At 40.4% G+C, this 57,460-nt stretch overlaps 5 protein-coding genes across 10 annotated transcripts in view; 3 read left to right on the forward strand and 2 right to left on the reverse strand.

Moving 5' to 3' along the window:
• Window positions 1-6,018: 6,018 nt before the first annotated feature.
• On the forward strand, window positions 6,019-16,616 carry LOC308090265 (ras-related protein Rab-6A). Of its 2 annotated transcripts, none has more exons than XM_080435342.1 (8): window positions 6,019-6,376; window positions 8,263-8,321; window positions 8,431-8,484; window positions 9,854-9,959; window positions 10,801-10,912; window positions 12,113-12,206; window positions 14,573-14,639; window positions 14,993-16,616. In XM_080435342.1, exons 1-8 carry the CDS (start codon window positions 6,307-6,309, stop codon window positions 15,055-15,057), a joined length of 627 nt encoding a protein of 208 aa, XP_080291468.1. In that variant the 5' UTR covers window positions 6,019-6,306; the 3' UTR covers window positions 15,058-16,616. The 2 variants fall into 2 exon arrangements, with proteins under 2 accessions (XP_080291468.1, XP_080291469.1); XM_080435343.1 differs by lacking the exon at window positions 12,113-12,206 and adding an exon at window positions 12,647-12,740.
• Window positions 16,617-17,220: 604 nt separating this feature from the next.
• dnajb13 (DnaJ heat shock protein family (Hsp40) member B13) lies at window positions 17,221-21,893 on the forward strand. Its single transcript, XM_080435328.1, has 8 exons — window positions 17,221-17,292; window positions 17,403-17,506; window positions 18,095-18,256; window positions 19,215-19,375; window positions 19,681-19,794; window positions 20,552-20,665; window positions 21,321-21,397; window positions 21,607-21,893. The coding sequence occupies exons 1-8, from the start codon at window positions 17,225-17,227 to the stop codon at window positions 21,758-21,760; spliced, it is 954 nt and encodes a 317-aa protein (XP_080291454.1). The 5' UTR covers window positions 17,221-17,224; the 3' UTR covers window positions 21,761-21,893.
• An 11-nt stretch (window positions 21,894-21,904) lies between these two features.
• On the reverse strand, window positions 21,905-27,424 carry ucp2 (uncoupling protein 2). 3 transcript variants are annotated; one of them, XM_080435334.1, is made up of 9 exons: window positions 27,305-27,424; window positions 26,572-26,742; window positions 26,245-26,388; window positions 25,120-25,329; window positions 24,575-24,791; window positions 23,474-23,671; window positions 23,272-23,373; window positions 22,731-22,911; window positions 21,905-22,524 (listed from the first exon to the last, which is right to left on the reverse strand). In XM_080435334.1, exons 4-9 carry the CDS (start codon window positions 25,243-25,245, stop codon window positions 22,425-22,427), a joined length of 924 nt encoding a protein of 307 aa, XP_080291460.1. In that variant the 5' UTR covers window positions 25,246-25,329; window positions 26,245-26,388; window positions 26,572-26,742; window positions 27,305-27,424; the 3' UTR covers window positions 21,905-22,424. The 3 variants fall into 3 exon arrangements, with proteins under 3 accessions (XP_080291460.1, XP_080291462.1, XP_080291461.1); XM_080435336.1 differs by lacking the exon at window positions 23,272-23,373 and having other exon boundaries at window positions 26,572-27,416; XM_080435335.1 differs by lacking the exon at window positions 27,305-27,424 and having other exon boundaries at window positions 26,245-26,588.
• Window positions 27,425-28,435: 1,011 nt separating this feature from the next.
• Window positions 28,436-32,079, reverse strand: LOC308090258 (dicarboxylate carrier UCP2-like). Of its 3 annotated transcripts, none has more exons than XM_080435331.1 (8): window positions 31,946-32,079; window positions 31,470-31,617; window positions 31,062-31,261; window positions 30,630-30,831; window positions 30,348-30,542; window positions 30,114-30,215; window positions 29,807-30,002; window positions 28,436-29,558 (listed from the first exon to the last, which is right to left on the reverse strand). In XM_080435331.1, exons 3-8 carry the CDS (start codon window positions 31,185-31,187, stop codon window positions 29,444-29,446), a joined length of 936 nt encoding a protein of 311 aa, XP_080291457.1. In that variant the 5' UTR covers window positions 31,188-31,261; window positions 31,470-31,617; window positions 31,946-32,079; the 3' UTR covers window positions 28,436-29,443. The 3 variants fall into 3 exon arrangements, with proteins under 3 accessions (XP_080291457.1, XP_080291458.1, XP_080291459.1); XM_080435332.1 differs by having other exon boundaries at window positions 31,470-31,585; window positions 31,946-32,072; XM_080435333.1 differs by having other exon boundaries at window positions 31,470-31,580; window positions 31,946-32,058.
• Window positions 32,080-48,566: 16,487 nt separating this feature from the next.
• ppme1 (protein phosphatase methylesterase 1) overlaps window positions 48,567-57,460 on the forward strand; it is an 11,642-nt gene continuing 2,748 nt past the window's right edge. The window contains exons 1-9 of the mRNA XM_080435322.1: window positions 48,567-48,919; window positions 51,007-51,100; window positions 51,997-52,089; window positions 52,218-52,275; window positions 52,948-52,999; window positions 53,891-54,045; window positions 54,254-54,344; window positions 56,726-56,791; window positions 57,459-57,460. The exon at window positions 57,459-57,460 is cut by the window's right edge and continues 146 nt beyond it. Of these exons, the coding sequence (XP_080291448.1) occupies window positions 48,834-48,919; window positions 51,007-51,100; window positions 51,997-52,089; window positions 52,218-52,275; window positions 52,948-52,999; window positions 53,891-54,045; window positions 54,254-54,344; window positions 56,726-56,791; window positions 57,459-57,460 (697 nt within the window). The 5' untranslated portion in view covers window positions 48,567-48,833. The remainder of the gene's footprint in view (window positions 48,920-51,006; window positions 51,101-51,996; window positions 52,090-52,217; window positions 52,276-52,947; window positions 53,000-53,890; window positions 54,046-54,253; window positions 54,345-56,725; window positions 56,792-57,458) is intronic.

Raw genomic sequence — 57,460 nt, forward strand, 5'->3', positions numbered from 1 at the left:
AAGGAAACCCAGGTGTATATGACTTTGACTTGGCCTATGAAAAGACTAGAGAGGAGAGAGCAAGGAATGTATAGACAATAAAAAATGAGTTTCTGAGAGGTAATGGGGATGGGGAGAGGTTAAATCTGCAATTGTTCAGACCATGGTCGCTCCATCTAGAAAATGAAGTTATGTTTTTTTAAATAAATAACACAGCAGCCAGACATTGGACAAGAAATACAAAGTGCAACGGTTTGCCTGAGGTGACGAGTACAGTAAATTTCATATTTGCTCTGGCAATCTGTTTCTGTGATGTTTCAACGGCGATAGTGTTCTAAGGAGAATTGACCAGTTTTTCCATATCGTCGCTGTCAGGTGGAAACCTTGTATGTCCAAAACTATTATTACTATTTAAAGAATTTGGAAATACTAATAATAAAAATGAAATAGCGAAAATAGCCGATCTGTGTTGTGATCTTGTAGATCTGCTATGTTCACGAATTTTGTGCGACATTCTTGTATGATGAAGTATGGAGATGGTGAAATATGGAGATATGAGGTTTCTGCCCAGCAGCGACGATATGTGTCTTGTCACGCTGTAGCGGTAGCCTCAGGAACCTCCCTCACAAGATCCAATCTTATTGTATTTCTTTACAAATGTGCAGAGGCACTGGCAATTAGTGGAGCGGAGAGCAAGTTCACAGTCCTTACACAGCAACTTCCACGGTGAATTAGTGATTGATCTATCTCATTCGCTATGTGCACGTGCACACGTGAATACCTTTTGCATTTGTGTGTATGTGAGAGAGAGAGAGAGAGAGGGAGGGGGTGAGAGAACGAGAGAGAGAGAATGATGGAATTGTGTTAACCCATTCAATACGGGAAGAGAGAGAGGGAGCAAATCGTGAAAATGTGTGCAAATCTTTGAATATAATATATATAATTTTTATAAGCAAACATTTGTGACAAAAAAAAAAAAAAACTGTAGTGTAGAAGACATGTAGAAACCCCCCAGAAGCAAAGATTTGAGTTACAAATGTTCGATAAAAAAACAAAATTTCATTATTTAAAAAGAAATAGCAGATCTACAAGGTGCAGCGCTATGAGCTTGTATATCTGCCTTAATAGCCAAATAAATATAAAATGACACAGATGCGTTCCTGGTCTTAATGGATTAATTCAGCATCTTCAGCTGGGAACCTGGGGGTCTCTTCTGTACCAAGGACACATGGCGTAGGAGTGGCATAGAGGAGAGGAGAGGGGATGGGGGGAGGGGAGGCTGTGAAGTGTGGACGGGCCTGGTGTGACCTGGCCTGGGTAATAAAAACACAGCCTCTGAAATGCTGGCATCGGCCGAGTTGGTCCGGGGTTGGCACTCTGCTCACGCTTTGAGAAGAGAGTTCTGTGCTGGATGGCACATGAGAGAGAGAGAGAGAGAGAGAGAGAGAGAGAGAGAGGGGCAGGTGTGTCATCATCGTTGACCTAGAACAACCAGCTCAGGCGTGCATAAACGCACACATACTGTATTCACACAGTCATGAAGGCATTAAATCGCCACATACTGTACTTTTTACTCAGATGCCACAAACACATGATTCAGTATGTATCATAATGACCTTGGTGAAATCAGAATGGTTCTGTCCCAAAGGATATGAAATATCCAGCTATATTTTCTTGAAATAACAGAACTGGAATTTTTAAATGCAGGTTTGTTTAAGTTGTAAAACAAATATGTAATGATTTTAATTTAACGTTATAAAACTGTTATATAAAGCAATCCTGGCTATCTGGGCAGCAGTGGCTCGGGAGGTAGAGGGGACGCTCGATCCCCAGCTCCCCCTGGGTTAGTGTTTTTGCGCAAGACACTGAACCCATAACTGCTCCTGATGGTTGGTGCCCTGCATGGTTGCCTCAACGGCCGGTGTGTGAATGGTGAATGTAATGCACATTGTGAAGGGCTTTGGATAAAGGCCCTATATAAATGCACCATTTAACATTTATCCTTGCAACAAAGGATAGGTCAATAATAATAAAAAGTATGATTCTGATGAATAGTCATCATATTTAATCTGAACAAAATGAGAGTAATGCTAAAATATAAGAATAGCTTTGTCAATGGTCATGATCAGATCCGATCAACTTCCCCAAGGAAGCATACTAGGGCCGTTACTGTTCCTTCTACACATTAACGACATGAAAGCAGCCTGTAACTGCAATTTGTTCTTGTTCGCTGATGACTCAGCACTCCTGGCCTCGGGCGAGGACAAAATCCAAGTTGAGGAAGCCCTTAGTTCTGAACTCAGCAAAATCCACACTTGGCTTTCCGATAACAAACCGTCATTACTCTTTGGTCAAATAGAATCCATTATTTTTGGGTCCAAACATACCCTTAGTAATGCAAATGATTTCAAGGTCAGAGAAAGGTCAAGCAAAGAAGAGGTTACCTATTTGGGCTGTATTCTTGACAACAAACTGACAGGTGAAAAAGTGGCATCAAAAGGGATCAAAGAACAGACACAGTGCCCTCAATACCCTCATATACCTGTATAACTGCTTCTCCAAAGTGAATGACACCCACAGCCACAATACTAGAGGGAGCAACATGATCTGGTACCGCCCAAATTTAGAACAAACATGGGGAAATCCTCATTCTACTACACTGCCACTAAAATGTGCGGAATGCCCTGACACCATACTGTTGTGATGGGCAGTACAGCCCTGTGACACCTTGTTCTGTGACTATCTGATGTGTGTAGCATGCGACTATGTTACCTTACCTAGATATTTGAGTTACCCCGTAGTTTGGTTGGATGTGCATGCTCTATTCACACTCTCATTGGCTGTTTGGCGTTCTGTTTGGGTAGTTACAAAGAGAGGTGGGCACTTCCTTAAGTTAGCTGTTATCAGGTACTCAAGCTCACTGCATGGACGGACAACTCCCCGTTCTGTGCCCGAGCTAGAGTGCCTTAAAGGAGTAGTTCACCCAAAAAGGACTTATTTTCTATCAATTACCCGCCCGTAAAGCCTTGAATTCATGGTGATTTTTTGACATTTTGTCGCATTCCAGACAATAATTTGATGACCAGCGGAGTCAATGGAGACTCTTTGTGTCTCCTACTGGAGACCCTGCTGGTCATCAAATTATTGGCTCAGGAATGCGACAAAAACAAAATAATCTCTTTTTTTGTTCTTGGCTTCATGGGGTGAGTAATTGATAGAAAATAAGTAATTTTTTGGGTGAACTACTCCTTCAATGACCATAATTGTTATGATCCAGCCATCCAACAAGTCATTGGCCCTCATTTATCAATGGAGTGTAAAAAACGGCGCATTTTTGGCCTTAAATTCGCCCCTAGGCCAACGTCCAAGTGACAATTATCAAGCAATCCTATACAGCCAATCCTAGCGTACATTTGGTCGGAGCTTTGATAAATCTGACAGCTGAAACCGAGCGTCATTTAAATAACAAGCCCTTAAATATTCTCGAAGCGCCCAGATTTTACGACACGAAGAACCGGAATACGTCCTAAAGAAAGCATGGAGAAGAGTTTCCCTATATAATCCCCCGCCCGCCTCACTGCCTGTCAAGTCACACACGTCACACACATGCACACGCACACACGCACGCGTGCGTGCGCGCGCACGCACACACACACACACACACACACACACACACACACACACACACACACACACACACACACACACACACACACTTACCTACACTTTATGTATTCTGCAATGGTACAATCTTTGTCAAGTAGGCTAGCAGTCTACATGAATGACAGATTATGACACCATCACATCGCCATCAATGGAATACGTTTGTATATTAAATTATTTAACCCACACCAAGCAACAGTGTGCGTTCGAATTACAAAATACAAAATATGTAAAATATGTATAAAAATCATGTAAGCAGTCTGTGAGACTCAGTGAGTCCCGGCCGTGCCGCCACTTTAATGAGAGATAGGGATTCACAGGGATTATTTATTAGTGTGATAGATATACATTTTGGAGTGGATACATGTGTCCAGATGCCTGTCAGACGGTCAGACAATGCTGCTCCGCAGGTCTACAATGGAACAAACGGGTGCAGCAAAAGTCAACAACTGCCTCCGACCTGACGTGAGATCTGAGCGGGCTGTACGCTAAAATCAAAGTCAGGATATATTGATAAATGCCGATCTCACCGTACGCCCATTATTTGGTCTACACTGCGTTGATAAATGAGGGCCATTGTGTGTCGTGGAAACTGTGTGTACTGACCTCTGAGTGCAGTAACGGCAGTTAAGTCTGCTAAACTGAGGAATCCTTGTCGTGCCCATCATTACCCACTCCTCTACACCCAGCAGCACGACAATACATTAAAGGTTGTGAATCACTGTTCTTTCTAAATTGGCCTGACAAAGCATCTACAGGAGACCACAAGGGGAAGTAAATGTAAATTCCCATCGAAAGGATGTGTCATTCACTGCCGCCGTTTCTCCTTTTTCTCCTTTGTACATATTTGTATATGTTGATGAATTGAATACATAGGACCACAATGGAAACAAGTCCCCAGGACTTTTTTGTGTTATCCTTTTATCCTTAATGTCTTACTGTAGCACATGCTGTTTACATTTCTGACTAATAAAGTATTCAAAAAATCTATCAAAACGCCTGACATGTACTGATATTAATTTGACCATTGCCAGCAATGATGAGTAATACCAGTTGGCTGGTGTAGTAAGGCTACCAGTGAATACAATGAATTATGATTGTAATGAATGTGCACATTGCTCTGATGACTCAGAAGCTTGCTCAACAAACTTGCAACAGTATGCAGAAGCCATTCTTCCCTCTAACAAAGCAACCTAATAATCAATAAAGGTTAACCACTTTAAACCTGGCATTCCAATTTTGGGTATGCCATTAAAGGTGAAATGTATCATTATTTTTTAATCCTTAAGTTAAGTTCATTGATGGACAGAAACAGGCTATGTCATTCTTTAAATTAAATGTAGCTTTGGACTGTGAAATATGCTGATCAAACTTGCAGAAGTGCTTGGTCACCTCGGAATAGAGGTTAAGTGTATTCAGCAAATGATTTGCTAGTTTCTTCCAGTGGGTTTGTAGAGCAATAATGGCTTTCAAATTCAACACATTTTTATTTACCTTTTAAATGTTACTTGTGTAGTAGCAGAGAGTTCAGTCCGTCATTCTTAATGTAACACAGGGGAAGGGCACTTTGAATGGTTTTATATCTCAGTTTGACTTTTGATGTTATAAATGCTGCCATCTATTGACCATCTCAAGTCTCCTTGAGTATAGACACTCCACAATTGAAATGGCTCAGCTCAAGCCTTTCCAATAGAAAAGTATCTGTCATACATATAAATCATCATCATGCTCAGCAGGGACCTCCTGCGACAGCAATGAATTTGAGACATTTCCTCTTTCCCCGATCCCACCTAGCATAAAAAACAACAACAATGTGTTTGTCGCAAAATATAAGATAAGAAAAATGTCTTGTCTGTTTTCATGAAAGTGTGTCTTGCATCACATGTTCCAACAATTATCAACATAATATATGTTTACTCCATTAGCCAGTTAAACAAAATGCCTGTAAAATAATATCCAAAGTTTCCTTGTGAACTATCACAGGTCATACAGCTGTAGGTTTGGGTATTTTCTTTACAGACCTCTTGGGTCTTTATTTTTTTGTAGTAATCCGTTTTGGCACAGTGTTAATACGCCCTCTTGTGTGGGTATGGAGACACACTCAAATGTTCCCAAAGATGCCTGCCTGGTGCACTGTGCTTCTGTATCATTGCATCACCTTGCTGTAGTAATGACATAAAATAAAATAAAATGAAAGCCGCACCCCACTCAGCATTTCATTATAAGTTACTAGTATGGGTGCACCGTTGTGGTTGGTTAGTGGTTACAAATGATGAAGAAAAGAAATTCATGGAACAAAATAGTGCTACTCTTCATCGCCTCTAGAGGGCAGCACAAAGCTTGAGATGTGTCTATGAATTCAACTTCAAGCTTCACATGAGGAAGAGATGCTCTAGCTGGGCTGTCTAAGTAAGTTTTAGCCAGACATATCAGAAAAGTGCATATAACGTCAAAGTCGCTGTAGTTTGGTTATCCCAGACGTATCCGAGATTCCGAAAGAATTGGTGCACAAAACGAGTTATCGTGACAAAGAAGGGGTGCCCGCGTTGATTGTTGACAAATTGGCCAACGTCCCACGGAGCCAAAGAACTTTGAACATTGCCAACTGGTTAGCTAGCGTTAGCTGGCTAGCTAGTGATCATCTCACAGAGAGCTTCAGTCATCATGTCTGCGGCCGGAGACTTCGGGAATCCTCTGAGGAAATTTAAGTTGGTGTTCCTTGGAGAGCAGAGCGGTGAGTGTGATTCTACGGGTTGTTCTGACAGAAGTTGAAGACATTGTGTGTATTAACAGGTTTAGCGATTGTAAAAGCCTCCGTGTTGTATGTTGGGTGATTAACGTCAGACTAGTGAGCTAGCTAGAGCTGCGTAACATTACACTTAATGGTACTGTTGTTGACAACGTCAGCAAGCTAACTTAGCTAACTGCCCTGTTTTTCTTTGCTCTGTGTAACTAAACTCTATATACTTTCACTCTGAATAATTGAAGTTTGGTAACTTACATACATACATACACATATAGTTAACATTAGCTGTCAAAAGTTTCTCTGGTCCCATTTATAAGGGGGGAGAGGGGGGGGTCAACTATTCGTGGTCAAATTTCAAATAAAAATATTAACTAAAGAGATCAAGCTTAGTTCAATTAGTATAACAAATCAAGTATTTGCTTTGCCCACCTAAAGAGGGTTTTTTAACTGATGAAAGGATACTGAACCCTCCCATTGCTCCATGACATTCCTTCACTGTTCTGGCACTGCCCCCAAGGCTTGAAGTTAATGACAGGGATTTTTGGGACAGGACAGGAGCTCTAGGAAGCTATAGTAAGAGAACCTGCTCAGGCACTACCTAATGACTTGTTAATGTCTTTGTGTTTGCAAAGAAAGCATTCAGATTTTCACTACCAGCTGTGTCACCTCTGTAAATCTGAGGATGAGTCACAGTCAGGGCGTGTGTGTGTGTGTGTGTGTGTGTGTGTGTGTGTGTGTGTGTGTGTGTGTGTTGAGAAGGAAATCACAACACACACCCTTCACTGGCATTACACAATGTTGAATCATCCAGTAGTGCTTCATGTTTTTTTTGAACGGTCTTAATCCCTTTTTAACCTGGCATGCCTATTTTGAGCATTATGATAATGAAAATGAAGAAAGCTCACTCACAGGTGTTGTGAGCTTGTACATCAGCTATTTTCACTATTTGTGAAATAGGGCTTATCTGAAAGCCTTAAGTCAATTAGCTCCATTCAGTCCATTGTTAACTTTAAAGTCCTCCGTAAAAAGCTGGCTGAATAGCTAGCTGCTGGACCAGCAATTAGTTGAGTTGTAACAGGTAATTTTTTTACCCCTCCTCCCAAATACTTGACACTCAGTTTACACACACATTTGCACTCCACAATGGCAATACGTTTGACCCTTTTGACATATGTGTAAAATATATGGTAATGCATTTTTGTCAATAAAAACGTCAATCAATCAATCAGTAAGTGGTTAACACTTTTTAGCTTTAGCCAATTCACTTCCCACCTTGGACTGTAGTTCTTACCACACAACACTGTGTTGTTGGCAGTTGGCACTTAATGTTGCTTATTGCCGCAAGCTTTCCAGAGCTGTGATACCTCATGTACTATTACAAGTCTGTACTTCACCAGCAAGTCAGATAAACACAAAAGAAAGGGCTTCTGAGTGAATTCTGTTGTCTCTATGGTAACCAGTGCCACATGTAGTAACTATATATTAACCACTCTGAAATAATGCCAGTATTCCCTCCAGATGTAAGCAGACAGGAAACAGGGGAACATTGCCAGTTGTGGATGACAATGATTGTTCTGTTGACAATAATTGTTCTGTTGACCCACTTAACTTAAATATACAGACAATCCAGGGCGAGTAATTATATCTGTCTTGTTCCGGGGTAATTTTTATTGAGTTATTTTCAGTCAATGCGTCAGGCTGTGGTGGCATTTGTGCACCTAGATTATGATTCCTGCTTATAGAACAAGTAGAATTTCATCATCTATTAACTTCACTCCAGCAAATAGCCGTTTTAGGAAATAACAAATAAACTGATATGAAAGTGTGATGGTCACAGTGTTTGCATTTGTTTTGTGTGTGTTTTTTCTCTGCAGTGGGGAAGACTTCTCTGATAACCAGGTTCATGTATGACAGCTTTGACAATACTTACCAGGTGAGATGAACAACTCTAGAGTTATTAACTGACATGTATCCCATTGATATTCATACGTATATTTTGTATGTATACTTTTCTCATCATCTTACCTGATGTTCATTTTCAGGCAACAATAGGAATAGATTTCTTGTCGAAAACCATGTACCTTGAAGACAGAACAGTAAGTTTTTGTATACTGTCTTACACATAACAAATGCCAACATATAAAGTGCCAGCATATAAAGTATGTTATTCTGCATCGTTCACACTAGCAGCAACAGGGGCGCCGATGGCCTAGTGGTTAAGGGGCATACCACATACAGGCCCTAATTCAGCCTGACAGAGAGTCGCGGTGGGTTCGATCCCTGAGCCCGACGGCCTTTGCTGCATGTCACTCTCCCTGTTTTGTGTGTCTCAAATAAAGGCAAAAAAAAAGAGAAAATGCTAGCAGCAACAAAGCGACAGGCTACAAGCCATTTTCAATGGAAGCCAGCAATATGAAGATGCAAACTGATGCCCGACTGCCGTTGTGTGACGAGCTACAAAACCTACAAAAAAGTTGAGCTGGCTTCAACTTTTTTCAGCACTCCAATGACGTGTCAATCAATCACATATTTTTATTAAAAAACACATCATTCCTGCTTTTAATGGGGGGATTTTTTTGTTGTTGCCGTGAGCCAGTTAGTTCCCTGTTCATTTTAACTCATTGACTGCCATGGACGAGATTTCTCATCATATTGTGCTCCGACGAGTTTTTTTTCTCACACAAAACCAGAGATAACGCAATCCTGTTTTTTTCCCGAAACATGTTATTTTTAACGGCGCATAACAAGCTAATGGGAGGTCGCGACGACATTTTTTTTTTGCCGGAAGCGCAGTGAAACCCTCCGTGATTAGCAACCATCAGGGGATCGATCATACTGGAGATAAATATTCTGTGACTACTTGAAAAGGTAAGAAAATCGCTGGCAGTGGGTGAGTTTTTTTTACACTCTGGCCGTTAAAGAGTTAACCCAAGCCTTTATAATTTGCTCACTTGTCGCTTTCACATACGGACAGATGCTCGATGACGTCTATGAGCTGAGTCGTCTTCAGTTCAATGGCCACTCAGCGGCAGTGTAGCTGACTACGCTTGGTTGTTTTGTGGCTTTTGTCACTGCTAGTGTGAACGCAGCATTACTTGATGAAAAGGGAGGGTTGATGATGAGTGAACCTCAGTGAAGGTTGATTATTTTCCACAAATCTAGACGGCTCCCTCTCTGCTGGTCACTCAGTATCTGCACGCAACTCGCTCTCTGTACACTTCCGCTTTTTCCTGTCTTTATATCCTTCTGTCTCTCTTGAACTGTCCATCTTGCATCTCCTTTTCCCATTCTTATGGCTACATTCAGCTTTCTTTACTTTTTTTTAAACATGATTTTGTTTTGTTTTTTGTTTTTTTTCCTGACCTCGTTTGTCATTTTGTTTTCATCCTTCCTGTGTTTTTCTTTTCCTCTTCTTTTATTTATCCTCCCACCCCACCCTTCCACCTGACCCGCTCCGCCCCACAGATCAGGTTGCAGCTGTGGGACACTGCCGGCCAGGAGCGATTCCGCAGCCTCATACCTAGTTACATTCGTGACTCAGCCGCTGCCGTCGTAGTGTACGACATCACAAGTAGGTACCCTTTCCCATGTTCACACGCACACACTCAAGCAATGTTATGAATTGTGCTTGTATAAGTGTTCCAGCAATAGTTACAGGATTTGCATGTTTGCTTTGACAGTCTTGGGAAGATTAAAATGTATTATTATTATTGAGTCAGCCCTCACAAGTTAATTCAAAAAGCTAGATATGTTGAATCAAAAATGATGAATGCAATGCCACGAAACTCGCAAGTCGTGTTCATCTGTGCACACACCTGCCCGCTGCCACAGTTGAATTGTCTTCACCTTATCAGTCTCTCTCTCCAGCAAGTCAGCGAGAGTACTGGGAGAGACAGAGACTGATCCTTGCCGTTTGTGATTCCCTAAAATATAAACAGTTTTTCTTTTTAACAGTTAGTTCAGAGCATACACAGGAGAGCTTTTAATATTTGCCAGAATAATATTGTGATATGTTGCTATAATCATAAAGAAAACACCTGTCGTCGCACCATGAATCATAAAAAGGAAATGAAGGAATTTGGAGATCTTGACCCATGGGAAGTCGACAACAAATAACTTAGACATGGATGAATTTGTCAGAAGGCTGATATTGTAGATGGGAATATTTATTGTATACAAATTCAAATTGTTCTTCATACATTAGAATTATTAGCAATTTTAAACTGTTGCCATTACAAATGCCTAACTATGGAATAACATCAAACATGTTCTGGATTTATTATTGACTTATTAGCCTATAATTGATTTATTGTGTCTTAGTCTCTTCTGTCTTTATAACTCATATTCGTTATCTCCCAGATATTGATTGTGAGTTTCCTGTCCCCCCCTTCTTTTCTCCTTTCCTGTATCAGATGTCAACTCCTTCCAGCAAACCACAAAATGGATTGATGATGTCAGAACAGAGAGAGGAAGTGATGTCATCATCATGTTGGTGGGAAACAAGACAGATCTTGCAGACAAAAGGTAATCTGTTCTAACTTCTGCCTTGGTACAAGTCATGAAGGGCTCTGTCTGAAGGAGAATACTAATGAGGACATTGATTGTTGGTCAGGAGGGTTTGAGTGACTTGGTCAAGACCAAGTCACTCAAATCCGCCTGAGTCAGCTTAAAAACTAACTGACCGAAAGAAGTAACGATAAATAGATCCTTTTTCTCCCACCTCTTGTTGTTGTATTGTTTGGAGTGACTGAGTTTAAGCTCTTCATTCTATCAAGCCATTTGCTAGTTTTGATGTGTGAGGATTAGTGTTGGGTGTTATTACTTGTTCTTTTATTTGTCAGACAGTCCCCAAAAATTACTGGGGTATATAGTATTACCAATTAATAAAATAAAATAAAGGTTGGGACCTTGTAGACAGCTGGATGGATGGATGTAATGCAAATGTTACAGAAACAATATTATTTCCCACTGACACAAACTCGGTTGTTTGCGCATGAATGTGTCTTCAGTCTTAATTCCATTCACAAAATGTATGTGATAGTGCTAAATTAATGAACGGCCTTTCAATAAATGTTGTTGAACTAATAAAAATAATTCTCATTGAAGGGGCTGACATTTCTCTTCCAAAAATCATTTTTAGCGTTGATTTCATAGAGGAAACTGTAATGTCAATGTAAGGTGCATGTTTTCTTGATGCAGACGAGCTCTTTTTCTTTATATATCTTTTTTTTAACAAATTAAAGGATAATACTGCTTCAAGAAGAACTGTGTTGTACTGGCTCATCCAATTATACTGCATTTCTGTTCCAAAACATTATCTACCCTTCCTTTGAAGTCCATTCTCCATAGAGTCTCACTAATGTTGTTATAACGTTGATACTATTTGCACTTCCCAGACAAACACTGATTAACCTCATGCATTATGCATTATTTACTGTTAAGAACATAATGAGGATGAAACACATTAGCTAAGATCACAATGAGTCTTGGAACCATAGTCAATGGAAAACCATGTTGTTTGTATGTCAGTTTGCATTATTTACACGATAACATTTTATTATGGTATTGAAATGGATACCGTTGTCATACATTGTTTTAAAATGATAATCCATTATTAATACTGTAGTATGACATCCCATGACATCCATCCGTTTCATATAGTAATTTATGTGTTATGTGTCTCATTTGCTATGCTTTTTGTTGTAACCTCCTTATCTACCACAGGCAAGTATCTATTGAGGAGGGTGAGCGGAAGGCCAAAGAACTAAATGTAATGTTTATTGAGACTAGCGCTAAAGCGGGCTACAATGTGAAGCAGGTAAGGCTGTGTGTGAGTCGTGCTCTTTGGCCTCTTCTGCGGATGCTGCCGCCTGTGCTCCGCCTCCAAAAGGTCACCCGTTGTGGGAAGACTCATTTATCTCAATTAATCTTTGGGCCTGGAGAAGGTCATTGGAGCATAATCCTCGTTCACAACAGACACTGACAAAAAAAAAACTCCTACATGGAGTTGACCTTGCCGCTCTGAAATGAACAAGGCATGTCTGTCTGGTAACCCTTAGACTAGAGGTGGCAGACTGGCAGTAGTAGGTGGAAAGGGCACGGCTTGTTCATCCACTTCAAAATATTTACCTTCTGTTTTTTCTTTCTGTTGTCTTTCCTTGTCTTTCCTTGTCGGTGTGTGTGGTCTGTGGTGGAATGTGCGGGTATGTTCCTATGTCCGTATGTCCGCTGTGTGTGGTGACTCGTGGCTCATCACAGACAGATAACCACAGAGGAGGGAGAACAGAGAGCGAAAGAGATGAGTGTTCTGTTTATTGAAACGAGTGCAAAGACAGGCTACAATGTCAAACAGGTAGATGCGCGTGCGTGTTTGCAGTGCTCATGCTCTCATCTGATGGCTTCTGTTTTTCACATGCACGCGTGTTCACATAGATTTTGCTTTGAATGTCAGCTTTTTTCCCAATCTGATTGGGCGTTTGCAGATTTGTTTTCAAATTCTCTCCCATCTGTCCCAAGTGGTGATTTGTACTGGTCAGCCCTTTGATCTTAAATCCCCAGTGGTGGGTGAGGATTTGAATACCTGTAATCCTTGCCAGGTTTCATTTGATCATCTCATCCAATTGGCATAGTACCATTAATTCTGTTGCCGTGCAACCAGCATGCTGTGAAATTGTCTCAAGTATTGCTTTTAACGATTTTAAATGGGTGTGGGCATGCAAAGCATCTTCACACAATCATTTGTCCCTTAAGATTCACATGAATGTATATATGTATGTATCATTTATAATCACACGGTCAAACTGGTACTCATTAAAATTCTCTGTTGTATTCACGATAAACCACTCCTACACTGCTCTTGACAGATGTTTTGGTTGCCATTTCTTTCTAAAATTGTGTTAAAAAAATGTCGTGTTATAAAAGCAATGATACACTCGAGGCTGTGATATGCTGTTCTCTACTGTATAACATGGCTACAGACATTATAAGGCACTCCGCAATACCTGTAGCTGTGGTACAATATACCACATGATATTGCTTAAGTGATTTCAAAATGAAGAGAAAAAAAGGAACACTTTAATACAGTAAATGGAATGGTCTGCTTTGGGAAAAATGAAATGATTACATAATAGTGGAAATATTGGCTTACAGCACCCATACACATTCTGCTGAGCTGAAATCAATGGCAGGTGTAGTTTATGTCAGAATATGCCAAATATAAGAATATATATTAAAGGTAGGGTGTGTAGGGTAGTGATATTTTTTTGTAATCTTTTTGTTTTTGTTAAAAAGTCAAAGTACTGTATTCTGATAGTAATCATTGCTACAGAGCGTTTGTTCGGTCACAGGGGTCTCTCCAGCTCTTTAGTAAACAGAATATAGTACATTTTCAGGTAGGTGACAACATTTGAGCCAATCAGGAGAGAGCACTGAAAATGCATTTTCTGTTTAATAAAGAGCTGGAGAGACATGGGAGACTCCTTATATGGACAGGACACTCTATAGTAACGAGTACTATCAGAACATAGACCCATTTTGCAATTATTTGAATAATTGAAAATCACTTACCCTACCTTTTTAAATACTCGCCCACCACCACTGAGGCCCTGGTGCTATAGCCAGCAGCGGTGCCTCTGGCTTGGCTAGGCACAAACACAATTGGCAGTGTTCGTGGGTGGGAAGCTGGCAAAGGATTGTGTCCTTGTCACTGCGCTAGCAACTCCCACTGGTTGGGATGCCTGTTCAGTGGGGAGGGCAACTAGGGAGGATAGCATGCACCTCGACGTGTGTTATGCTCTCCCTGTGAAACTCCTCATTGTCGGGTGTAAAGAAGTGGCTTGGAAGCTGAAAACATTTGAGAACCACTGGTGTACACCATCCCCAGGCCAACCGTGGGGGTTAGCATTTACAGGAACCGCAGTACTCATCGGGGTGAATTGGCAATGACTAAATTTGGAGTAAATGAAGACAGAAAGTTGTTTAACAATATACGGTTGTGCCTGGAGGCTCTGGCAGTTCGAATCCGACTCCTGTCATGTCTTGCCTGTCTACATTTCCTCTCTGCCCTCAGTTTCCTATCTCTTATCAGTCTTCTAGTCTCAGTCTTCCATCTCTCTCAGAAAATATGTTTAAATATATATATTATTTAGTTGTTTTACAGATGAGATTTGTTTCTCTCTTGCTCAGCTTTTCCGGCGCGTGGCAGCTGCCCTCCCTGGCATGGACAGCACACAGGATAAGAGCAGAGAAGACAGTATCCTTTCAGTACAAGCATGTGACTTAATGACTTGGGGAAAATGCTAAATAAGCCTGTCCAGTGAAAGATATGACCTTTTATGCCTATATTATTATTATTTATTATTATGACTATACACACTGTGGGGGGCAGTGGCTCAGGTGGTAGAGTGGCCGCTTGGGAAACGGAAGGTTCCCGGTTGCCGATTCGATCCCCGGCTCCCCCTTGGTTAATGTCGAAGTGTCCAGACACTGAACCCCTAACTGCTCCTGATGAGCAGGTTGTTGCTTGGCATGGTTTCCTCGCGCACTTTGGATTAAAGGAGCAAAACAATCTTGTCACTTTCTTTCCTTAACACCTGCTACCTTCAGTGATCGACATAAAACTCGAGAAGCCACCAGAACAACCTGTCAGTGAAGGAGGCTGTTCCTGTTAATTCCCACCTCTAATTATTACCTTTCTTTGTTTCTCCTACCTGCATATTCTCAGACCCACTCTATCTCTGTACTGTACCTTTCTATACCCTCCTCCCTTTTACCAGCACCTTGAAAGCCACAGCCTGAAAATACACTACATAATGTCATTGTCAGCATTGTGGAAACATTCTTTCTCTGTCATATATTAGGATAACTTGCATACTTTGATGTGACTGATGAACAGCCTCTGACCTTAGCTGTGCTTGGAAAAGATGCTCACTGCTTGCCCCCAGCCTTATTTGTCCAAATTCAATATGATCAATAATTTAATATATGGAAGGAATAATATCATCTGGCTGTTGTATGTGTGGAAAAACTAACTTTTGGTTGGGGCTGGGTTTTCTAAATGAAAGCAGGTATGTGAGAATTCTACTGATGTTCAAAGCAGCCAAATTGATGGAGGATTGTGTGTGAATTCAAATTGGAGTATGCAGGATTAAAAACCTATCTGCAATAGTGAAATATGGCTTCAAGTTTAATATGCACAATATTGATATGACATGTACCCAATACAAAATATTTTCATTTTCAACAAATGCGTCTTTTTTTATCACGGTCTATAGAATGTCGAAATGGCTGCAAGGTTGTGTGGAAAAGTTTAAAGTGACAGCTGGCAGCTGAGGGCCTGTTTTAAACTGAGTTTGAACCTGAGCTGCCTGTCTTCATGAGAGCTCCACTGGTGGAGCCACAATTCCGCTCCTACGGCATACTTGCATGATCTGATGACTCTGCAAACTAACACCACACAAACATGCACAGAACCAGCACCACCAATTACTGTTCACCACTAGCCACATTACCGTCCTTTCTTCTCACACCTGTCCTTCGGGATGAATAAAACTCCTTACCTTTGCTGCCATTTTCTATTTTATTTTATTTTTCTTGGGATAGATCTTTACTTTTCTAAAGAGAACAACTATTATAGGGGGGGGGGGGGGGGAATTGCTCGCAATTTTAGTGTTTAAGCAGGAGATTTTTCACATTATATTAAGAGTCATAATCATGATAAAACCCAGCATCAGCATTAGATGTGGTGACATGCCTTTTTAAAATGTAACTGTAGAGGGCTTCCTCGGCTGTGGGTTTACCTAGTTTGATATGTTCTGTTTGGTATGAAAGTATATGAACAATGATTTACTTTTTGTTTGGCTTTGATCTGTTTCGTTAGTGATTATTATTCTACATGTGTATTTAATCCACAATGACATGTAATATTTATTTCTACTGGATGAGGTTTATATTTTAAGGCTGTTAATATCTTCCCTTGTTGAATGAGTCCTAAATTGCTAATAAAATATTCTTTCATCTGGACCACCTTAATATACAGTAATTAGGACACCATGTATCATCCTATTCTGTTTACTACTTATCAGATGCAATTTGAGCTGACTGACAGTACAGTGCAATTTGAGTGTGTATGTACCTCTGGAAGAAACTCCAGCTGTTTTGCATCATAGTCTTTAACATTTTTGTCTGAATTGGTTTTAAGTGGAAATAAAAAAGAAAATATAGACGTCAATGTCAAGTCTCATCATTGTCTTATTGACACGAGTAAGCTCCAGTTTAGTACCTGCAATTGTGATTAGATTTTTTGTCAGTTTAAGTGAGTTTTTATTTATTATGGCGGATTCTACACTGCTTGCAGGTATGGCCCAGTGTTAAAGTAACCTAAAAAAAACTAATTATGCAGTACATGCAACTTGCTGAAGATTTTTTTAAATAATCTACAACTGGTGATGTAGGTTATTAGCCTGTAATTATACCTATTTATAAGTGTAATACCATATTGTCAGTCGCTCGTGCAGTAGTAGCCTACTTCCGCGGTACAAAATGATGTCCATAGACCATTGCAGTCATGTGTTCTCTTTGGTGACTACATGGCAACCAAACCAAACGAAAACAAACTGCTTCTAAATAGACTATTTTTATGTATAGCTATGTATAGCTATTATATCATAGCTGGCTCTTGCAGTAGTAGCTTACTTCCGCACTACAATACCCATAGACCACTGCTGTTGTGCTCTCTTTGGTGACTCCACGGCAACCAAACCAAACAAAAACAAACTGCTTCTAGATAGGACATTATGTGTATTGCTACCCTTTGTCAAGAATAAGCATAATTTCATAATGGGTGTGGATTACTATGTAACACTGGAAATAAACAGAACTGCGACTGATGCAATCATCAAACAATCGTAAGTTTAGTTGCCCTTAAGGTGTCATTTTATATGGTGTAAAATGTTGAGATAACCACTTAATTGTTTATGATGATCATTTCTAACCATTTTTCACTCAATCTGGCTAGATATCGACGTTTGGCGCTGAAGTATCATCCAAGCACGAACAAGTCACCTGGAGCCCTTGATAAATTCAATCAACTTGCTGAAGCCTATGATGTCCTGAGCAACCGTAAGCAGATTAAACTGAGAAGGATCTTTTAAGGGTAATTTGTAATAGGAACATAGACATTGAGACAAAACAATGATAGATAACAAAAGAAGCTACTTTAATCTGATGGCAAATGTCTATTATTTGTCCTTTTGTTGTATGACACATTAACAACATTACCCCATATGTCTTGGTAGGAAGCAGGGCAACCGGAAGAGTGGGCATCTGAGAACTCTGGGCACCTTTTTCTTTTCAAAATATGTTTCTTTGTTTTATTTACATTTATTTTATAAATGTGGGGACAAATACATTTTTAATTACATTTAAGGCATAATATTTATACAATTGCTACAAATTGCTACAAAACCTGTAGATAGCCGGTAATTATGGGCATAAGAGTTTGAAGGGTAAATTTAGGTCTGATAATGATGTAGTGTACCGTGCATGTTCAAATCATGTATACTTTGCATTATTTCCGACCATTTTCCACAGCATACATTTATTTTTTACATTTTGGAAGAAATGGCCAATTTAACATTGAGGTGCCCTCAATGTTTAGGTGCCCACTCAACATATTGCAGGATTAAATAGACTCTTTTTTTATTTCAGCTAGCAAAAAAGCTATTTATGACAAGTTTGGAGAGGAGGGACTAAAAGTTGGCATCCCACCAGAGTTTGGAGCAACAGGTGCTTGGACATCTGGATATGTGTATCATGGGAACCCAGCGAAAACCTTCCAACAGTTCTTTGGAGGTGACAATCCATTTGCAGGTAAAGGAAAACGTTAAACACAATTGTACAACTTTGCTGTTGAAATATTTTTGGGCGGTGAAACCGCCCCTATAAGTGAGATTTGGAAAAATGTACATTTTCCTGCGCTGTGATCTGGGCCCAGGAAATTTGTACAATTATCCTGCGCTGTGATTGGCCAATCACAATCTATTCAGGACTGTGATTGGCCAGTGTCACATGACACATGTGCATAGCCCTATATAAGCAACCATAACTTGAAAAAAAACATAAATTTGTTTTTTTCAAGTTATGGTTTTGTCCATCATAAAGAGTGTTTCAATAAATGTATTTATTTTTACTTTGTATATGATTGATCGACTCCATTCAGTATTGTGATTAGCTAGCAAGACACATGTTGTGATTGGCTAGTGATACATATGACGAAACTAATCTAAAACCACTGTGATGTAACACTAGTATATTACTTAGATACTGTCCATTTCGTGAGAACAGTAAAGTAGAAGTCAAAGATCACTATGGCTGAATTATATTCAATGCATGAATACGAAATAGTATTGACACAGGATACCACAATTGAACTTTGTAATTCCATTGCAATTAAACCGAAGATGACGTTTGACTTTGTGAAGATAGATAAGTTGAAAAAGATGAATGAAAAAGAAACTGTTGATTTAATTGGAATTATGTTATACATTATTATTCTGTTATACATTATTGAAAGAAAATAATATGAAAAAATATATATTTTGACAATTTATTTTGCCCAAATGAAACACAAAAAGAAAAATGAAATAAAACTATGTTATCTTTCCAATTTATTTATAGTTATTTAGTTATATAGTTATTTATTTTTTGTACATCATTGGTTGACTCCTTTCAGTATTGTAGTTAGCTAGGAATACACCGCCCACTTCACACAGGGTGTGATTTTTTATGATGTTTGAGAGTAATAAAAGTATTGTAATATTCTTGTAAGACTTCCACTCAAAAGATGTGGATGAGATGGCAGTCAGATTGAATGGCCTGCAGCAAGGCAGAGGGGTGAAGACACAGGATCCTCCCATAGAGCGAGATCTTCACTTGTCCCTGGATGACCTCTTCCATGGATGCACAAAAAAGATTAAGATATCTCGTAGGGTAAGGATAATGTACATCAACTATTCTATCTGGCTCAAATACATACAGGTACATCTTGCAACAGTATTGGGTTGATCTTTAACTTTGAATTAATACACACTAAAGTAGTCCACTAATTTATCCATTTGTAAATCCAATAGTGAACAAATAGAGACTCTCTGAGTTAAATTAACACAGGATATTACTGTGTAGATTGGATGATTCATGATGCAAACTAGAGCTCTTTTGCACTTAAAGATACTGTTCAACCACAATCAACTTGTTTGGGGAACGATAATAAAATAATATCCTATTTTTTGACCCAGGTAATGAATGAAGATGGATACACCTCCAGCATCAGAGATAAGATATTGACTATTGTTGTAAAGCCTGGATGGAATGAAGGCACAAGGATAACTTTCCCCCAGGAGGGTGACCAGGTAATCCAATATATTGAATTTGTATAAGGGGGAAATATATGCAGCCTTTTTCAATATGGCCTACCTATTCCTGGGTATGTCATAGACTAAATCTTTCAAAGACAAATGAGCTTGTAGATCAGCAATGTTTTACTATTCATTGTACCACAAAGTATATAGAACTTAAGTGGATAATGTTTCTCAGTTTCCCCCCTTATTGTTTTGACCAGTGTGATCCATGTTTCAGCTTTAACCATCAACACTAATATGTATACTTCATCTTCAGTTTATTCCCTAAATATGCCTCTGGAAGCTTTTGCAAAAACTGTTTAAGTTAAGTGTTCACCATCTTCGTGGTTTTGATAAGAAAATACCAAATTATTTGTAACAGGTCTACTGTATTTTTTTATTGGAAGTTACTGAATGCTAATTTCCTCTCTTTAGAAAACGATACACATTGAATGTTAAACGTAGACTATGCATCCAATATTCCATATTCTGTTGCTATGTGCATAATGAACAAGCAGTTTGGTATACAGTGTACTATAATGTGGTTGTGGCTAGAGGTCATTCACCCTGTCTAACAGGACAAAGTTCTTGAATGAAATCAATTATGTGTTTATAATTATCATTTTAGATATGACACATAGTGTTTGTTGATATTTTCATAGTTTAATCACTCAGTGATACTTTCTTTTTTTACACAGGCCCATTATAGGCCCATATAACGTAGGTCAATTATTTCCAAAGGCTTACGTTGGTCACCTTTTGCCTTCAGGGGCCAAACAGTATTCCTGCTGACATCATCTTCATAGTGCGGCAGAAGAGTCATACTTGGTTTGTAAGACAAAAGAATGACCTGGTGTATAAGGCACAGATCGCTCTAGAAATGGTGAGTCAGCTTTGAAAGGTCAAAATCATTTCTACATCTGCAATGATACTAGTGTATATCTTTTTCTTATATCTTCCCCTTATATTTTATCCGCTGTTAACTTTTTTTTTTACTTCCATATTTCTGAGAGCAATGCATCAAGTGAAATTCCTTGTAAATGCTGTAAAATCCATTACATCTGCTACTGGATTTTCACAAATTCTACTATTTGTTCTTACTCATTCTTATGTTTTTCTTTCAAACAATACTCAAGTTCACTGTTTATTTCCTTTACATTATTACTGTTTATCCTCTGTGAATCCTTGTATATCATATATCCAGTATATCGTCCCGTCGGGCAGAACAGTGAAAATAGCTGATCTACAAGCTCACAAAGCGTTGCAATGCGTTCTGAGCTTGTAGGTCTGCTATTTTCGCTATTTTGGAAAACTTTTGAAATTGATAGAGAAATGGTTAAGTGTATCTGTGGGTTTTAGAAATATTGAACGAACGAAAAAGATTTACAAAAGGTTGTGAATAAATAATAACTACTTTGGACTCATTGGAACACCGGTTTGTTTCTCCATTTCCTGAAAAGTTACGGTTTTGGACATACAAGGTTTCCACCGACAGCGACGATGTGCTTTATTATACGTGTTTATTCCCGTTCCTGCAGGCTCTGACTGGCTTCTCTGTGGATGTGGAGACACTAGATGGCAGGCTTCTCAACATTCCTATCAATGACATTGTGCAGTAAGTGCTCTGCTATTGTGGATGCTGCTGATATTGCAGATCAAATAGTTATATTATTTGCAATTATCCCAGAACAATACTAACACGTACTGTTTGAGCTGCTAGTTTGAGCTGCATAATCACAAGGTAATTGAGTTAACGTAAATTTAGAGAATGCATTCTGTTAATACCTGGAATGAATGTGTTCTTGTCTATCACATCTTACCCAGCCCCCAGTACAATAAAGTGGTGACTGGAGAAGGAATGCCGTTGTCCCAGGACCCATCCAGAAGAGGCAACCTAATCATTGTCTTTGACACCCAGTTCCCCCAGAAGCTCTCTGCTGAAAGGAAACGTGTGATCAAACAGGCTCTGACTTCCTAAACAAACAACCGTTGCTGCACTCCATGATTCAGTAGTTTATGACTAAGCTTGATTCATATGGTGCATCATATAAAGAATAGCAGATCTACAAGCTTGCAGTTTGTAGTAAATGTGCAACTTTTGTCATGTTTGGTTTATTTGATTGAATACTTTATTTAGAAAAGACAAGGAAACAGTACATGGAAGTACAATTCACAATACAAGGTCCTCTAATACTGGATCAAAGCACAATGGCTTATTTAAAATGAGATCCCCACGCACTCAAATCATGATGACATTTAAGAAAACAGACAAATATACACTACTGTGCAGAACGTCGTACAATCAGCTTACAGGTTACTGGTATGAAAAACAAGAAATATGTACAATAGACAGTTTGAGGAGGAGGGGGGGGGGCTAGGTTAAGACTTTGACAGGGGCCAGTTTGGAATTGACAATTATGTGACACATAATACAGTATAAATTAAGCACAACTTCACTTCATAGATGTGTTGCCATCTGGACATGACTCTTAAGATTTAAAATAAAGTTACATTTCTCTACTTGTTGCCACAGTTTATTGCAGAGCTTAGTCAAGAGTGAAGGTGAAACTGTAAACAACACAACAACAACAACACATCTCCAGTATGGTAGGGAATCATCATTCAGCCAGTTAGCAGCAGCTTCAATTGTGTTGCGCCATCATCATGGCCCGCTTCAGCTGCTCATATGTGACAAACATTACCACGTTCCAGGAGCCCAGGCGCAGGAAGGATGGCATGAACCTGAATGAATGGGGTCAGGGCATGATGTTAGATTGAGCCATTCAACTTGAAGAATTAAAAGAAAGAAAGAATTTGGGGAAATTGTTTAAATTTTCCACCTATATAATGACATGCCCAAAATAGGACACCAGGCTAAAAGATGTTAAAAGCTCTCCCATGTATTTATTTTGTGTACATCTAACAGTTTATATCAGGTCATTGCTTACCCCTTATAAAAGGCAAAAGGTCCCTCTCTTGTGGCCATGGATATAGCACAGTTGAGGACACCGCTGTACTGGCCAAGAGCAGAGTTCATGAATCGTGTCTTGACCACATCAACTGGAGAAGCGATCACAGTGGTGCACAGGCCCGCACCAAAAGCAGATATTAAATGGCAGGGCAGATCATCTGTAGAAGAGTAAATGCCAAAAGTTATAAAATGTCTAGAGCTTGATTCTCAACCTTTTTAATTTCAAGGACCCCCAGTTTGATATTATGCATTAAGCCACAGACGCCCATGATTTGTATCTCTGGGACCCAAATCTGCATTGTAGAGAGTGTTAATTTAACTCTGAGAGTGTACAAATGGAACCAAATAGACCCTTATACACTCTCTAAGTTACAGACCCGTAAGGGTCCATTTCATTCCTAACTATATATCATTAATCATTATTACATCATAAAAGATTGGTCTTTGAACTGCATAATGACAGAAAAAAGGTAGGCTACCATATTTGTATTGTATTGAACTGAAGTTCTTTTTCTCACCTGTCAGAGCTGTGGACTTGATAAGTGTATCCTTAATTAAGTCATATGTCACCAACTCAGTGCAATTAACAATTGCATTACGTGCAGTGTTTGGACCAGTACCTGCAAAGCACAGAAAAAATCTTAATAATAACTTGAGTACAATGCATGCAGTACACCAAATGCTTATAAATACAGTGAGTAGTGCAATTAATCAAGCTACCTCTCCACAAGCCACGGATGCCTTCTTCCTTAGCAATGGTCTTGTAGGCATCAATAGTGCCCTTATAGCGTCTGCCAAGCCCAGAAGACCTGGCCTGTGCTTGGAAGCGAACTTTCACTACATCTGTGGGTTGAGCAAAAGCCACCGCCATGGCCCCGGTGGTGCATCCTGCCAGCAGCCGACTTCCAATGCCTGCATCTGAAGCAAAAATGTAGATAAAGAATAATCAAAAATATTTTTAAAAAGCAGAAATTTTCAAAGGCAGGGAAAATAGGAGAGCTACTGTAGCCAACAGGCTCACAACGCATTAGTTATTTTAGCAATTTTTGAAATGGCTTAAGTCTAATTGTCTCCGCCAGGCCGAAGCCGTGGCCAAGACTATGTTTTGCCCCCTGTCCGTCCATCAACGTGAAACTGTGCACAAACACTCCCTGGATGCCCTGGACTCCCTGAAATTTTCAGATTGGCCTGTTATAGCACCACCAGGAAGCCGATTTTTGCTTACTCCTACAGATTTTGTCCAAATATCATGCAAATCAGTACACAATCATTATCTCTATGGTCATGTGATCAACACGGATCTGTCAGATTTTTCATATTCCATCTTGATTAGCTAAGATATGTATCTAAAGGTTGCAGGAATGGTTCGCTTTGCGCAAAATGCCTCAAATCATGAACACAGTGTCCGATTGGTGTGAAAGGCCGAGGAACAAATGCCAACCTTTTCACATTGGCCCATTATAGCGCCACCGGGAGGCAGAATTTTGCAAAACAAGACGGATCTGTCTGATTTTTTATAGTCCATCCTGATTGGCATCTACATCTACAGAAGTCCTCAAACCATGAACGCAGCCGATTCCACAAACCTCTATAATGACTGAATTCCGAACATTGCTGGCTCACAACAACCTGCCGGAGCTACCAGAGCTGCCGGAGACCTGTGCTCCGAAGAGCACTTTTTCTAGTTTATTCTTCATCACATGATGGCATTGCTCATGACAAACAACTGAAAAACTACTATTTTCTGTGAGCGACACTGACAACAAAGTATGAATTGGACTTTAACTGGAGCAACAAAGATGAAATGGCATATGTACTCACTGTTGGAACCTTTGCTATAGAACTGTTTTACAGAGTCATAAAGACCAATGCGGACAGAGGCAAAGGTCATCTGTCTCTGGAGTCCAGCTACCAGGCCATTGTAAAGGCTCCTGGGTCCCTCTGTACGGACCATTGTGGTGATCGTGCCAAACACACCCCGATACTTCATCACTGGACCCTTTCCTGCTGCCGAGGAGCTTCCACTCTCCCCCTGAATCTGTGCAGGGTAAATGGTCATAAAACATTAAAACACTACAACAGAAGCATGGGGGTTAAGAGTATAGATTTAAATTTCATATGAGAGGCTATGTGCAGGATTTCACATCTCCAGAATCCTAAAACTAGGTTCTAGTGCATGATTATCATTATTGATGAAATATAGTATGCTTTTTTATTTTTGCTTAATCTCAAAATGCAGTTCTCTTTTTTCCTGAGTAAAATGCACATTTAGGTACTGTAGGTATCATGTATAGACCTACAGAACTGTCTAGAGCACCCAGCAACCCAAAGTTCTATTGCATATAGGCCCAACTTCAGTAGCCTACCTGCAGCCGCACTTTGGCGGTGTCCAGAGGAAAGGTCAACAGATCAGCGATGCAGGCTGCTGTTCCAGCTCCCACAAACTTCACAGCTGCCGTTGGAGGAACATCTGCAGCTCTGAATCCAACCATTTTTACAAACTAAACAAGTTGTCTTCGAATGTGACGGCTGTTGTTCGGTGTATGGTGGAGATGATGATCAGCTGGCAACGAAATCTGAAAACAAAAGAAGAAGGATTGAGACCGTCACATAACACCGGGGCGGCTCCTCGTCTCCTTTGTTCTGGACAAAGTCGCCATTTAGCAGGCTACCTGACTGTCCTACATTGGTTTCAAACCAGTCAAAGCCTCCACATCTGACTGTCCAGCCTGGGACAGTCACAGCAGAGCTTCCACTGCTGTACGTCTAGGCCTCACTGCAAAACTAATAAGTTTGCTTGGGACAAACCTATTTTTTTCAGCAACTCACTCCTTTTCGTTAGCTGCAGTACAATATGCCTACTGCTCTGTGTTTGAGGAGTTGACGACCTAATGCAATGATCTTTATGCAAAGCGGGTAGAGGTGAGATAGTTGCCTAGGCTGAATAGACTGAGGTATGTCTAGCCACATGTGTAAAGTTGGGTAGCCTCAGTTACTCAAATGAGCAGAGCATTTATATATATATATATATATATATATATATATATATATATATATATATATATATATATATATATTATACACACCCACACACACACACAGAAAATTAATTTTCAGGCCAGGATACCAATTTTATCCAATCGGGAGAGAAAACTTGCGCAGTATGCAGGATAAACAAGTGATATTGGAAGTGATTCAAAATGAATAAATTGGAATTGGAACCCTATAACATATTGGAGCTGATAAATGGGTTCTCTCTCCTGATTGGATGAAATTGCCGTCCCACCTGAAAATGCGTAAAGAAGTTTCTGTTGAGACAGAACTGAAAAGCTGGAGAGACGGAGACCCTCCATAACAGTGATTACTATGAGAAAATAAAGCGTGAACTATTTAACAAAAAACAAGAAAACTTTTGTTTTAAACAAAATATCACTTAATTATACCTTTAATTAACATTAAGACATTTTCGCCTGTTAAAAAACATTTCTTACCTTCAATGACAATCATCAGTGTGAGATCAAGATTCTCTAAAGGTGTCCCTCTGGCTGAATTTACCATCAGCTATTAATTGGTTTTCTTGTATGTCCATAGAAAACCGTTCAAAAAGTATATGCCTAAAAAACATACTCCAAATTCTGAAAAACACAGAGAAATATGTTTAAAATCTTGGCTGAACATAATTAATAGCAACAATGCCGATATAACTCTCAAAAGTTTTTTTTTCAATCTTATGGAATTTATGAATGAATTGTGGAGGTTATTCAATTGGCTAAAATTTGTTATCAAGAGGCAATGTTTTAAAAAAAATGTGTATAAACCTGAGCTGATGCCGGTAGAACGCTGGTCTGCTCTGAGGGAGAAGAGAAAGCTGCTGCCTTTTATACCTCCATAATGGTATTACATCACAGCAAGGCAGCTGTGTGGCTTTGTGGTGTGTATGGTCAAGGCCTCCTGCATTGCTTTTGAGGCCTCATTTGCATTGCAGACACCTATGAGATGATACACTATGCATGTGTCTGACAGCAACACCCCAAGTCTTTAATGCACAACAATAGAATGTATAGCACTGAAACATGATACAAGACCCATTCATTCATTCATTCAATCCAATAGAAATGGGTGGCTCTATTGGACAAAATATCAAGTTACTAAAAAGTGTCTACCTAACTTATGTCTACCTCATGTTACCTTCAGTCCTGCTCTGGCGAAAATAAACCTCCCAGCACTTTTTATGGCCCTCACAAGTCATCTATTCATAGTTCGCAGATGATTAGAATACAATCTAGTAAAGGCCCTGACAACATTCTGGACATTCTCAGTACTTGAGCTAAATTAATATGCCATTATATAAGATTTTTCATGAACCAGACCCACTGAAGGAAATAAGATTAGCTACATAAAGAAAGACAATGCAATTCAAATAAAAACAAGTGTACTCATTCTGAACAATCCCACTTCCTAAAACACATAATAAGTCATTTATCTGTCTTAAGTGCCATCTTCACCAAACACTACTATAACTATAATTACAACTATAACTATATTGTTTACCCTTGTCTTCAGTTGTGGTGTGGACTGTGTCATCCACTTGAGTTGGAACAAGTTTTTAAAAACAATATCTTTATAGCTATAGTTTTCACATTGTTATAGTGCTAGATCTGGAGGACAGCCTATAACAGAATGTACTTGTTGTGTTTGTACAATGCTGAGTCATGATGAGAATCCAAGTTCCCACCCCCCAAAATACGCCCCACTCCACCTCCTAAAAGTAGATCCATATGTTCAGAAACAGCATCTCGCCACTGTTGTTGTTGAAGTTCCCATTCAACTTTGGTGCCTATTCTGTTACTTATGTAACAGCTATTGTCATATATAGTTTATTGAGTCAGTGGGTTTAGCCTGTCCATCTTTTCAGTTGTCAATAGATGTATTATTATCTGACAAAGATGAGGCCAGTTATTACATTTCTATGTATATCAAAGTGCTTGACTTTAGTGTCTGTGTAATTGATGGGTCCCATATGAGCAGCTAATCATCTTTAACATTTGCAGGTTGTTGTTGTTGTTGTTGTTGTTGTTGTTGTAGGATGCAGTTATGGATAAATTTTTATTTAAACAGTGATTCTGTGGAGAGTGTTCTGGAGAAAGACAACATCCATCTATTGTCCATATGGACTGAACACTTCATTCTTATCCTAAGACATGAGAAAATCTTGAGAAGGTCATCATTGCTACAGTATATTTTTCTTCTTTGTGCAGTGGTACAGGCTTCATATGGCATTGACAATACTGCATGTCATTTTATCTGCAAAAATTCAGTTCACAATACCCCCCCCCCCCCCAAAAAAAACCAACTACAGTATATGTATATATATCTTTTCTAGTTAAATTGTCACTGACACACTGCAATAGGTATGCTAACTAAACAAGAATATGTACTGAATGAATATGGATATTGAATGTATTCTGAAGGTATTCATTCCCAATATTCCTGTGTTTCTGAAAAGAGCATTCCTTTATTTCAAGTAATCTCATTTACTGCTTCAGTTACTGTACACAAGCAATGTTATTACTATTCATCATAATATTCAATAATACCACAATCAACTAGTCTATGAGGTACTGTAGTAAGATGATACAAATGAATCCCAGACAAAAGACACAATTTATGTTAAAGCTTTATTGGGTTATACATTTTCCATAAAGTAAGTACAGTACATGTCTTATTGCCAGCAACAAGCCATACTTTCACAATGATGAGCAAACAGCTCTGTAAACAGTGATATTGATGAATATAAACCTACTTATTTACAGTACACCATAAAAAAATGTAAACATTTTACAGTCAACATGTGGTCATTACATCAATATACACCCCACTCCTTACAGTGCAATTCTGTCAGTTAAAAGTTAAAATCTTCAATCACTTAATCAATATTTGGCAACATAAACACAGCAAATGTGGTTCTAACCTTTGACATCATCAGAAAAGTCATAATTTTAACTTTTAGACAAAAATCTCATGCTACTTTTTCACAATACAACGTCATCTTACAGACTTCATGGACAGCTTGACACATTGTCCACCTTCACTATCAGTGGAGCAGATCCAAGAGTCTTCTCTAATTTAGTCCATCGCTCCACCGTGTCGCTAGCGTCAGTTTAAAATCAGCCCTTTTAGTATAGGCTTTAGACTCGTGTTCACAAATCAATGCTAAACGGTCCACGATGAAGAGAGTAGCATATGATAGATGAACTCTTTATAGTAGATTTTCACATGAACTCTGCCTCTGTGACTTTGCTTTGAACATATATGCACAACAGTTGAAATAGTGTTGCCTGATACCAGCCCCCCTTGCCAAACAGGCGTAGCTGTGCAGCAGTCATTCTATATGTTAATTGCATTATATTCTCAACTACTGCAAGTGAGGAGCAGAGTGACGTGTACAGGCTGACTCTGAAAGGACTGAAATCACACCTGTATTCAACACATTCACATCTGGAAGCCTGAAAGAGGATTTGCATTCATGAAGCTCCGGTGGCACCATAACGACTGTGCTGTGGTGAAACTTGGGCTTAACATGTCATGTTTGTCGAACAACACAGTCGCACGACAGAGTAGCCTTTAGAGTTGGCATCCATGCCTGCACAGCTCTGTCTGAGAAATGTATAATTACACTGAAGAATAAGGTCAGAATGGAGACTCCCAGGAGTGCTGTGCTCTGGTCATCGCTCGCTTAATCTGTTCATATGACACAAACATCACAATGTTCCAAGACCCTAGTCGCAGGAACGACGGTATGAACCTGAAGCAGACAAAATACAAGACAAGTGAAGAAGTGTCATTTCAATTCTAATATGCAATACTATACAGAAAATCATGTGTTTATTTAAACTAGTGTAAACAATTGACCCTTAGCGGTATGTAATTCTGAGAGAGTACAAATGGAACCAAAGGATCCATTTGGTTCCATTTGTACACTTTAGTAATTAAATTAACACTCAGGATTTAGCGTGTACTTTATGTGTACAACAGTGATGATGATGTATTTACCCCTTATAGAAAGCTGTGGGTCCCTCCTTTGTCAGCATTGTGACAGTACAATGTATGGCACTTTTGTACTGCTGTCCTGAGCCTGAGCCTGAGCCTGAGTTCATGTAACGTGTTTTGACTACATCCACCGGGGAAGCCACAATTGTTGTACAGAACCCCGCTATGAAGGCAGCCGTGAAGTGACACGGCATGTTATCTGTGGGTAAATGACACATTTAATAACACCAACCTCATATTACCTTACCTTATACTACATTTGTTGGCTGTCACTGGAATGATCATTGCTTGTTTTTCTGATCTGTCTCACCTGTCATGAGGTTATACTTCAGGATGAGCTCCTTGAAGATGTCATAGGTTACCAGCTCTGCACAATTCACAATGGCGTTACGTGTTATGTTTGGCAAGCAACCTAGAGCAGAAACAGAGAGGTGATAGGATCAGGCATTCAGGAACCATCAAGACGATGAAACTATGACGTCAGTACGTATGGCATATCGGCAAATCATGGAATATAGACATCTTGATTTAAGTTGACCAGTACCTCTCCAAAGGCCCCGCACTCCCTCAACACGAGCAATCGTCCGGTAAGCATCCATGGTGCCACTGTATCTTTTTTCACCGTCAATCAGACCCTGGGCTTGGAAACGTACTTTCACCACATCTGTGGGCTGGGCAAAACACACAGCCAAGGCTCCTGTGGTACCTCCTGCCATGAGCCGGACAACGATCCCAGCATCTGAAGAAGAGTATAAGGATTTAAGATGAATGAGTCACAGTGAATTGTGGGTCAACACATGCTAGTCAGGTGTGTATGGAAACTCACTCTCTGAGCCTCGAGAGTAGAACTGCTTCATGGAGTCGTAGAGACCGATTCGGACAGAGGCAAAGGTCATCTGCCTGTGGAGTCCTGCCACCAGGCCATTGTAAAGGCCTCTGGCTCCTTCTGTTCGCACTATTGTCGTGATGGTACCAAAAACTCCCCGATACTTTATAGCATTGCTCCTTGTTTGAGATTCACCTTGGATCTGGGAAATAGAATGATACAGTACATATGATGTTGAGAAACAAACTATTAGAATGTTGTCTGGAGAATAATATGGTTTTATTTTTTAATAGACTATGAATGAGATATTGTTTCAATGCTCAATTTATTAAATAAAATGTACTGTCCATCATTCAATGCTTTCCTTAATTGCTTATGTGGAAAACAAAAATAAACCTAATAGACTAAAAATAAATTCATAGTGCATCGAACCTGTAGTCTGACTTTAGCAGTATCCAGGGGAAAGGTGACCAGATCAGCAAAGCAGCCTGCAGTGCCTGCACCAAAGAACTTGATGGCAGTAGAAGGTGCCAGGTCTGTGGCTTGTATGCCAACCATTGCTGTGTTGGGATCGATGTGATGTTCACAGGATTTGGGTTAACTAGTGGTGTATTTTTGCACTCTTTGCCCATCTATGGAGACAGATGAGAGATGTCCCTTACAAACTAATCAGCTCATAAATACAGGAATCATTCCATGGAATCATGACAAAGAGAGCACAACAGCTCAATGTTCTCTGTTGATAACTGTGCGACCCATAGTTAGTTTATTGTTATTATTATTATTTCTTATCATTTTTTTTTTTTTTATGTCTTAAAATAATTTAATTGTTGTACATACCTGTGAGTGAAGCCAAAGAAGAATTATTCAAGTTGTTTGCTGTGGTAAACTTGTTGATTTTCTCTTTCTCTTAGTAAGTCTGATATTCTCTTGAGATGTCTTGGCCATAAACTGATCTTCAACAAAGCAAACCAGCATACATGACTCCCTGTTGAAAAGAACCAAATTCATCGCTGAATTGTGATAATTCAAGAAGGACTGTGTCGTACTTGTAATTAAGCAAGGTTCATGTATTACAATAAGATAACATATACAGTATTGATATCCCTATATAGTACCCCCATACATTATTACAGCACTAAGTTACAACTAAACTGTGACAAAAATAAGCAAACTTCCTTCTTTATAACTGACACAATAAATAACAATGAATAATGTGTATACAATGGCAGACTGTCTATTAAAATGAAATCAGGTGCATAAAATATAATTCCATAAATAAATTAAGGTGACTTGATTGAAATAGCAATTTTTACCTTATTGAAGTAATTCCATGTAAAATTATTATCCAGTATAATAAGGCAAATATATCCTTAAAATCCTTGCCAGTTGTCCTTAGTCCTTGTTGTATGGCTACAGTTGTAACACTGAAGGAGCTCCTCAATTTATCCTGCAGATACCCCAGATCCATGCCATATATAAGCATGAGAAGCTGGTCACACAGAATGCTCCTGCTATGTTTATTATATCATGTTACAGGACACAGCCGGCTACTTGAGCAGTTGTTGATCTACACTCAACACAAACAGGGTCACAACAGCAGCCTTTTAATTACATTTTCAAACCATTTTCAACGTTTTCACTTTTCACCTTTGTGAAATTTGAAAGTAGTATAGACAAGAAGAACATGTATTTTATTAAAAATATTGTCTATAATGTTTGTTTTGAAATTAAAATGTTAAATATTGAGGTATTAAGGAACTCTGTGCAATGGCCTTTATTAGTTTTCTTCCAATTTCACATAGGCTCACATTAGATATTTTATTTACTACTATACTTTCCTGGAAACTGTTTGCCTCAACATCACATGCTGAATTGTCTCATGTTCCCATTGGTTGTTGTATATAGCCAATCAGCCAGAGAGGCCTGTCTGGATTCCAAGCATGCTTATGCTTTCAGGTTACATAATGGTATAGTGAGTGTTGTTTGTATTGCAGCCTTTTCTCAGTGCCAATTAGAAAATAATATACACACAACCTTAAAGTCTGCTAAATATCCAGAGTATAACGTACAATAATGAAGATATATTTAGTTTTATTAATATAACATGATTTCAATTATGAACCCATGAGAAAAATAATTCAGTCTGTTAATTGCACTTATGTTTATTATTCTCTTGATGCATTGGATAAGTAAAGAATCATGTGCCCACTGACCTGAACCATCGTGCAAATTCTTACATTACAGATCGTCACAATTAGTCTGGTTAATTATCTACATTCTACACACCCACACATGGGGAAACGCCTGGCTTCTTAGCCCTAATCTTTCAAGACAGATTCAGAGCTCCAAAAAATATATATATATTTTTTTTTTTTGCAGATGGGTTCCCAGATTGCTTGGCCCAGCTCTTCAATGCATTGGTGTGGGGGAATGGACCTGCATGGCATCTGTATGCAATCGATTGATTACGTCAGAATCAGGCCATTAGTGTTTGGCTAAGGAACCGTGTTCTAACAAAAGGAGCGACAGTGTAGAGGTTGGGTGTAGAGAGGGGTAAGTATTAAGGTCCAGATGCCAGCAAAGGCTGGGAGTGCTGGTGGCTGTGCTGACGTCCTTAGCAGGCATTCCTCTCTACGTGTGATTTTCCATGGTAGCTGAGGTCATGGCCCTGTCAGACTCATCATGCCCAGCCGTTGACTAAAACAGTAAAACAGCAAAACAGTGTCTCCTAAAAATCACCTGCTGTTGTGTGTCAGGGAGTTGCTTTAATCTCTGAAGTGTGTAAATTCTTCGCAAATCTCAACTTTGTGCACAGTTTCAAAATTGTGCTCATTCATTGGCCAGTTCTGCAACATACAATCTGAATGCCCATAGTATAGTATACTAGGTGAAGAAGATGTCTTAAATGAGATACAGAAATGGCTAAAACCATCCGTCACAATGTGACGTGTTGTTACAGGAGAGGGTCCTCTTCACACCATGTACCCCCTTTCACCTCCAGCTAAAACTAGTTACCCTGGGAACATAATGTCCAGTAACCTTTGAGAACATACTAGCCGCCACTGGTAAACAACTTGGTCATTTGGCCGAACCCAACAGCCCTTAAGTCACCCTCTGGCCCTGAAGATGAAATTGAATATTGGTGTGTGACAGTGTCTCAAGCAGCCTACAGTAGATATCCCAGTCCCCCATTATCACTTTCATTTACACTATTAATCACATCAGCTGGGACTTAACAACTTTAACCCTGGCGTCCCTAATTTGGGGGCTTGGGCATGACAGAACAGGCGAACTTTCAGCGAAAACGTGAACATTCAGTGAAAAACGTGTCACATTGTGACAGTTTGTGAGCTGAACACACAAACACAAAGAACACAAAGACTATCAATAGTCAGAGTCATAGAAATAAAAAAGTATAAAACATAAACATATTTCCATTTATAGTAATGACATGCTTCTGTGTCAAACACTGCAGAGGAAGTAATCAGTCCATGGGGGGCCTCTGTGATGCTATGTAATGCAATGAATTGAATGGTATCCATAGCAATATGCGTCTGAGGGTCCCCCAGCAAAGCAGGTGGTAACACAGAAGTAAGGCTCTTATGATGTATCTACTCATTTATATCTATATGTTCAGAACTGTATTAATGACATGTACTCACCAATGCTGATGCTGTGTGTGTGTGTGTGTGTGTGTGTGTGTGTGTGTGTGTGTGTGTGTGTGTGTGTGTGTGTGTGTGTGTGTGTGTGTGTGTGTGTGTGTGTGCGCGCGCCATCATTTCTTGTGCATGCTGACAGCAGGCTAAGGACCTAATTTCTCAAATATTTTTCAAATCAATCAAGACAACTGTAATTTCTTCATTTATTTATACTTTAAGAGCAACCGTCCCTCCAGGCTATGGGATAAGCGTCCTGCTAGGCTAGTCAATTTCGATCTCCGGCTTATGGGATGTACCAGAACTAGACAATCACAAACACCAGGTACAAACCAACGTCATAGTAACAACGATATAAACGTGATAACATACCCCTAACAACAAGTTACCTCCGTATTAGTAAGGGAATGTCAAGTATTGTTTTTTTACCCCTTTTCCTCCCAATTTAAATGTTATGCTAATTAATTCCTCCTGAGGACTATATGGGTTTGAATCCTCTCCGTGCATCTAACTTGGGCAGGCTTTCCAACAAACACAATTTTGCTGGTTAAGTGTGAGAAGCCAGGCAGGAAGGGCTATCTCTGTAGCTGCACTAGCGGACTCCTACAGGTTGGTCAGGGCGCCTGTTCAGCAGGGAGAAGAACTAGGTTGGATAGCGTGTTCCTCCATATGCGTTATGCCCTCCAGGTGAAACTCCTCACTGTCGGGTGAAAAGAAGCAGCTAGCCCCCATCCGCTGGCGACTTCATGCGTTTTCAACCCTCCCAAATGACCAACTGTAGGGCTTAGCAGTGACACGCACACAAGTGTGGGGATAATTTAGGGGGTAAAAAAAGACTCGAAGGAGTCTCCAACAGACTGGAGTTAAAACACAATTAGGTAAATGTTTGTTGTAAGTTGTTAAGGTCATATTGAATATTGTACTTTTTACGGTCACTGTATTTTCAAGGTTATTGAACAAAGGGATTAAGTGTTAAAACTATGCAACTTGCATACAGCGGCACTGATATTAAGTCTAGCCTAGGTTCTCAGGGGAGCATATTGCCAGGGTCCTAAGTTCACACGGGCCCATGTTCTCAGGGTCTCAAGTTCCAAGTTCCTACTGTATGTTCCCCAGTAAGGATGTTAATAAGTAACTGTTAACCGACATTATTACACGACTTGGTTGAATGCTTGATTCTGATTAGTCAACCACTGACTCGGCTGTGTTTTATTTCTGAATAATGACCGCTGGGCTCAGACCTCTGTCTAATCAAAGGCTCAGAGCACCTGGCCGTGCTGCTTCATTTTATGCCGTATCCAACATGGCAAACGCACAATGTAATTTACAGCTAAACATTGCTCTCAATGTTTTTGAAAACATTTGAAGCGAGAGATAGACAATGCAGTAACTGAAAATGTATTCTATTTGATCAACAGGACAGGATTTTTCATGTGTGAGCACATTTTGCACTGTTATTTTTTTTTACAGGTCCTGAAGTATTTATGCAGATAGGATGACTTAAACCACCATTTACCAACACACTGTATTGGATGCAGCTATCCATTTTGCTATTAAACTTAAGCTGAGCACAACATACCCTATGAATATTATTAGTCCTTTCCAAGTAAGTGGGTAACCATGACTAATTTAATTTGACCCCTTCACCTCCTCACAGCTCAACAGTCCTCTTCTGCACATGTAAACTTAAAGGACAACTTTGTTTTTGTTTTTACAACAAAGGGTTATTTTATTAGTTTGTAATGATAATAATTAAAAAATGAGGGTTAGAAAAATCATCTAATGCTTTCTATCGTTTTTTAAACGGGGGGGGGGGTAAACATTGATAAATAGTCATGAACGCAGCCTCTGATTTCTGTGAAACTTTGTACACACATCCCCACTAGGCCAAGGAAGAAATGCCACCCTACCTACATTTTTCAAATCAGCCTCATGGCGGCGCTGTAACAGGCAGATTTTGCTCATCTTTAATTATTATCATTACAAACTAATAAAATAACGATATTAATATAGTTGTCCTTTAAGCATGATTTATACTTCGTCATATGATGGAGTATAAATGAAGCAATAGTCCTTGGTACCAGAGGGATAAACAATGCACATTTTGACTATCAGTATTTTCAGTCATCAAGTCATTTCTCAACAGCACCTTCTAGTGTCTAGAGTGTAGAGGTCAAGCGCGTGTTCCAAGATTCAAGATTTGTATTTGTTGCATGTTATGTACAAATACAATGACAAAGAAATAATGAAGAATAGCAGCAATAATAAACAAAGACAAAGAATTATAAAGAAAATAGCAACAGTAGTAAGGTGTGTGTGTGTGTGTGTGTGTGTGTGTGTGTGTGTGTGTGTGTGTGTGTGTGTGTGTGTGTGTGTGTGTGTGTGTAACCAAATGTTACTATATTTATAGAGAGAATACATAATAAAATAATGCATATTAATAATAATAATTGAATTATAATTATAATAAATGATGGCTTTTTCGCATAATAGTATTTTCCAAATGGTCATACCTGTATTGAGATATGTTGTTGTACTCTTCTCTTCTTTATTAACATTCATTTGCGTGTTAAGTGTCATATGGAAATTGTGTTCTTCAAACTCAGTAAACATACTTTGGTAACATGTGAACTACTGCCCTCTTTTGTTCAATCAGTGGAATGGAACTTGAATTTATTCCATTTCACAGTAACAAGCATACTGTAGGACACATTTAGCCGTTTCTATTTCAGTTAAACATTTATTTATTTCTTCCTTATATGACAATGCAAGTAACATTCAAAATGGTCTGTTACATTTCTTAATTTCGGAAATGTAACGTTGGATAATATTAGCAGAATAATTAGCTTCCATCACCAGCCTTTCCTGCCAGTTATGTCAATAGGTTATGTTAATAAATTGCATACTGTATATGACCTCTTAAGTAAAAAAGACAATGCAAACCTGTAGTTGAATGTTGGTAGAACAAAATAAATGTAACATTAATGTAATTTGATTATCCTATTTGTTAATTGCCACAATACAATATGTATTGGGATATTCATTGTGCATTCATTTTCCCTTCCCTGGTTCTCTTTCTGTCTTGCTTCTTTTCTTGAAACTTAAAGTTATATTTCACTTTCAAATATGTTTGGGGTCATTTTAACGTCTACTCTGGCTTTTGTGAGCACCCCAGACAGTTTTTAAGTTGCTTGATTCAGTATTTAGATTTGTATTATCTTTTTTTACTTTTTCATTTTATTAGACACAGGCCCTTCCTACGCAAACCCATTTCCAACTCTAATTATAGATTAATCGAAAACACCCGTCCTTGATTCCGGTGACTGTGAGGGGGGCGTGTTTTTTCAATTACTTTTTTCATTTATTTTATGATATTTATTTATTTATTGTCTCTGCTAGGCCGAAGGTGTTTTGCACCCTGTCCGTCCGTTTGTCTGTTTGTGAGCAGCTAATCTCCAGCACCGTTGTCCCAATCGATGTGGAACTGTGCACCAAATCCGGCGACTTCTGAATGGTCATACCCACAAATCTGGTGACCTCGGAACGGTCGGACCCGGTCAGACTATAACTAGAACACTCGGTACAGCTACCTAGACAGACCCTTTTTTTTCCCGCTGAGCACTCGGTACTGTACAAGCGGCCCACTTGGTGAGAACAGTCGGTACCAGCAAAGCGGAACACTCTGCCCGCTTGGTGAGAACAGTCGGGCACGAGAACTTGCTTGGTGAGAATAGACGACAGCCCCTTATATTACGTTAGGAACTAGTTAGACAAAATCAGTTAAAACAACGGTCTGAAGCGGACTTGAGCCACGAGAGGCACCGCCGAGCGAGCTCAGGCGAGCGAGTCGCTGTGCCGAACGTTGCAAAGTCCTTTTCAGCCGACTCAGCGCTGTTCGAGTTACGTCCCAATAGGGACAGAATCGTAAATGTGGTTGAGCAGTCGCACAAACTGTTCTCACAAAGCGGCCCGCTTGTGCCGAGCGTTCCGGACGGTTACCTTCAACAGAGGTACATTCTAGCAGGCAACCGCAGGATGCGCTGGCGCCTTCTGGCAGACGACATCTGTTTTTTCACTGACTTCCATGATAAAATATAAAGTTAATATTTCAAAAACTCTAAATGTGTAAACAATGCGTGATCCGGTACTTCCTTAGCCTCCAGGCAGTGTGCACAAGACATTTAGTGCTGCTGACCAATCCAGCCTTTGGCGAGAATTAACACATTTCATAGTATAGATACTTCTGGTCAAATATTACTCAACTACAAGTGAAAGTTGCTCAGTCAAATCTGTGCTTGAGTTACGCTAATGAAAAGAGCAGATCTACAAGCTCATATGTTACAAAGCGTTGAGAGCCTGTAGATCTGCTATTTACATTATGTTTGAAATGGCGCATATGTGGTTAATTAACAATATACTTCCCTTAAAGGAGGAGTTCACCCAAAAAATGACATATTTTCTATCAATTGCACACCCTATGAAGCCTTGAATCCATGGATTCGTTTTTGTTTTTGTGGCATTCCTAAGCTAATAATTTGATTCCCGTCTCCTACCGGCTAATGTATCCGGTAGGAGACACAAAGTAGATTATTTGTGTCTTTGGAAATACACACGGTCATCTCTCTCTAACGCTCTGACAGGCGCGATGCTACTACCGTGTGAGGTCTCCAACTTTAATAAAAAATAAACAAAACTATTTCACTATTCACCGAAACAAAGGCAGTTTTATGTTGTTGAAAGTTTCGGTGAGTAGCGAAATAGCTTTGTTTATTTTTATTAAAGTTGGAGACCTCGCACGGTAGTGGAATGTTCGGTCTATGAGCAGAGCAGCGCGCCTGTCAGGACTCCAACCAGTCTGGGTTCAAAGTGGGTCACTCGACAGAGACTGCCCTCCTGGCAGTGACGGAGTCGCTCCATGCCGCTAGAGCGAACTCTCTCTCCTCCGTTCTGATACTCCTGGACCTGTCTGCAGCGTTCGACACGGTGAACCATCAGATCCTCCTCTCCACCCTCGAGGGGATGGGTGTCTCAGGCTCTGCACTCTCCCTGTTTGCATCCTACCTGACGGGTCGCTCCTACCAGGTGATGCTGAGAGGGTCTGTGTCAGAACCACACAGGCTCACAACTGGGGTTCCCCAAGGCTCGGTTCTGGGTCCTCTTCTTTTCTCTCTCTACACTACATCTCTGGGTGCTGTCATCCACTCCCATGGCTTTTCCTACCACTGCTATGCCGATGACACCCAGCTAATCCTCTCATTCCCCCCCTCTGATACCCAGGTGGAGACACGCATTGCTGCTTGTCTGGCTGACATCTCGGAGTGGATGTCGACAAACCACCTGAAGCTCAACCTGGACAAGACCGAGCTGATGTTCCTCCCGGGGAAGGGCTGTCCGCACCGAGACATGGCCATCACCATTGATAATGCTGTGGTGACCTCAACTCGGACTGCGAAGAATCTGGGTGTGACCCTGGACGATCAACTGACGTTCTCGGCAAACATCGCATCAGTGACGAGGTCCTGCAGATTCCTGCTCTACAACATCAGGAGGATTCGCCCCTTCCTCACGGAGAAGGCAGCCCAGGTGCTCATCCAGGCTCTCGTCATCTCCCGCCTGGACTACTGCAACTCCCTCCTTGCTGGTGCTCCGGCATCTGCCATCAAACCCCTGGAGCTTGTTCAGAAAGCTGCGGCTCGTCTGGTGTTCAACCGCCCCAAGTTCTCCCACACAACCATCCTACTCCGCTCTCTACACTGGCTCCCCGTAGCGGCTCGCATCCAGTTCAAAACCCTGGTGCTAGCCTATAGGGCAGTGAAAGGAACAGCTCCTTCCTACCTCCGGGCTATGGTCGATGCCTACACCCCTGCCCGACCACTTCGGTCTGCCACCTCGGGGCGACTGATTGCCTCGTCACTCAAGGGTCCTTCTGGCCGATCCACACGGTCACGACTCTTTTCTGTTCTGGCCCCACAGTGGTGGAATGAACTTCCCACTGATGTTAGGACAGCAGAGTCACTGCCCATATTTCGCCGCAGGCTGAAAACTCACCTCTTCAGGAAACACTACCCTTCCTCTCTGCCTGACCTACTTGTTGTTAACTAGTTGTACGAACGCTTGTTTTCTATTGCTGTATTGTTTATTGGATTATTGGATTGTTTATTGGATCTTGTTTAGTCGATTCACTTATTTGTTTTAGCTCATGCTCATTTGATTTAGCTATTTTGTCTCATCTGTTTAAGGAAATAGGTAGCTGATATATTGCACTTTTACCTTAGCGCTAGGTATACTCTTGGTTGCTTGTTTTTGCAGATAATGCACTAAAGACTTCTGGTGATTAGTAGTTTTCGTTCCCTACCTATGTTGAATACACTTATTGTAAGTCGCTTTGGATAAAAGCGTCTGCTAAATGACTGTAATGTAATGTAATGTTAGAGAGGGAAAAAAAGTCACTAACACTCTGGACCATCCTAGTTACATTACCTAGGTACTTTCAGTTAGCAGAGACAAAATAGCAGTTTCATATTTTTGTTAAGAAAATACCTTTGAGAAAGTGAAGTGAACAAACACGGCTGTACTTGGGCAGTTTGTTGAACGTTAATTCTGTGCGTCGTACAGCTGAGATCCAAGCCATACTACATCTATTTGTATAGTTTTGGACCGGACCGCGACGGAGGTTCCGGACGGTTACCTTCAACAGAGGTACATTCTAGCAGGCAACCGCAGGATGCGCTGGCGCCTTCTGGCAGACGACATCTGTTTTTTCACTGACTTCCATGATAAAATATAAAGTTAATATTTCAAAAACTCTAAATGTGTAAACAATGCGTGATCCGGTACTTCCTTAGCCTCCAGGCAGTGTGCACAAGACATTTAGTGCTGCTGACCAATCCAGCCTTTGGCGAGAATTAACACATTTCATAGTATAGATACTTCTGGTCAAATATTACTCAACTACAAGTGAAAGTTGCTCAGTCAAATCTGTGCTTGAGTTACGCTAATGAAAAGAGCAGATCTACAAGCTCATATGTTACAAAGCGTTGAGAGCCTGTAGATCTGCTATTTACATTATGTTTGAAATGGCGCATATGTGGTTAATTAACAATATACTTCCCTTAAAGGAGGAGTTCACCCAAAAAATGACATATTTTCTATCAATTGCACACCCTATGAAGCCTTGAATCCATGGATTCGTTTTTGTTTTTGTGGCATTCCTAAGCTAATAATTTGATTCCCGTCTCCTACCGGCTAATGTATCCGGTAGGAGACACAAAGTAGATTATTTGTGTCTTTGGAAATACACACGGTCATCTCTCTCTAACGCTCTGACAGGCGCGATGCTACTACCGTGTGAGGTCTCCAACTTTAATAAAAAATAAACAAAACTATTTCACTATTCACCGAAACAAAGGCAGTTTTATGTTGTTGAAAGTTTCGGTGAGTAGCGAAATAGCTTTGTTTATTTTTATTAAAGTTGGAGACCTCGCACGGTAGTGGAATGTTCGGTCTATGAGCAGAGCAGCGCGCCTGTCAGGACTCCAACCAGTCTGGGTTCAAAGTGGGTCACTCGACAGAGACTGCCCTCCTGGCAGTGACGGAGTCGCTCCATGCCGCTAGAGCGAACTCTCTCTCCTCCGTTCTGATACTCCTGGACCTGTCTGCAGCGTTCGACACGGTGAACCATCAGATCCTCCTCTCCACCCTCGAGGGGATGGGTGTCTCAGGCTCTGCACTCTCCCTGTTTGCATCCTACCTGACGGGTCGCTCCTACCAGGTGATGCTGAGAGGGTCTGTGTCAGAACCACACAGGCTCACAACTGGGGTTCCCCAAGGCTCGGTTCTGGGTCCTCTTCTTTTCTCTCTCTACACTACATCTCTGGGTGCTGTCATCCACTCCCATGGCTTTTCCTACCACTGCTATGCCGATGACACCCAGCTAATCCTCTCATTCCCCCCCTCTGATACCCAGGTGGAGACACGCATTGCTGCTTGTCTGGCTGACATCTCGGAGTGGATGTCGACAAACCACCTGAAGCTCAACCTGGACAAGACCGAGCTGATGTTCCTCCCGGGGAAGGGCTGTCCGCACCGAGACATGGCCATCACCATTGATAATGCTGTGGTGACCTCAACTCGGACTGCGAAGAATCTGGGTGTGACCCTGGACGATCAACTGACGTTCTCGGCAAACATCGCATCAGTGACGAGGTCCTGCAGATTCCTGCTCTACAACATCAGGAGGATTCGCCCCTTCCTCACGGAGAAGGCAGCCCAGGTGCTCATCCAGGCTCTCGTCATCTCCCGCCTGGACTACTGCAACTCCCTCCTTGCTGGTGCTCCGGCATCTGCCATCAAACCCCTGGAGCTTGTTCAGAAAGCTGCGGCTCGTCTGGTGTTCAACCGCCCCAAGTTCTCCCACACAACCATCCTACTCCGCTCTCTACACTGGCTCCCCGTAGCGGCTCGCATCCAGTTCAAAACCCTGGTGCTAGCCTATAGGGCAGTGAAAGGAACAGCTCCTTCCTACCTCCGGGCTATGGTCGATGCCTACACCCCTGCCCGACCACTTCGGTCTGCCACCTCGGGGCGACTGATTGCCTCGTCACTCAAGGGTCCTTCTGGCCGATCCACACGGTCACGACTCTTTTCTGTTCTGGCCCCACAGTGGTGGAATGAACTTCCCACTGATGTTAGGACAGCAGAGTCACTGCCCATATTTCGCCGCAGGCTGAAAACTCACCTCTTCAGGAAACACTACCCTTCCTCTCTGCCTGACCTACTTGTTGTTAACTAGTTGTACGAACGCTTGTTTTCTATTGCTGTATTGTTTATTGGATTATTGGATTGTTTATTGGATCTTGTTTAGTCGATTCACTTATTTGTTTTAGCTCATGCTCATTTGATTTAGCTATTTTGTCTCATCTGTTTAAGGAAATAGGTAGCTGATATATTGCACTTTTACCTTAGCGCTAGGTATACTCTTGGTTGCTTGTTTTTGCAGATAATGCACTAAAGACTTCTGGTGATTAGTAGTTTTCGTTCCCTACCTATGTTGAATACACTTATTGTAAGTCGCTTTGGATAAAAGCGTCTGCTAAATGACTGTAATGTAATGTAATGTTAGAGAGGGAAAAAAAGTCACTAACACTCTGGACCATCCTAGTTACATTACCTAGGTACTTTCAGTTAGCAGAGACAAAATAGCAGTTTCATATTTTTGTTAAGAAAATACCTTTGAGAAAGTGAAGTGAACAAACACGGCTGTACTTGGGCAGTTTGTTGAACGTTAATTCTGTGCGTCGTACAGCTGAGATCCAAGCCATACTACATCTATTTGTATAGTTTTGGACCGGACCGCGACGGAGGCGCGCCAACTCAGCAGACCTTGAGGCCGAGGAGGCGCGCCCGAGCGCCTCCAGGCTTCCGCCCTCAGTCGCGTGCGTCACAGAAGGGGACGTTCGGTAGGCCAATCAGAGGCCTACTGAACGCCCCTTTCTGCGACACACACGACTGAGGGCGGAAGCAATACAAAGGTATTGCATACATACATGAACTGCAGAGGCCAATGAGGTATCTAGGTTTCTATATCTATGGTTTTAAACTCTGTAAAGGGATCTAAAATGTTATGCTTACATCGACAACAAGTACCCTATCTACTTCCGTGGTCAACTGTGTTTGGATTGGCTCCCTATCAGCAGAAGCTGTCTGCTCTGCATGATTTCACTGAGTCACTCAGTGCAGTGATGACGCAACACCGCTGTTCAAACAATGGGAAAGTAGTGCGGACTCCCCATTGGCTTAAAGGATGCTGCCAATGATAAAAAAGTTTTAACTAGTTGCACCAAGGGAATATAGACCAGCTTGCTCTGCAAGAAGTTTTAAAAAGTTTAATTATGGAGATAGCTGCCCGACAGTGACAATATTATTTTATATTTTATTATATTCCCCCCCACCCTCCCCCCTCCCCCCTCTCAAAATCTTCTTGTGAGCCGGATTGGACCCCTTGAGCCTCCAGTTTAACACCACTGTGGACTACAGCAGGCATAGTTATGTTCCCTAACCCTCCCACTGTCACTTCAGTGAGGGACCATTTTGAGAGGTAGGCTATAATGCACCTTCCCACAATTCTTGATAATACATGTAACTGGTGCTGGGCCAAAAAAAACTAAAAGTAAAGAAAGGTCCAGACTTACTTACTTTTCGTTCCATTATGAACCAAACATTAGCTGCAGCAGAAGTCAAGTGATATTGCAAAAACACTACTATTCTGGGGGGAAACATTAGCCGAATATGGCAGATGTACAAGCTCACAACGCATCACCCTGTAACGAGTTGTGAGCTTGTAGATCAAGTATTTTTGGGGAAAGAAATCGGTGTAGAGGAAAAAAAGAGCAGACCAAGTGCAAAGGTGAAGTTGACAAATTATTGAAGGTTAAATATCTGAAATTAGTTACATATTAACAAAAAACAAACAAACAAAAAAATATTAATTTACACAATACTGATGACGCTATCTATGAAATCAATGTAAAAGTTTAGTCTGCAACACAAAGTTATACAATATGTATTGGGGGTCCCTTCTTCATCATTCTCTCAGCCTGAACAACGTTGAGCTCTTACAACACAGGTCCATACCTCATTCCATAGCTAGCTAAATACTCATGCATTAACATAAAATGTCAAAATTATCTCACTATATTCACACACACACACACACACACACACACACACACACACACACACACACACACACACACACACACTCACACTCACACTCACACTCACACTCACACTCACACTCACACACTCACACACACACACTCACACACACACACACACACACACACACACACACACACACACACACACACACACACACACACACACACACACACATAATTGCTGTTCTGTTGATAACTCCACAGACACAAGTTGGGTGTTGGGTGTAGCTCTGTCCCTTTTGAAACCAAAATTCAAAGACCCTTGTTCCAGGCAACAACATTTTTTTTCTTATGACCTTTAAGGTGAGAAAAAGGCCATGCAGTTGCTGCAGTATTGAATCATTTCATATTTACAATGGCTACAGTAGTTTAAAAGTTTGTTATCAGCTATTCGGTAGCTCCCATGAAGTAGAGGAGAGTCTTTTGTTTCACACTGATGGTTGTAATCATCAGGTACTAAAGAAACCCTGAACCTTGATCCTTGATTGTGTTATTCCTACTGTTCTGTTATCTTCCTCTGTGGTGCAGACCTTAATCAGGTCACATGATCACTTTACAGCATTTATAATGAATGGCCTCGCTTCGCATAAACATTAGAGATAGATCTCTGACTCCCCCCACTGAAAGAATTGCAGACTGAAATATATAAAATGACAGGGAGACACCACAGATGTGTCAGTGAGTTGGTCCCTGTTGATGAAACTTCATATCTTGTCTTTATACTTCATCTGTCTCTCCAGACCTACACATCAGGATTTCAACATTGAAGCAGGTAAGACACTGAGACCGCTTGTCTTTTAGTGACATGTAGAAAGTGTACCTAACCAGTGACTTAATGAAACCCATGTCTATGATGTCTTATAAACATGCTTACAATGCATTATAATCTGCTTATACCACTGCATAATCATTGTTCTAAGAACTCATAATAATCACAATGCTTTACAACAATAATCTACTATAATCTACTAAACTGTATAACAATTATTAAAATATAAAAAGATAAGTGTAATATAATTATAGTTGTAATCCATTAAAATGATTTCACCATTCATTACAAATAAGTGGTCATTAGGTGCTTTAAGTAAAGTGGGGAGAAATAGAATATAAGCACAGAAAGTGTCTGCCTACTACACCTTCAGAAATGACCACTTACAGTGGCTTATAATCACACTATATTGCATAATAACAGTAATTAGAATACATGAAATTTTTTATGTATTCCAATGACTATTACAATAGTGAAAATTATAATACAGTGTGATCCTTGCCAAAAATGTCTGAGTGCCCACCAATTATATTAGAAAACCTGCCCTCATAAGTCATTATAAAATGCTTCATAATGTGTTATGATTATCGTTTTAAAGCATTACCAGTATTTATTGCTAATAATATACAGTGTTATAAGCCATTTCTAATGCATTATAAGTATTAGTACAGCTTCATAGGAATTGTTACCAAAAAAAATTCTGTGAGTGTGTGTGTGTCCTATATTTTTATTTTTTCTACATTCCCTCGTTCCTTACTCCTTTTCTTGCTTCCTTCCCCATTTCCTTCCTTCTTCTCCTCTTCTTTATATGAAAAACTGTTGCTGTAGATTTAGAACATAATCTGTCTTCATATACAGATCTATATTGTTATAATGATACCCCTCTCTCTCTGTCTCTGTCTCTCGCTCTCTCTCTCTCTGTGTCTGAAGTAAGAAAAAACCTTAAACCCGTCACGAGTGCAGCAGTCATGAGTGCAGATTCAAGAAGCGACAAGGGAGTAGTAGGTATGTATCTTGCCAGGAAACAAACTTTTTTTCTCCTTTTATCCAAAGAATATGCTAAATTGAATTAATGTTTTTGTGTTAACAAATATTTATTATACATAACCATATCATTTTAATCCACTAGATCTCATAATAAACGATGAAGACCTTCGAATTGTGATGCTTGGGAAGACTGGAGCTGGAAAAAGCAGAAGTGCAAACACCATCCTGGGTCATAGAGCTTTTGATTTCAAGTTTGAAGGTCAATCTGTGACAGAGAACTGTAAGAAGGACAGCGCTGAAGTGAATGATAGAAAGGTCTCTGTTGTTGACACGCCAGGATTGTTTGACACCAAGTTAACCCCTGAGCAAACCATTCAAGAAATCCGACGGTGCATTTGTATGGCTGCTCCTGGTCCAAGGAGGTTGAAAAAAAAAAAATCAACAACATGGTGTTGAAGAACGGAGGAAGCCACTACACCAATAAGATGTTCCAAGATGCAGAGAGGGCAATAGACGGAGCGAGCCAAATAATTCTTCAACAGAAGATGGAAAAACTAGAGTTAAAATATAAGGGAAAGCTGGTTCCGTGGGAAGAAGTAATATCGGCTAGAACCACTTCAAGAGTAATCACCGAGGAGGAGAACGCATACACAAAGTCCTGGGAAGTCGCAAAACGAATATTGGAAATAGTGGGAGAGTTCTTAACGAAACCGGCAGTACTGGACAAAGTGGGAGAGTTAGTGGAAAAAGCAATAGTGAAAGCAATTCCTTGCAGTATCCTATGAATAACAATGCTTCAGTGAGATACTGTATATACAAATGAAGAAATCAACTTCAAACATCAATTTATATAGCTCATGAGTCATGTTTGGAAAATGGTGTGTTACGCTTACACCAGAAATGATTGCTACACACCAGAATTATTGCCAGACTTAATTTTCATAATTGTTACTTTACTCCCTCCAATTTAACTCACTTGTAGAACTTTGGATTGAAATTTGATGTAGATTTTGAACTTCTCACTTCCTCCTCTACAGACCAGTGAAACTATTACGATCATAACTTCAAGAGCAAGACTATATTTGATAGAGGTTTGGGTTGTGTAGTTACCTTGCCATGATGTAACTCCAATCACACATCTATTTGACGGGAACTTTGGGGGTGGGGGTGGGAGGGGTAACATACACTGTTTTTGTATGCTTTTTGTTATTGACCTGTATGTGAAAATAAAAAATAAAGAAACCATCTATTTGAGCTCTGTGATGTTGCCTCCATGCTGGAAAGCTGACAAAATTGTACTCCTTTATCTACCGCATTGCCTCGACCCGACCTTCTATGGCACTTATGAACTGAGCAAGTCCTCACCATTGTGACTGTGTAAAAAAAAAAAGAACACGGTCGGGTCACTGTTTACAAACTGTTTATGTGCCCTCCGACCCCAATCCTCCGGCCCCAACAATGGCCGCCACTACCAAGTCAAACATGTTGACGCCCCCTTTAGGATTTTTTGGTACACCCAAAATAGGGCAATGTTAAAAGGGTGCCATTTGTTCCTTAACTCGCTACAATCAAGCCAACGGTGCTGGAGATTAGCTGTTCACAGATGGACACAGTACACACACACACACACACACACACGGACGGACGGACGGACGGACGGACAGACAGGGTGCAAAACAGTCTCGGCCATGTCTTTCGGCCTGGCGGAGACAACAATACCGCGTTGTCCACACTGACCGCCTCTGCTGATATACTTCTATTTGTCCTGCGGAGGGCACCAATAACCCTGCATGTACATAATCTGTCATATTTCCTACCAAGAAGAAGAAGAATCCACGGCAGAATAACTGAAAGAAGAAGAAGAATGAATAGGGTTGAGCTGAGGTGGACTGGTTGTGGTTGAAAAAACGTCAAAGCACTCGAATAGCAGAGATTTTAACCTATCGTTATCTGGAGAGAGAGTGGTGCCTCGGTGTGGGTTCGAAGAGGAATCATATGCTGCAAAAAAAAGAGGGGCGCTCCTATCGCATTGTTCTTGACAGAACAACAAACTCCACACACTGTCGACGACATGGAGAAACAGTTACATTTGAATTTATTATCCTCCAGACCTCCAATGGGAGGTGGTTTGCAGTCGGGGTCCAAGATCAGAATGGGGTGAGTTAGCCACTATGTTGTGTTAGCATGCTATCAACTTTGTTAGCTGTATATACCTATCGTTAGATACCCGCTGAGCAGAGCCATGTTCTGCACTGGCTCTCCGAGGCCACAGAGAGGTAGCAGACAGTCTGCTTAGCTGATTTGACTATAATAATATGTTAGCTTAGCAGAGTTTGGAAAGCGCTGGCTGTCGGCTGCTTATTTTTGAACCTGCTGGTTGTCCACTCTACACATACACAGTGTGACACAGACTGCATTTTCAGTGTGAGGTCTCTAGAATAGTAGTTCTCAAACTTTTTCTTGCCAAGGACCCCCACATTGATATTTGTTTTAAAAATAGCAGATGTACTTGACAGCGCGGAAGTGGCGCGCTGTGAGCCTGTATGGTGGCTATTTTTGAATAGCCACCAACATATATAATTCATAATTGGATAAAGCGGTTAAAATGATTGTGATGGTGCCTTAACTACTTGTGCTGGGGACCCCCTGGAACCCTCTCAAGGACCCTTGGGGGTCCCCGGACCGCCGGCGGACCCCACTTTGAGAACCAATGCTCTAGAAAGCGATCAGCCCACAGGTCTAAGTTACAAAAAACAGTACATGTTATGTACAGCAAAATTCATGTTCCCCAGCGAGCATATGGTGCTATAGGAGATTAGGAGTGTAGTATATATTGAAATACAAGTGTGTTGTGTCGCTGTTGTAGGTTAAAAATAAATGCTAGCTATGTAGCCCCGTTTGGAACCTCACTGCGATCGTGGAGAGTGAGGTTTCAAACGGGGAAGCTCAAGCTATGACGCTTTATCTCACTCGATTCTGTCGCTCCACGTTGAAAGGTGCGTGGGTAGTTTTCTTTATTGATGATAGAGCATTGTACCTGTGTGTCGTGACTGTGAGTGACTCAGAGTAAAGGACCCAAAAGTAGGAGACGGTTTCATCATGCTCAAACCCCTTCACAGAAAAGCATCCTCTTATAAGAGGATGTGACCAAGTATGATGCAACGTTGCATCTACCTGTAAATAACTACTCCTAAAACGCAGAAAGAGTTGTGATTTGTAGACGGAAAATATAATGCTTTCTACAAAGTACACTGTACGTTGAATATACAGGCAACATGATTTAATATCAGGGTGAGGTGGTCACCTCGACAATAAAAACGTGTCTCCATTGCAATTTATTATAGTTTATTTGTATACTGCTATATTAATTAGCTTACATTGTGTTATTGCTGTGAAACTCTATAGCCATATAACCTGCAAGCATTTAACATGCAGCTGACATGCAGTTTAATACACAAGTTAAAACCTCTTCAGAAAAAAGAAAGGGTCTGGGTGCTCGGAAGTTCAAAAAAGTGTAGCGAAGGTGCTCTTTGGTGGGGGACTGAAAACTTGCAATAAAGGGGAAAAAAAACAGCCACTCTTCTGGTGAAAAAAAGTTAAAAAGCCTTTATTGATATGGCTAGTTCATAATAGAAGTTGTTAAAGTAATACTAGGTAACGTTTTCAACAAAACTAAAGTTAAATTGTATATCTTTTGTCAGTGGCAAAAGTTTCACAACACCCACTCCATGAATTTCACCCCCGGAAGCCTTTTATTTATATATTTTCTATTGAACGGTGAAGGGGGGACTTTCCCGGGAAAATGACGTTCCTGGCCAACGTCATGACGTCGTGGCCGACGTCCCCAGGAACTACCGCAACGGTTTCCTGTTTGGCCAGGAACTACCGCGGTAATAGCAAAAAGGAACCTCACGCTGATGTTAAGAGAATGTAGGATTGGAAGATCGAAAAATAACAGAAAAATAAAGCACAGCTTTAATGCTCCACTGGCTAAGAGAAACGATCCGTAGATAGTATAAAACAATTAAAAGATCGCTTTTTGAAACGCTTCCGGCTTCCGGTGAAAGCGAATGGAATTCTGGGTAATCGAGGATTATGGAAATTGTATGCAGTGACGGTAGTGACCAGCAGAGGTTGCTAAAAATCGTTATTTGGGATTCTGCATTGTACAACTTTAAAAACTGGCCCTCTTCGGGGTATGATGATTATTTAAAACCTCTCTTGTTGTTCCCTATTTCTTATAGACCTGGACGGAAAAAAGATTTCACTCCGCTGTCCTGGAGTCAGTATTTTGAAACAATGGAAGACGTCGAAGTGGAAAATGACAATGGAAAAGATATATCCTTCATGCTTATTCATGTCCTCTCTTACCAATTTTGGAGGTGTGGGGTGTGGGGTGGAGTAACCTAAAGCACTAAAGCAAACCTTTTCATGTCAAGGACCCCCAAATTGATATTATATTTGATGTGGACCCCCGCATCTGAAAAATAATGATTAGTGCCAGGAACCTCCAGAAAAGAAGATTTATGTAAAATAATTATTAAAAAAATATCCAAACATAATATTCGATATGTTTTCAAATATTTTCAAAATTAGCAGATGTACAAGCTTTTATATCTGCTATTTTTATATAGCCACAGTAGAACATATGGATAAAGTGGTTTATACATTTAGCTGGGGACCCCCTGGAACCCCTCCAAGGACCCCTGGGGGTCCCCGGACTCCACTTTGAGAACCACTGACCTTAAGTTTAGAGGAGCCTGCCTGGTTTCTGGTTTGGTTCTCCAGACCAGGTGGTTGGAAGTCTGGCATTGTGAAAGTCGTACAGTAGCAATACCCACTCCATCAAGAAGCCCTTAACAACAAACTCACAATATGTCATGATGCGTCACATTGTGCCAAAATCTGAACATTTTGGATTTTTTCTTTTTCTTTATGAAAATTCTCACTTTGACATGCTCAAAATCGGGATGCCAGGTTGAAAGTGGTTAAACATGTCAGCTCCAAATGCTGTTATGGAGCTGCTCATTGGTCAATAGTGGAACACTATTGTTCTACAAGCAAGGAAGCCCCTACTGTTAGGTACAGGTATATGAATGTGAACCAGAAACTCTTAATGATAATTTGCTCTTAATTAAGAGCATATTATGCTCTTAATTAATTATCGTGTGTAGAACGTAATGTATTTCCTTTTCTTCATAAGACTTTCATCTATTTCCTTGACTTCCGTGCACCTGTTCAGAATTTACTCCAGCGGTTCTCATGGTCCTGTACTGCTCCTGCTCCACGGAGGAGGTCACTCTGCTCTCTCCTGGGCTGTGTTCACTGTGAGCCACGTTACTGTAAAATAAAAGACATACGGTACCTCCAAATCTGCAGTGCTGCATTACATTTCAAAGCTGTTTTGTCTGGCTTGATCAGCGTTAACCATTTAAATGTCTTTGTTTATTTGCAGTCTGTGATATTCAGCAGGATTAATTGCAGGGTGGTGGCTATGGATCTGCGATCTCATGGTAAGTGGTAGAAGGTTGCCTGCCTGAAAGTTTAGAAATCCAGCATATGTAAGGTTATGTCAACAAAGTAGAATAATATCTAGGAATTTACTCTTTCCTTGTGCAAGAGTTTGACTCTTGCACAAAAGGATATTCCTAACCAACGCATGCTCATACTCGTTATATTTCGCTGCATGGTCATGTACCTTTGGTGTCCCATGCTGAGGTTGAGCATGCCCTGTTGCATACTGCATGTTGACAATGTCGATGACGGAATGATTATAATTGATTCCCACCCTATCGGTATCCCACTCGGATGGCACTGAGCTGGCAGTACGACCATCGCTCTGCTCTGCACGGGCACTTGTTCGGCTTACACTGAGTGCACTTTTGCTGCATGTCTGCCTTGTTTTCCATGGTTTTAATGCCAATATTGCCTTGTTTTCAATGGTCCGCATTCCGTCGTCATCCCCTATTCATCATGCAGTATTTTGCCTCTTGGTCAGCTAACACCCCCCCCCCTCCCCCCATGAAGAATGTGTCGTCCTAACATACTGTAACTGTTAGTTATATTTGTGAAACATAAGCATAACTTTGGTACATCTCTTACTCTGCCTCCCACCTACTCTGCCCCCTGCGTTTTTAGCGTCAGATGTAACAAATTGTCAAATGTTTTTCTCTGCTGTATTGAAGGTGACACTACAGTGAAAGATGATGATGATCTCTCTGCAGACACAATGGCCAAGTAAGTTGTCCAGTCAAATTTGGCATGTGCCAATTAGAGGAATGAACACAAACACATTCCTTCCATTATTCTATTCAGAATAGCTTTTTGTTATCCTTGCTGCATAGAAAGGGAAGCAAGGGACAAATGTAGACTTGCAGGATTGTGTGGAAACAAATTAGGTACAGTAGGCAAGGTTTCTTCTGCCAAAACGTCCTACTTAAAAGCGGCGACTATTTGATGAATTGGGGAAAAACTGGATTTGCTGCATCCAGAGATGATCATTACTTTCAAAGCTCTTATCTGACCTTTTAGATGGGGAGTGTTTTGGGATGTGAAAAGGGACCCCACGCTGTTGTTCAGCATTGAAGTTTATTATTTGTTTGTTCGTGAACATCTGCTGCTGTCCCCTATTTACTAGAATGGAAATGGACTTAATTTTTTCCCACATCTATTCTGTAATGGCTCACCACCAGCGTGCAACTTTGTAAAAGAATTACAGTAAACACCAGAGAAGAGAATTGCATAGATTTTTCAGATTTAGTGCATGCGTGACTATTGTGCATGCATGACTAAGTCATTACAGTGTAAATTCAGACACCATTAGTCATAAAGTCAGCATCGCCTTTTCATAGCGGTGAGGTGAACTTGTAGATCGGCTATTTTCGAAAGAATTTTGAAAGATCTTGGCAAAACTTCTTTTATGGGGGTCCATGGCCAAATACTTCAATTTGGGGGTCCTTTTCATCAAAATGTTCCACTGATTTACAGCATTAGAATCTCAGTGCTCAGTTTAACTCACTTTATACCAGTCAGGTCAGTTCAGAAATACTAGATTGCTTTATCAGGAAACGACACGTGAACATTTTAAATTTGGCAGGAAAATAATACAGATTTTTCTGTTTTTTAAAGGGATATTGGTAAAGTAGTGGAGGCTCTGTATGGCGAGAACCCTCCACCTATCATGGTTATCGGACACAGCATGGGTGGTGCTATCGCAGTTCACACAGCAGCTGCCAATCTCTTACCATCCCTACTTGGCCTCTGTGTCATTGATGTTGTCGAAGGTAAACATGCATGCTTTTGTTGTAATATTAAATGGTGAGAGATGCTAAGCGGAAATATTAATATGCCTTGTACACAAATAATGATGAATTTCTTTTATTTTTTGTATGTAACTAACTGTTCTTTATTCTAGCTGTCTTTCACTCTAGCAGGTTTCCATTACTTTTCTAATTGGTATATTAAAAAACTTCTACCTGTGATTGTGTTCAGGCACAGCAATGGATGCTTTGAACAGTATGCAGAATTTCCTCAGGAGTCGGCCAAAGACTTTTAAGTCCCTGGAGAATGCCATTGAATGGAGGTAAGAAACAACAACAACAACAACAACAATAATGTATAGAGTGATTTAAGTTTACAGTCAAAGTAGTGACTATGGCCTTAAAAGCACAATTAAACTTTAGTTGAGGTTTGGGTTGTGTAGTTACCGTGATGTAACTCCAAATATTGGGGACATCTTTAACAGTTGATCCATTGATTAAAATGTGATAATCCAAAATAGTCTTGTTGAGTTACATTGTATGGTCAAACAGGTCTCTCCACACATTTAGAACAAAAATGTTTGCGCTAACCAATCCTACCAATGTATAAAATTATGAATGTTTTGAGCCCCAATATGAGCCCCATTGACTTCCATTACTAATTGAAAGAAGGATTTGTGTAGGTACTTCTTTGGCCTATTGGCAGTGTGCACAAGAAATGTGGCACTGATCGGTCCAGCTCCGGATACGCACACACACATACCGCCCTCCGCCCACACACACACACACACACACACACACAGCCACGCTGTTAAAATGGAAACAGCGTGGCTTCATGTGGATCATGGACTTCATATGGCCAGCCTGTGACATCAGAAGACGTATCTACATTGATGTCCAAGCCCCTTTGACTTCAATTATAAAATTAAATATTTCAATAAATATAAAACATATGTGGAAAAAACTCCTGGAGGAACAAAATTGCACTGTACACAAACCATTTGGTACTGATTGCTCCAGCGGTTTGCGAGATTAACTCCGGACTAATCTCTCAAGAACAGATTCTGCTCTGCGTTGGAATCTGTCGTGAAGGTTCGTCATAACGTGTACACACTGGGCTACAAGTGGGCGTGCCTTCAGATCAGGAAGCAGGCCGCGCTTTACCCAATCAAATGTAGTGGGCGGGATTTACGTGTCCGCCGATCATTCCCCACTCGAAACCAACCGAAACTAATTTAACAATAGCGTCCGCGGAGCAGACAAAACCACGAAAAGATATTCACATTTTAACTTGCTCTTTTATCATAGAAACAAGTGGGCTTATAACCAAAACGATCCATGTTCTCTGGGAGAAGTGGTGTTAGTGTTCCGTGTAGACATATTGTTAGTGGGAATGAAAACATAGTCGCACCACCGGAAGTGAAAGGCTGAAGGCAGACCAAAACCCCGGTTTCCTTGCGCACGGGTGCTACGTCGTCATTGTCCCAGAGCCAAGTGAGATAGTACAACCTTCTCATTTGGTTCTGGTTCTGGGTTCCCAGATTGACTCCGGACAAACACAGACCGACGCTCTTATAGGCGGTTAGCTAGCCAGCTTGTAGATCTGCTATTTTCACCAAACCTTAACCGTTTTTAAATGTATTCACGAAAACTATTGAATTTAGACATTTTTTTTGTCATTGATGAAAAGTTGAGATTTTGTTTTTCCTTAAATCTTTTGAAATTATTTATATGCACATAAGAAACACCTATGAGATCAAATCGTTTCTTTCTACAGGCCATCTTAAGACTGTTGTGAATGCTCTGGTGTATTCTCGCTTAGATTACTGTAATGCCTTGTACTCTGGTCTCAGCCAAAGCTTAATATATCGCCTTATATCGCCTTCAAAATGAGGCAGCTACTGTAGGCTCATCACTGGTACCAGGAGATTTGAGCACATAACACCTGTTTTAGCTGCACTTCACTGGCTGCCAGTCTCCTTCGAGATTGATTTTAAGATTTTACTGTTAACTTTTAAAGTCCGTAATGGTCTAGCTCCTAGCTATTTATGAGATATGGAAGAACCCTATGTGCCAATGCGTACCCTTCGATCATCTGGTCGGGGTCTACTGGAGATTGATAAGGCTAGTTTGGTGACCAAAGGAGATCGGGCCTTTGCCATAAAGGCCCCTAGACTCTGGAACAGCCTACCAGAGGAACTCAGGTTAACCAGATCATTAACAAGTTTTAAATCCCTCTTAAAAACCCATTTCTACAGAATGGCCTTTTTAACTCTTGAGATACTTGAGATAAATCTTCTTCGTTATTGCTCTGTTGTTCTATTCTAAACTTCATATATTACTGTTATTGCATTATTGCATTGTTGTTGTTGTTGTTTGATTGCTGTTTTTGATTGTTCAAGCTACTTTGTAACATTGTTTAAAAAAGTGCTACACAGTTTTATTATTATTTATTATATATAATCTTTCTTTTTTTTAATGTAGGAAACAAAAAAGGGGATATTTACCCGCAACCCATAAAAACTGGTCCGCAACCCAAACATGGGTTAAATATTGGATTTTACTCTGTTACCTTTTCTAAACTAAGCAGGATTTTTTTCCCCTATAGTTTGAAGCATCTCCACTCCCAAGTGGTACAGATTAGCAAGAATAACACTTATGAAATGTTCCAGCATTAAATGTCCATACTCTATGTTTCTTTCAGTGTGAAGAGTGGACAGATCCGAAACATAGAGTCAGCACGGGTGTCCATGGGAGGCCAAGTAAAAAAGTATGTTTGTGTGGGTACTGTAGGCTGTACATCAGATGCTGCCCTGGTGTCTGACTGTAGCCAGCATATAACATTCTGTACGGATTATGTAAATGTATACACTTGCAATTACAGTGCACTACAGTGCAATTTTCTGCTCATATTTCGGCTCGATTAAACTTACGTACTGCAATATAGACAATACAGTTACTTTTTAAAATCACACTCATGGAGGAGTAAAAACAAAATCGAATTGACTTCTGTTTTACCTGTAAAATAATTAGACCAAAAATGAATAACGGAACAGTAAATGTGTATATAGCTCATAAATACCCCTTCATTTGTGTGTGTAAAATAATTTGATGACTTTCTTCCTCTACCCCGGATGGAAGCTGGTTTCCTGCGCAAGTGCTGACATTTTTACCATTGAGCTAATAGAGCCTGTCTGCTTGCTCGGGGGATAAATTGAATCTTGTGTCTAGGTGAGACATAACCTTTGACACGATCTAGATGTCTCAATAGAAGAGCAGGGAGACAAAAAAATACAACCACCCCAGTTATATTGTATTAACATAGTCTACTTTACAGATGTGCCTAAATTAAAATGTATTCATTAAAAAAAGTTACATAGTGCCACTTAAAGTTACTACCAAAATATAGCTTAATGCAGTACAGTTTGCATTTACAGAC

Source organism: Gymnoscopelus braueri, assembly GCF_963280865.1.
Source record: "Gymnoscopelus braueri genome assembly, chromosome: 8".
Classification (NCBI taxonomy): domain Eukaryota; kingdom Metazoa; phylum Chordata; class Actinopteri; order Myctophiformes; family Myctophidae; genus Gymnoscopelus; species Gymnoscopelus braueri.

Bases quoted from the DNA above. Each gene is read 5' to 3' on its own strand.
- LOC308090265 (XM_080435342.1), top strand. From the start codon at position 6,307: ATGTCTGCGGCCGGAGACTTCGGGAATCCTCTGAGGAAATTTAAGTTG. The intron at 8,485-9,853 runs GTAAGTTTTTGT...TCCGCCCCACAG, and splicing joins TGTACCTTGAAGACAGAACA to ATCAGGTTGCAGCTGTGGGA. The intron at 12,207-14,572 runs GTAAGGCTGTGT...TCTCTTGCTCAG, and splicing joins CGGGCTACAATGTGAAGCAG to CTTTTCCGGCGCGTGGCAGC.
- dnajb13 (XM_080435328.1), top strand. From the start codon at position 17,225: ATGGGTGTGGATTACTATGTAACACTGGAAATAAACAGAACTGCGACT. The intron at 18,257-19,214 runs GTAAAGGAAAAC...TATTCTTGTAAG, and splicing joins AGGTGACAATCCATTTGCAG to ACTTCCACTCAAAAGATGTG. The intron at 21,398-21,606 runs GTAAGTGCTCTG...CATCTTACCCAG, and splicing joins CCTATCAATGACATTGTGCA to CCCCCAGTACAATAAAGTGG.
- ucp2 (XM_080435334.1), bottom strand. From the start codon at position 25,245: ATGGTTGGATTCAGAGCTGCAGATGTTCCTCCAACGGCAGCTGTGAAG. The intron at 24,792-25,119 runs GTAGGCTACTGA...TACCCTGCACAG, and splicing joins CCGCCAAAGTGCGGCTGCAG to ATTCAGGGGGAGAGTGGAAG. The intron at 22,525-22,730 runs GTAAGCAATGAC...CCATTCATTCAG, and splicing joins CCTTTTGCCTTTTATAAGGG to GTTCATGCCATCCTTCCTGC.
- LOC308090258 (XM_080435331.1), bottom strand. From the start codon at position 31,187: ATGGTTGGCATACAAGCCACAGACCTGGCACCTTCTACTGCCATCAAG. The intron at 30,543-30,629 runs GTGAGTTTCCAT...ACTCTTCTTCAG, and splicing joins CTACTCTCGAGGCTCAGAGA to ATGCTGGGATCGTTGTCCGG. The intron at 30,216-30,347 runs GTACTGGTCAAC...TTTCTGCTCTAG, and splicing joins AGTGCGGGGCCTTTGGAGAG to GTTGCTTGCCAAACATAACA.